The 70,147-nt window shown below is 46.2% G+C and overlaps 3 protein-coding genes across 15 annotated transcripts in view; 2 read left to right on the top strand and 1 right to left on the bottom strand.

The window, feature by feature from the left end:
• Positions 1-13,950, bottom strand: part of TNFAIP6 (TNF alpha induced protein 6) — a 16,062-nt gene extending 2,112 nt beyond the window's left edge. Inside the window, exons 1-3 of the mRNA XM_039732293.1 lie at positions 13,813-13,950; positions 3,507-3,668; positions 292-520 (exon numbers count right to left, since the gene is read on the bottom strand). Coding sequence (XP_039588227.1) covers positions 292-520; positions 3,507-3,668; positions 13,813-13,903 — 482 coding nt within the window. The 5' untranslated portion in view covers positions 13,904-13,950. The remainder of the gene's footprint in view (positions 1-291; positions 521-3,506; positions 3,669-13,812) is intronic.
• Positions 13,951-29,833: 15,883 nt separating this feature from the next.
• Positions 29,834-39,719, top strand: NMI (N-myc and STAT interactor). Of its 10 annotated transcripts, none has more exons than XM_039699601.1 (11): positions 29,834-29,970; positions 30,246-30,351; positions 30,736-30,786; positions 33,199-33,276; positions 33,553-33,699; positions 34,793-34,891; positions 35,371-35,545; positions 36,006-36,112; positions 36,222-36,417; positions 36,645-36,751; positions 37,904-39,719. In XM_039699601.1, exons 3-11 carry the CDS (start codon positions 30,742-30,744, stop codon positions 38,123-38,125), a joined length of 1,176 nt encoding a protein of 391 aa, XP_039555535.1. In that variant the 5' UTR covers positions 29,834-29,970; positions 30,246-30,351; positions 30,736-30,741; the 3' UTR covers positions 38,126-39,719. The 10 variants fall into 10 exon arrangements, with proteins under 10 accessions (XP_039555535.1, XP_039555504.1, XP_039555524.1 ...); XM_039699570.1 differs by lacking the exon at positions 29,834-29,970 and adding an exon at positions 29,995-30,151; XM_039699590.1 differs by lacking the exon at positions 29,834-29,970 and adding an exon at positions 29,995-30,151 and having other exon boundaries at positions 30,246-30,365.
• An 897-nt stretch (positions 39,720-40,616) lies between these two features.
• RBM43 (RNA binding motif protein 43) lies at positions 40,617-47,698 on the top strand. Of its 4 annotated transcripts, none has more exons than XM_039713287.1 (5): positions 40,676-40,771; positions 40,803-40,856; positions 43,757-43,943; positions 45,329-45,423; positions 46,045-47,696. In XM_039713287.1, exons 2-5 carry the CDS (start codon positions 40,854-40,856, stop codon positions 46,762-46,764), a joined length of 1,005 nt encoding a protein of 334 aa, XP_039569221.1. In that variant the 5' UTR covers positions 40,676-40,771; positions 40,803-40,853; the 3' UTR covers positions 46,765-47,696. The 4 variants fall into 4 exon arrangements, with proteins under 4 accessions (XP_039569289.1, XP_039569154.1, XP_039569221.1 ...); XM_039713443.1 differs by having other exon boundaries at positions 40,704-40,752; positions 40,784-40,856; positions 46,045-47,697; XM_039713220.1 differs by having other exon boundaries at positions 40,619-40,856.
• Positions 47,699-70,147: the final 22,449 nt, after the last annotated feature.

Genomic DNA, 70,147 nt, shown 5'->3' with positions numbered 1-70,147 from the left:
AGTACATGTTATAAATAATATATATACTATAGTATACTATATACTATAGACTATCGACTATAGACTTGATATGATACATATTATATATTATATATTATATTATATATTATATGTTATATGTTATATGTTATATGTTAATGTTATATGTTATGTATTATGTATTATGTATTATGTATTATATTATATATTATACATTTATGAAGTAAATCTTAAAATTTACAATTTCTAAACAGCGTTCTTCTAAAGGGTTGGCCAAATGAGCCCTAAATTTGCATATCAAATTGGCGTTACCTGCCCACAAAGCCGTTGACGTCGTCGTAGCTGTCGTAGACCTCGAGGAAGTCAGCCAGGCAGGCAGTGTCATCCTCCACGTCAAACTCCAGGAACTGCAGGTGGATCCTCTGCCCGTACCTGACCCGGATGTGCCAGTAGCAGACCTGCTGGTTCTCGTACTCGTTGGGGTAGCCTGGCGACTTGAAAACGTGTTTGGAGTCCGTGAAGACTCCACCACACTCTTTTCCTAGCGGGGAGATAAAAGCAGGGAGAGTTGGAGTTTTAATTCTGGCCGTGGTTTGAATCTTCAAGCACTTGGAGCTGGGGATCTGTAGGGAATCACACAGGGACGTCCAGGGTGATAAAAATTCTTGTGGATGGGCTTAGCAGCTGCTCTGCAGGCCAAACAATGGAGTTAGCAGAAGAAGAAATTGATAAAATATGAATTTATCCACAGCACAGAAGAAAGCAAGGAAACTGATGAAATAGACACATAAGGGATACTTGCAGCCTTAGTGAGCAGCATTCATGCCTTCAAAACTTGTTGTAAACTCCTGCCAATTCATTATTGACATTAATTGCTTTGTACCAATAAAATACAGTCCAGTTTGGTCATGAATGAATAAGCTGTTGCTTTGTCCAATTAATATAATGAGCTATTTTGATGTAACTAATAGCTTGGTGTATCCTATCTCCACCTGTCAGGGCTGGGGCAGTTCTCCTCTGCTCATTGGGCAGTTTTTCTTTATCTCTGGGGTTTCTTTTCTTTTTTTGTATTATTGCATTTGTATTTTTAGTTTTCCTAGTAAAGAACTGTTATTCCTATTCCCATATCATTGCCTGAGAGCCCCTTAATTTCAAAATTACAATAATTCGGGGGAAGGGGATTTACATTTTCCATTTCAGGGGGGGCTCCTGCCTTAGCAGATACCTGTCTTTTCAAACTTAGACACTCAGATTTTGGAAGGAGATATTTTGGAAGCAAGAGGCATGATCCCAACCTCACTGAATTCACAGGAAAAGCTTTCATTGCCTTCAGTGTGTTTGGGGCCAGAGCTGTGTTTTATGTGAAAGGCATTTGGGATTTCTGGCTCTCTCAAGCTTTACAGCTGTACTAGCAAGTCACACTGACACTCAGATTCATCCTTTCCTCTTCAAAAACCCCTTGCAAGCGTTTCTCAAACAAAAACCAGCTCGTGATCACAGACCTGCTGTTGTACTCCTGCTGTTCCTGCTGCTCCACATTCCCTTTGGGATAAAACCACTCCTGCTTTGATCCAGTGGCATTTGGACTTCGCCAGCTCCCTGCCAGCGGGGCTGACCAAACTGGGAATTCCTGCCTGAATTTAGGATTTATCCCAGTTTAGAGCTGGGGAGAGGGAGGTGCTGTGTCAGGGTATGCAGGGCACAGGAATTAGGAGCACTAAGATAGATTAACCCCTTAATCCCCTGAGTTTGTACAGTGTCCATGAGCCCAGAACTTCCCAGAGTTTGTACATTGTCCATGAGTCCAGAACTTCCCAGCTCAGTCCACTGCAGCACCTGGAGAGCTCAGGAGCTGCAACACAAGAAAGACCTGGAGCTGCTGGAGAATGTCCAGAGGAGGTCAGGGAGATGCTCCCAGGACTGGAACCTTCTGGAGCCAGGCTGGGAGAGCTGGGAATGCTCCCCTGGAGAAGGGAAGGCTCCAGGCAGAGCTCAGAGCCCCTGGCAGGGCCTGAAGGGGCTCCAGGAGAGCTGCAGAGGGACTGGGGACAAGGATGGAGGGACAGGAGCCAGGGAATGGCTCCCACTGCCAGAGGGCAGGGATGGGTGGGACATTGGGAACTGGGAATTCCTGGCTGGGCTGGGATTGCCAGAGCAGCTGGGGCTGCCCCTGGATCCCTGGCAGTGCCCAAGGTTAGGCTGGAGTAGACTGGGACAGTGGGAGTGTCCCTGCCATGGCAGGGCTGGCACTGGATGGGCTTTAAGGTCCCTTCCAACCCAGCCCATTCCATGATTCCATGATTCCATCATCCCTGCTAGATGGGATGAACACTTCAATCACCCCAACAGTTCCACAAGTTCCTCTCGGCCTCTTTGACCTCCTGGAGCAGAGCACAGGCTCAGCTGTGTCAGGGATTTGTCCCTGTCCTGCCTGCAGACAGCCCAGCCAGGCTCCACAGCCCCTGGACGCCCATCCCTGCAGGCTGCAGGCTCGTGGCTCTGCACTTTTGGCAGCTCTGGTTTCCTTTTGGGCTCTGACCAAACCGGAGAGCAGCTCCCCGTGGCCCAGAGCAGACAAAGGAACAGTCCCACGCCGAAATTCCGAGGGCAGGAGTCTCTCTGCAGCTCTGTGTGAGCGTGTGGAACATCTGGGGAGGGCCCCCACCCCACAGAGCTATTTGATGAACATAAACAAGCCCCAGCCCTGGGAGCACAAACAAAATGTGCACAGCTGTGCAGACGTCATGGCCCAGCCTGAGCCCGGCTCTGCCAGGCCGGGGAGCAGCCCAGGGCCAAGCTGAGCTTTGCTGCCCTTCCTGGTGCCACATCTGCCCTGTCCCTGCTGGCTGGAGGGACACCAAGGCACCAGTGGCCACGTGGCTGTTGCAGTCACCTGCAGAGCAGCGGGCAGGGCATGGGGAGATGTCTCTGCTGGGGTTCTTGTCAGTCGTGCTGGAACTCTGATCTGCTCTGGAGATCCACTTCTCCCCCTCTAATACACACAGAGCACTGCTGGTGGGAGTTTCACCCAGAGAATCGTAGAATTACAGGATGGTTTGGATGGAAAGGGACATTAAAACTCATCCCATCCACCCCTGCCACGGCAGGGACATCTCCCACTGTCCCAAGCCCTGTCCAACCTGACCTGGGACACTGCGCCATCCACCCCTGCCATGGCAGGGACATCTCCCACTGTCCCAAGCCCTGCCCAACCTGACCTGGGACACTGCCAGGGATCCAGGGCACTCTGTGCCAGGAAACAATTCCTCCCTAGGAATTCCTCCCAGTTCCTCCCTAGGACAATCCTCCTAAGAATGCCAGTCCCAGGCAGGGCATTCATTTTCAAAGCTGTTCCATCTCAGACCAAAAAAAAAAGGTTTAACCCTAAATTTAGCCTGTTGCAGGCAGAATACCTCAGATTATGGGCAGAAAGCCCTCAGATTATTCAGATAAATGGTGGGCTAAATGCAGAAGAGGACAGAAGAGGACAGAAGAGGACAGAAGGACAGCCCTGGGTTGCTCCTCACCGTTGGGGTTGTAGCAGTAGGCGTCCCACCTCTCGCTCTTGTTGAGGCGAATTCCATAATCAACAATCCCAGTCTTGCCAAAGCCACAGTTGGCTCCAGCTTTTACTATGGGGTAGCCAACCCTGCCCTTGGCCATCCAGCCAGCAGCACACACGTGGAAACCTGCAGCAGAGGGAAAACGAGTCAGAAAATGATCAGTGCTGGGCTGCTTCTATTGCACCAAGTCTTTCTCAATCACTTGGGTGTAATTGGCCTGAGAGAAATTGAGCTACATGGGAGAGGAGGACGTTGAGAGGATAATTTTAAATACAGAGGGTAAAATTGAATTGTGTTCTCCATAATGTGATTAGTGGTTCTTCATCTGAAGCCCCAAATCAAATGCAGACGGACTGCACAGTCAGGTTTAAGTGCTCTACCAGCACTTGTAATCAAATTGTCCATTGGATGAGTTTTCCAAGGGTGTTCTCTGTTTCCCTTTTGAAGTCAGACAAATTTACTCAATCCCATCTCAAGGGTTCTCAGCATTAAGTTCTAAAAATAAATAAAATACTACGGACAGCTAAAATCCCCAAGCATTTGCTTAAAACACTTTCAATTTAAATTTAAATACCTGAAATGCCTCAAGGATTTCTTGCCAAACAAAAAGATCCCCTTAATGCATTTTGTGGCTGAGAACTTAACACCAATAGCCAAAGAATGCAATGTTGTAGAGACCCATCCAATGTTTTCGTGGAGAGGAACTGGAACATATTTGTGGCATCTTAGGGCTCTGAGCTCCTCAGAAGAAACAAAAGTGCCCTTTTCACATGTGCTGGTGCTGGGAGCCAGCTTCTGACTCAACAGCACAGTGAAAAAATGTCTGGAGTGGAGGATATTTTCCATTGTTTTCCCAGACTCTGAATGAATGAAGAACTTCTTAGGAATCAGCTGGAAATGCAGGGGAGGGCTCACTCAGCTCCACTTTTCACTCCAAGCACAGAACTCATTCCCTTGCAGACAAAATATCTTGATGGAAATCAAAGTGATTGGAGAGAGTCCAGAGGACGTCAGGGAGATGCTCCCAGGGTTGGAGCCCCTCTGGGGCAGGCTGGAAGAGCTGGGAATGCTCCCCTGGAGAAGGGAAGGCTCCAGGCAGAGCTCAGAGCCCCTGGCAGGGCCTGAAGGGGCTCCAGGAGAGCTGCAGAGGGACTGGGGACAAGGATGGAGGGACAGGAGCCAGGGAATGGCTCCCACTGCCAGGGGCAGGGATGGGTGGGACATTGGGAACTGGGAATTCCTGGCTGGGAAAGTGGTGCAGCCCTGGCAGAGAGAAGCTCTGGAGTGAGTCCTGAGGAGGCCACAGAGATGCTCCAAGAACTGGAGATTCTCTCTGGAGACAAAATGCAGCAAAATAATTGTTCCAAAGGTCTCCTTTTCTTACCCCTCCCTGCCTTCTCTCCACAGTGTCTCCCAAATCCTGATGCTGGGCCAGAGCAGCACACAGAATTTTGGGTGATGTCTGGAGAGGAGAAGGCTCCAGGGACGTCAGCCCTCAGCAGCCCCCACAGCCCTGCAGGGCCGGCTGCTCCTCAGGAAAAGTGCCCAGAGTCCGGCAGCGCGGCTCAGGGATGCAGCGCCACGTTCCGCTGAGAAAAGCAGGGCCCAGTGCTTAATTCCTCCCAAGAATGTTTCTGAGATTCACGTTCTCTGAGCCTCAGAGAAGGGAAAAACGATTCTTATCACTTGCTGTGTTTGTGCAAAAGCAGAATGCAGTATGGAGATTGTGTACCCAGATTGTTTACCCAGAGTGATGGTGTTTTGTTTCCTTGGCCTATCCTGTGTGTGTGGGGACTGTCGGGACAGTCACAAAATTCAGTGCAGGGTTGAGTGCTTGGCACATTCAGTTTTAGATGTATAGAAAAATAGAGTGTAATAAAGTAATTAATTAGCCTTCTGTATCCTCCTCATCATTCCTCCATCGTCGGGGCCTTCTCAGCTCAGCCATACAGGGACTCTCATTCCCAGTGTTGTCTCATTTTAATAGTCACTGACACAATAATCTCTTTGAGTTAGTCTTATGAGCTCTTGGAGAAATGTGTCCCACCTGAGATGGCTCAGCTACTTCACATGGCACAAAATTAGTAGGGTGGTTTCTGTGGTAGTGTTGGAAACAGAAAGGTTTTAATAAAAGGCAAAATAACAAAGCTCTTTACAGGGAAAACCTGAGCCAGGGACAAGAGGCCCTTACTCCTGGTAAAACACCCCACAAAAGCAATTAGTTCTTATGTTCTCTTCTTTTTCTAGTGAATTGCTTAGGTGAGACTTTTTGCCTTCTGTCTAATTAGCTATCCATAAGTTTGAAGTGAAGTCCCTAAAGCCTTATGAGGTGCCTTTTTACCTAATTGAGGAGAAAAACTTCTGGGCTTTTTTCCTTTTTAAAGAGACAAAAGATAATTTAGTAACTCCATCAACAGAGGGCACATTTCCACATGTCACTGGTTATAGACATGGGTTTAGCTGGTGACCTTGGCAAAGTTCTGGCATCCAACAGCTTCTGCTGTTGCCTTTGCATGAAGAGCTACCACTCAGCTCATCTGGAAGCTGGTACCTCCTCCCTTTATTTGATCCTCACCAGTTCCTAAACTGGAGGAGAGGATGTTGTTCCTTGTGAAGATGTAAAAAGTGTAATAAAGGACGATAGGAGACAAGGGTCATGGAGTGAAGGTTGTCCCAGCCAGGTGCATTTATCACTCAGCTGTGGCATCAGCTCTCTGCTCACAGAGAAACACACAACTTCCCAGGCATTGTCATGGGCAAGGCTGTGAGAGTATCAGAGAAAAGAGTGAGAAACAATTCTTATCTTCACCTGCTGCACATGGAATGTGTTATGGAGATGGTTTACCAAGGGTGGTTTCTTAATTAGCCACTGGTGATGGTGTTTTAACTAAAGGACCAGTGAGGTCCACGTGAACTAGGGTATAAAAGAGCAATGGGTTTCTTAATAAAGAATATAATCAGCCTTCTCTAATATATGGAGTCTGTTATTGCCCAGCCAGGGCTGTGACACTCAGCCAAAACTACTTTGTTATTTTTGGGGACACTTCTTAATGCTTTTCTTATTCCATCAGCTTGTTGTATATTCATACACTCTTATGCATAGTAAACTTTTTTCCTAAACTAGTTTATTTATTCTAAGAATTGTTCAGTGTGTTTCTTTTTTGAGTCTGTTTTTTTAGAGTATGCATGAGTATGGTTTTAGTTTATCACCTCTAATTTTTGGACCTTGGTCTACACTGTCTTCAGACAGCAAGTACTGATAGTTGGCAGATTTGTATTAGGTGTCTTTTTAAAATGTTCACTGGATGTTAATTTATCTAAGTAGGTATTTTAATACAAGTATAGCTATTTTACTACTATGTTTAAGCTTAACAACAGAAATAAAAACTATACCTTTATAACAAAGTTACTTTAACATTATACACATAGAATCCATTTAAATATTTGCAAAAAGGCAATATTTTAATATTTTAAAGCCAATAATTTAATTTCACCTGTATCTGTAACACAGAGGAAGAAATGTTCAGCTGTGCCATGCAGGGAGCATGAGGAAAGCTCAGCCCTGCCGACCCCCAGGGATGTGTGTGACACCCCAAGGGATGTGTGTGACCCACAGGGGTGGATGTGTGTGATGCCTTAGGATTTTGGCTTTTATATTTTTCGTGTATTTGTAATCCTGCAGTTCTTTGGTGTAGAACCCCATATCCAGTGTCAGCTGCTGTTCTCCCATTTTGTCAGACAAACCATTTCTCTCCAGGCCTGACAGTCAAGCACACCTCACTGCCTCAGGCCCTGAGAGATGGAAACAAAAGGGAGTTAGGGGGAGCAAATTTGGGGTAAATGACTTAATTAGCTGAAGCTGGAATTTGAACAGATTAACCCCCAATACATAAATTGACCGAACTTATAAAAGTGTGAAACCTGTGACCAGTGGTCCATTTTGGGTGTAGCCCCTGGGGGGCTTTGTTTGCCCTAAATGTACCTGAAGGCCCTTCAATAAATAGAATTGCTTTTTATTATCTCAATTTTGTCTGGCTTCTGGTTTTAGTAGCCCAAAAAGGGATTGTGTGTGACACCCACAGGGGTGGATGTGTGTGACACCCTCAGGGGTGGATGTGTGTGACCCAGAGTTAGGATTTGGGGTGGGAGAAGTTTGTGAAGAACAGAAAATCAACAAGAGCTGGGGAGGCTCCCCCGGGGTGCTCCAGGGGCAGAGGTTTGGGAGCAGCTTGGAGTCAGCATCCCCAGCCCTGTGTGTCCTGTCTGGCTCAGGGGAACCCTCCTGGATCCCCATCACAGCATCCTCCTGGCTGGAACTCCCAGAGCCTCTGGAAGATGAATCAGAGCTTTGTTTTCAGTCTCCAGAGAAGTGAAATCACAGCTACTTGGATAGAGGAGAGGCAGAAATTAAAGGGGGGAAAATGTCAAATAAAAATATCTGAGCGTGTGTCACAAAGGGCAGGACCAGAACAATTGCTGGCTGACATTTCTGCTGCGCAGAAAATTAAAGCAATTTCTTCATTATTTTTTACTTTGCTGTGGCAATTCTGAGATAAAACAGCTTTCCAAGGAAACCTAGAAACTGCCAGTGCTGCTCCAAGCTTTACAATCTTTGCATGTTGCACTTGTCTGGTGCCATATGTATGGAAATCTGTCTCAGCAGCAATCTGCATATCTCATCTGAAGGGTTTCTTGTTTAGGTCTCACTTATATTTAGCAGAATCTGAGAGGAATGGCTGTTTGCAGCTCTGCCCAGCCAACGTGGCTGAGGAAAGATGCAAGGCAGGCAGCATTTTTACAGCAGTTATTTGCAGCATTAAAATAAAGGATGTATTTTCTAGGGACACGCTTGGGGTCGGTGCTTTTGGCTGGGATGGAGGAGGTTTTTAAAAAAGCCACTGAATTGTGGTTGGGAATGGTGAGAGCCCTTAATAGACACAGGATGATGTTTGCCAGGGTGGGTTCTGTGCCCAGAGAAATAAATTATATTGCTGACAGCAGTCTGAGGAGAGGGAGAGCCTCCTTCTGCAACATCCCTGGGAATGTCACTGCCATGGGATAACAGCTCCTCCAAGGAAAAATCTTCCTGGAGGAGCCTAACAACCCACAGCTGGAGGATCGTGCCATGTTGTAGTACAAAAACTCCTTTTAAATTAAGAATTTATCCACAGGAATTCATTCATGAGGCCTGATTTTTAAATACACTGTGAAAGGGAGTAACATCCTTAACTAAAGATGGGTTTTGCCTGTTTAATTCCATGTGACACAATAGGTCATGCACGTGGAGCCAAGGGTCTCTGATTCTTGAGGCTCAGAAGATTTCTTGGGAAGGTGAGGAGCCCACTGTTCCCATGCCTCCACCAGAATCCAGAGATGGTTTGGGATGATCCCATAAATGTGCCTGCTGCAGCTTTTTGAGTATCTTTTGGGATTGGCCAAACACCCACTGGCACACCATTTAAACAGGTGGGAAATGGTTTTGGGGGGGCTGTGTTGGACAAACATTCCGGATCTAAGCCTGAAGAATTAGCCAAAGTCACCCAAACATTTGGTTTAGGTTGGCAAACTGGCAAATCTGCGTGGCTAAAAGCAAGCAAAGCAAAAAAGCAGAAGCATAACTTTGGATTTATTGACAGGAAGTATTACTTTGCAGCCACTCAGCAGGCTGTCATGGCTGAGCCCATGAGAAATCAAGATAAATCAGCTCAGTGTGTGTGTGCAGGGCTGGGAATGTTGGGTTGGGAGTGCAGGGCTGGGGAATCCCTGAGTCCCCCAGGAGCCAGCTCCGTGCTGGGCCTGCCTGCACGCTCTGTAAATGTTTTTATTTTAACTGTAAATTGGTATTTACAAGTGCTGATGATAAAAAAGCTGATACTTTTCTCGAGGTATAAATTATGGTTTTACTCTTTCTTGTTGGATTATGCTCTTTTCTGACTCAGAGGCATTTTAAAAACTTTTATTCTATTTTTAGTCTCATGAGAATGGTGAGACAACACAGATGTTATAATTCACCTTATTGCAATTACAAGCTCACTGGTTTTTAATTACAATACACTATAAGTGTAATTTAATTTCCTCTAAATCCACTTCCCACATTTCTCAGATGACAATTTAAAAAGTTGGGATGATTTTTTTCCCATGTTTGTCGTGTTTATCAGACTGGGGAAGGATCTGCAGAAGGCAGCAAGAAATGGTCCTGGAAATGTCTGAGGCACAGAAAATGGTGTTGATTTTCTTAGAGAATTCAACACATCAGTGAATTTAAAGCACAGTGTGAGGGACGAGGACTGGGGACAAAAGTTCTGAAGAATTTCTGAAAGTTTTTAATTTAATTTTTTTAACTTCTGAAAGTTTTTAATTTCACACAAGTTTGTTCTTAGTTCTGGGCATGAGAAGCATCAATCATTGGCCTGGAATCCCCATTATTGATCCTTGCAGAGCCAGGGAAGGGGGTGGGAAACCACTGATTGTCTTCCCTGAGCTCTCAGAGCTGCCACTAAAATCTCACCATTTTTAGGTGGTTTTTTTCCACCTGGCAATACTATTTTCAGATCTTATCCCTCTAAAGGTATCTCCCCCCACCTCCTGCTGGGATGTCCCTATGGACAGGCAGCAGCTTTTCCAGATTATTTCTGCTGGCTGCTGGGAATTTCAGATTTCTGTGCTGCCAGGCACTGACCCCCAGGAGAGCTCTGCACTGACCTGAGGCCCTGGAGAAGCTTCCAAAATGGAATGACAGAACTGGGATTGTGGCTGTGGAGTTTGGAGAGAAGTGTGTGATACCACAGGGTGGGAAACTCAGAGTTTAAGGGGTAGAATGTAGTGATAAATATAGAGCAAGATGGAGGTTTTGGGGTGGAGGTTGGTCCTTCTGCTTCACTTTCTTCTCCATGGATTCGGGTGATTTTGTGTAATTAAATAAAAAGTCCACATTTCAGGTCATGGGTGGTTGGTTATTGGGTAAAAGTGAAAATAATTGAGGTTTAATTTCTTAATTAGGCATTTTATCCTTAAAAGGCCTTGGAGAGAGAGATGAGGCTCCATTTTTAGTGTGTCAGGGTGAAGTGCTGCAGAACTCAGGGTTTGTGGGACTGTAACACAGGTAATAACTAACAAACACCTGAGTCCCAACAAGAAATACCCTCTCACACAATTAATTTTGGCAGAATTAAATGGACATCTTGCCGGGGAGACCAGCCCTTCACAGTCTGCAGGGCTGAAAGCAGCAGCAGCACCCTGTGAGGAGCAACCAGCTTCCATCCCTTTTATTGCTCTGCAACATGACCAAACAGCCTTTGGCAAAGCAGACCACACACACACACACGTCCTGGCTCTGCCTGGCAGCCAGTGACACCGCACTCCCCGACAGAAAATCCCAATGAACTGATGGCATCTTGCTCTGGCAATATTTCCCCCTCCATCCTTAATTCCGCGTGGGGCTGTGCAGGGAGATAAGCCCAGCATGAAGCACAGAGCTGGGTCAGAGCAGGGTTAACCCTTCGTGTACACATTCATGGCTCTGGGTGTGCTCCCATCCCCGCATCCACAGGAAAACGCACAGGAGTCGCTGTTTATGGAGCCCTGAGGATGAACCTGCAGGAAATGCTGATTTTTCTGGCATCACAAGCACCTGCCACGGGGCCGTGGGTTCCACCTCCCCAGATGCTCCGAGGAGCCCAGGGACAGCAGGGTCCTGCAGGACAGGGACCCCCAGCCCACCCCGAGCAGCAGGAGGGGCTGAAATGCAGCCAGCCTCTGCTGCAGGAGCACGGGCAGCACGGAATTTGGCCAATAAAGTACCTGCAGTATGCATGAGCCCCCTGCTAAATGCTAAATAAAGAGCAATATTTCATTTTTAAGCAGAGGGTAGCCACTTACAGCTCCTGGCAGGGGCCTGTGCTGCTCAGAGAGCTTCACCAAACAGGGTTGGTGCAGCTCCTAAACCCCCTGAGACAGGGAGTGGGAATGGGAGAGGAATTGGAATTGTGAGCAGAGGGCAGCAGCTGGCCTGGAAAACCCCTCAGCACTGAGAGCTGGCACTGGATGAGCCCAGCAGCAAATCTGGGCAAGGCTGTGCCAGCCCCCACAGCTGGCAATAAACCCCTGCTCACAGCGGGCTGGGGGCAAAAAGGAGCAGCACCAAAATTCCAGGGGCACCAGGAACACATCCCCAAGGACGGGACAGGGACAGCTGCAGCAGCACTGCCTCAGGGGCAACAGGGGCTTTGGGACAAGGAAAAGGGTAAAAGAAGTGTTTCCAGAGTGATAGCAATCCAAAATTATAAATATATAATGTAGAATATATTTCTATATAATATATTTTTTATATTTTTGCCTTTTTATATTTACATATTTATATATTCTATATTATATAATATAGAATATTATCTCTATTCTATATTGTATATAACACATCATATATTATTTATTATATTTAAATTTATAATATTTAAATATTATATTATATATCATATTATATATCATATATTATATATTATATTCTATCGGAAGAGGGGAAAAGCAAAGCTCAGATGTCACTGTGCACCCCCTGTTTTTATTCCACTGATACTCGAGCGAGGCTGAGGTTGGGCTGACTTCCTTTACTATTCAAGTTATTTTACTTTAAATGCAAAGAAGCATGAACTGGATGGCTGTGAATTTGCCAATTTTATCTTCATTTATGTACAGAGCCCCTGAATTCCACTGCTGATTGAATTAACTGCGCTCTGAGGTTCATTTCAGCAATGGTATTGCTGCACTTACACAAGATGTGCATTTCTATTTGGGTTTGTTTTCTTAGAGAAAGCCATCAGGTTTTTTACCCCTGCTTTATTTTTATTTACTCTCCTGGTAAATGCTTCGAGGTGTAGCCAAACAGAATTTTATGATGCCTTCCAATTAGCCCACAGTCGCTCCGTTTTGAAGCATTTCAAAAAAGATTTTCCTTCCACTTGCCTTCAATTCATTAAACTGCTGAAATGACCGCTGTTATCCCAAGAGGAGCCTTTAAAAATGTGCAAAAATGGAAAAAAAGATCCTTGCTGTGCCTGGTTTGTGCTCCTGGTGCTTTGCAGGCTGCTCTGAGAGGGGCTGCAGCCTCAGGGGACACCTGGGCACTGCCAGCTCCAGGGGACACCTGGGCACTGCCAGCTCCAGGGGACACGGGGCACTGCCAGCTCCAGGGGACACTGGGCACTGCCAGCTCCAGGGGACACGGGGCACTGCCAGCTCCAGGGCACACCTGGGCACTGCCAGCTCCAGGGGACACGGGGCACTGCCAGCTCCAGGGGACACCTGGGCACTGCCAGCTCCAGGGGACACCTGGGCACTGCCAGCTCCAGGGCACACCTGGGCACTGCCAGCTCCAGGGGACACGGGGCACTGCCAGCTCCAGGGGACCCTGGGCACTGCCAGCTCCAGGGGACACTGGGCACTGCCAGCTCCAGGGCACACCTGGGCACTGCCAGCTCCAGGGGACACGGGGCACTGCCAGCTCCAGGGGACACTGGGCACTGCCAGCTCCAGGGCACACCTGGGCACTGCCAGCTCCAGGGGACACCTGGGCACTGCCAGCTCCAGGGGACACTGGAGATCCTCAGGGAAGCCCACAGCATTCTGCAGGATGGAGGATCGGGAAGGGTTTGTCTGGAAAACAGAGCACTGGGTGCCTTGGTTCTGGCTCCAGCCTGAGTCAGCTCTCAGCTCTAATGATAATTACCAGGGGCTGTAGAAGAACCCTCAGGGCTCCCGAGACACACTGGGGGTACCACAAACCTGCCCACGGCATTTTTGTCTTTTGAAATCTTCCCCAAACGACGTGAACAGCCCAAACATCCCCATTTCTGCACTTTTCCAGAGAGCCAGGAAATATCATCGCTGTTATTTCCAGATCATTTCGTTTCCCATGCAGGACCCCAGGCATGGGAAGTATGTTCATGCAGAAAGTAATTCATTCCTTTGGCAAATGTTTCTTTTCAGGCTCCTTTTCCCTCAAAACAAAGCCACTGCTATTTAATGAGCGCAGTTCTCACTTTACCTCCCGCTGCAGGAAAATACATTCAGCTGAAATGTTCTATAATCACCTTTTAAAATAAATAAATACATTTTCCTGCAGTTCAGTGACACTGCAGAAATAGCAAGCTTGTAAAAAGGCTATTCAGATAAAGCGATTTCAATGGGTTTCAGCGCAGATAAATATCAATATCAATGCCCAGCTGAGCTCTGTGCTGCTGGACGAGCACGGGCTGGGGGAGAGGCAGCGATTTCTTACCCAGCCAGATGGAGTTGTGCAGCACGCCATCCCTGAAGCCCCAGGCTGCAGCCTGCTCGCACAGCAGGGCGGAGAGCAGCAGCAGTGCCATCGTCCCGGGCAGTGTCCCCGGCTGTCCCCGCCGCCGCCGGGCTGCCTGCGCTGCCCGAGCCTCCCGCAGCATCTGCGAGCCAGATCTTAAATACAGAGCTCGCCTCTGAGGTCACGGGGCTGCTCCAATTGTGCTGCTGCGCTGCTTACCCAACCTCCGCCGTGACTCACGGCTGGCTCTGCTCCTGCCCAGCCCGGCCAAGAATCCGTCCCGTTTCATCCCATCCCGTCCCGTCCCGTCCCATCCCATCCCATCCATCCCATCCCATCCCATCCCATCCCATCCCATCCCATCCCATCCATCCCGTCCCTCACTCCTGCAGCACACACGGACACTGCCCCAGCCAAGCTCTGCTCATTCCTCAGCACTCGCTGCCTTCCAATCCCACACAACAAACCCAGGAGCCAGCCTAGCTGCTGGGAGTGTCTGCAGCAGCCACGAGATCCCACACATCCCTCTCATCCTCACTGAACCATTCCCTCCTTCAGGGCATCCCACACATCCCTCTCATCCTCATTTCAACATTTTCTCCTTCAGGAGATCCCACAGACTCCCTCTAATCCTCATTCCCTACTTCAAATCCCACACACTCCCTCTGATCCCCATTGAAACATTCTCTCCTTCAGGAGATCCCACACATCCCTCTAATCCTCATTTCAACATTCCCTCCTTCAAGGGATCCCACACACTCCCCCTCATCCCCACAACATTCTCTCCTTCAAGGAATCCCACACACACCCTCTAATCCTCATTCCCTCCTTCAGGAGATCCCACACACTCCCTCTGATCCTCATTTCAACACTCCCTCCTTCAGGAGACCCCACACACTCCCCCTCATCCTCATTTAATCCCATACCCTCCTGAAACACCCTTGGAACCCCAAGAATTAGAGCTCCTGGCTTCTGTGGAAACGGATTTTTGGGTTAATTTTAAATAAATCACTCTAAAGCTTGGGATGTTTATCCCTATCATCCATCCATCCATGTAAAAGAATCAAAGCTTTTGGTACAATTCTGCTCCTGGCAGCCTTTCTAAATCCAGCAATGCCCGTCCTGCAGCTGCCATCAGGAATGCTTTTAGTCCTCTGAATTTGGGTTTATTTCCCTAGAGGATCCATTATCCTGGTGGCTTTATTTTCCCAGCGACCTGATCGATGACAAGAAGGCAGGAGAGAATATTTTGCACGGATTGTTTGAGTTCACTTTCCCTCCACGGGATCTGCAATTCCAAATCCAGCTCCGCTGTTGATGGAGCCAAGCTGCGAGTGTCGGGAGCAGCTGCTCTTTGTTCTGCAAGCGGCAGCCCAGGCTGCAGCCTTCCCCTCCAAAGCAGAGTGCAAGGTCTGATTCCCAGCCTGGCAGCTGCCTGCCTTCCCTCCTGGCTGCCCCTGCCTCCTGCAGCTGCTCCTGGAGCCGCAGAGGGAGAGGGGACAGCGGGGAGATGAGGGCATGGAAATGGTCTGGGCTCCATGCTCATGTTCCCCTAGAAAGCTCTGCCCTTGGAAAGCTCTGCCCTGCACTTGTGATAACTCAGCTCCTGAGCTGATCACTCAGCTCCTGGGTTTTCTCTTAGAACGAAATATTTTTTAACCTTCTCTCCTTTGTCTTGTAGTCAAATTCTCTTTGAAACCACCAGCTCACCACGTGGTGCTGAGCAGCCAGGCCTGGTGTTTTATCTGTGCTTCTTTGGTGCTCTACAGAATCCCAGCATCCCTGAGGCTGGAAAATCCTTCCTAGCCCATGGAATCCCAGCTGTGCCCACCCTGTCCCCAGCCAGAGCCCCGAGTGCCACCTCCAGGAGTTCCTGGGACACCTCCAGGGATGGGCACTCCAACCCTCCCTGGGCAGTTCCAATCCCTGAGCCCCCTTGCCAGGAAGGATTTTCCCCCCAATATACAAAAATGGGACTTTAAGGACTTCCAGAGCTCCTTTTCTGTTGTTGGTGTGAAGAGTTTGGGGCTGTGGGAACACAAAATGTTCCCTGCCAGAAGGGGCTGGGCAGGGACACCTCTGCTGCTGGGTTGGATTGATGGATATTCCCTTCTGGGAAAAGCCTGGGGATTCTTGTGCTCAGGATCCCAGAAATGAGGCTGGAAAAGAGCTCCAAGGTCCCAAAATCCCAGCTGTGCCCATCCCCACCCTGTCCCCACCCAGAGCCCCGAGTGCCACCTCCAGGGATTGATCCTGGAGGGATTTTCCAGCCTCCCTGATGCTGGGACTCCAGGAGAAGCCCTGTGGGGCTCAGCACAAGATTTACAGTGAACAAGGAGAGTTCTGCAGTGTCAGGAAAGTCCCACAGGGACTCATGAGATGGTAAAAGATCCAAATTTATTGTGAACTACAACTGCTTATATATCTATTCTGGGAGGGCTAGTAAAGTTTTACTGCAGTGATTGGGTTAATCATCACTTAAACAAACTCACACATTTTAAACATCTCTTGCTTGCACAGTTTGATGTCATTTTCTTATTTTGGTAAGTCAGTCTGATTTGAATCTTCTTGCAATTTTGATTTCTCTTGCCAAGGCATTTTGTCTGTCAAATCTCTTATGCTAACCAGGTCCAAAGTCCATCATCTGTCTTGTGTATCCCAACATCTCCCCCTTCTCTTTTCCACCAAAACCCCTCATTTAATGGCCTTATTAATTCATATCTGCACACACTGAAAGGTATCATGATTAAGACAATGATTATCAAAATTACCACATACATACCCATCCTAAAAAGAATCTTTTAGTCAAAAAACCTTAGCCATTAAAGGCTCAGGCTTGATCTTTATAAACTAAAAACATTTCTGATGGCAGCTGCAGGGGGGGGATTACTGGATTTAGAAAGGCTGCCAGGAGTAGAATTGTACCAAAAAGTTTGATTTTTATACACAGGGTGATAGGGAGAAACATCCCAAACTTTAGAATGATTTATTTAAAATTAACCCAAAAATCCATTTCCACAGAACCCAGGAGCTCTAATTCTTGGGGTTCCAAGGGTGTTTCAGGAGGGTGTGGGATCAAATTTGATTTGATTTGCTTTCCAAAATGTTTAGTGTAAATATTGGTGTAAAGTTCTGGAGGAGCTCTTCACCTCCAGGGCTGCCGAGGAAATTTTCTACCTGCAAATCCAGCAGAGCCTCTCACCACCAGGAGGACATTCCACAGCTGGACACAGCATCCAGCTGACATTCTTCAGCTCCCTTCCAAGTTTCCCACATTTAAATATATCCCAGACAGATCTTACAGAAACTGCAGTGGGATTTGTTAACTCTTTCCTTAACTTTTTCCTTAACTCTTTCCTCATTAAGATATAGTTGGGAAGTTTTTCTCTGGGTTTCACCAGCACTCAAAGTAAACCACCTAAACCATCTTTGGAAACCACCTAAACCACCCTAAACCAACTTTGGGAACCACCTAAACCACTCTAAACCATCTTTGGGAACCACCTAAACCACCCTAAACCATCCCAAACCACCCTAAACCATCCCAAACCACCCTAAACCATCCTAAACCATTCTAAACCACCCTAAACCATCTTTGGGAACAACCTAAACCACCCTAAACCAGCCTAAACCACCCTAAACCATCCTAAACCATGCTAAACCAACCATCCTAAACCACCCTAAACCACCTAAACCATCTTTGGGAACCACCTAAATCACCCTAAACCATCCTAAACCACCCTAAACCACCTAAACCACCCTAGACCATCTTTGGGAACCACCTAAACCACCCTAAATCATCTTTGGGAACGACCTAAACCATCCTAAACCACTGAAACCACTCTAAACCACCTTTGGGAAACACCTAAACCACCCTAAACCACCTAAACAACCCTAAACCACCTTTGGGAGTCACCTTGATGATTCCCAAATTGGTGTGACACCCACGGTGATAAAAGAGAGGGGAAAAAAGCACACAGGAGTTTAAGGAATGAACCATGGAGGATGAAGGAATTTTTAAAAAATAAAGTGTATGTGGGTCATGAATCTCTTGGCATTAATTTAAATATCAAGCACCTAAACTTTTCTTTCTTTTTCTATTTATATACACAGGGAGAATATTTACAGACAAAGTTTAGCTTTTAGATTTTGTATTCATAACTGATTATTGGTGGTATAGAATATATTACAATTACATTGTTCATGGCTTTGAGAATGATCCCCAGAACAATCCCAAAAATTATGGATTTAAATGGAAGGAATGCAGTGAAAAGCCTTTCATTGGATTTTTTTTTCTTTAAGAAACTGTAATCTCATTCAGAAAAAAATTACTCGGAGGGAAGTGCAGGGAAAGGAGTGAGGGAAAGAGGGAGTGGGAGAATTAAGGTTAAGTTTTTTCTTATGAGAGAAAACCTAAAAATAGCTGCTGCAAATTGAATTTACTTTTTGAATTTACACTGGGGGAAACCTGGGAATGGAGGAAGAGATATTGAACCTAAACAGATGAAAAAGCCTGACAATAAAATCATCCACATCCCATCCCATCCCACTGAGAGTTAAATTTAGGCTGAAAAGCTGAAGATAATTTCAAACCAGAAGCTGGGATAAGTTTTAGAACAGCCAAACAAGAAGAACACCTGATTTATTCTGGATATTTGAGGAGGAACTTGGACTTGATGTTCTTTAAAAAGAGGCCACGTCCACCTCTCTTATCTTTATCCCATTTTAAACCAATTTTATTTTATTTTAAACTTTTTTCCATAAACTGAGGTACAAGTTGAAGGGTTGTCCCAGGATCTCCATGGAAAACTTCAGAACCCTCAGGTCCCAACCAAACAGAAATAATCATCACTATTGATAATGATGATCATCATCATTAATTCATTCATAATTATATCATTATTATTAATAATGATCATTATTGAAGATCATTATCTTTATCAATGGCAGAAATAATAATGAATTATTCCTGCTGGATACTCAAACCTTCCTTCCCCAGAACATCTGGTATTAACTCAGTCTGTCCTGCTGCAACTTCAGCTTGTTTCGTCTTTTTTTTCTTTAGCAATTAAACACATTTTTTAGTGCCTCTTCATAGCAGGAAAATTATGTTGCAACTTTAATTGTCTCTTGTTTTAGGTCTCCTTCAAAACCACCAGGCTGCTCTTTCCATCCTTCCTGCAGCTCATATTTTCCAGACTCTGGGGTCATTCTCCTTCCTGTCCCTGCTCCTTTCCCAGGTGTCCTGCTCCTTCAGTGTGGGGATTTTAGAAGGAAATTTGAATAAGTTAGAGACGGCACGTCGGAGTTTTTAGATGATGCAATTTATTTTTTTAATCTTTTGTATAGCTAGGAGGAGTAAGTTCAGCTCACATTTTTATCACATAGTTCAGAACGCCACAAGATCCTTAGTTACAAGACCTTTAAAACGTTATTGGCCAATAAAACACTGCTAATAAAGATATTTATGTTTTTGACCTAATGTTTAAATATTTCATCTTATAGACTCATACTACAGTAAGTTTTCTTAGTTAATCATATTATGACACAAACTTACAGTACTGCATTCTAAAATTCTTGTTTACTTTTACAACTACTTTTATTTTTTCTATATCTTAAACTCTAAAACTCTAAACTTTCTCCCTCTCAACTTAATGTGTTTTTGTTTTGAACCATAAACCCACATTCTCACTTCTTACACCTAAGTTTAGAAGCCCTTTTCTAAAGTTTCAGATCAAATTTTGTGTTTAATTCTGAACTTTAGCTTACAGACCCAAAGTTCTGAGAATTCCCTGCATTTCAGATTCCAACACTTCTTCAAGGGCCCCCCCAGAAGTGAACATGGAACTCCATCCAAGGCTGGGCCCTGTCGATGGATATTTATGGATATTTTGTTGTTTAGACCCAAGATTTCTAAACTTTTCACACATTTGTTGTACTTAAGGAAAGACAGGAGAATTTTTAATGATATTTCCCAACTTTTTCTGTCCCGTATAGGCTCCAGATGATGGAATTTCAGAAGAATTTGATAACGTGAGAACTTCTTGGCCAATGATGTTGCTATTTACTGTCCCTGGGTTAAGTTAATCTTTCAGGGAGGGTTTTCTCTCAGAACGAAATATTTTTAAACCTTCTCTCCTTTGTCTTGTAGTCAAATTCTCTTTGAAACCAATTCCCATTTTTATCAGCAACATCAATGAGAGACAAGAATGGACCATTGTGTGTGGTGGTGCTTTGGTTTAGAAAAAGCAAACAAAAACCTTCATGTGAAAGCCGAACAAACCCCAAACATTTGGGATTATTAAGAGCAGATGTGAGCAGAGAAGAATGGATTCACTCATAAAAAACCTGAACTTTTGCCAAGTGCAAATATTTGAAGTCCTATAGTGACAGTTGTTCTCCAGAAGAGAGTTGAAGCTATCAACATTTAAAATGTATTTACTGGATAGATATGGAATAGATATAAAATTAAATGTCTCAGGGATGTCCCTCTGTGTTTCCATTTTAAAACTGCAGAAATCCAGTCAAAAAGGACAAAATGCTGTAAACAGAGCGTTCAGCCCGTGGTACTGAGGAATAGGTAATGGGCTAGGGGGTGCCAAGACAAACAGGCTCCAAGGGTTGCCAAGAAACTCTGAAAATTAAAAACAACTCGCAGCTCCAGCCAGGGCAAAGCCAACTGCAACAGCTTGGGGGGTTTATGAAAATATGAATGTTCAAGTGCCAAATTAATGTATGCAAAGGGTCAGATGTGCAGAATTTAGGCCTTTGGCAGCACAGGTAGGAGATGTGAGATTTGTTCCTTGGGTATTAAATAGACAACAAATAATTAGAGGTTTAAAAATTATGTCCTTCCACAATATGTATTATATATTATTCTTTCTTTATATATCATCTATCTATAAATATATAATATTATAAAATTTATTTACTGCTGGAGAAATATCCTTTAGGAATAAGTCAGGTTTTTAAAGCACCTCTTTCACTTAAAATGACTTTGAGAAGAAGATGCCTTAAGCAGGAAAATGCACCCAAAATGAAAGCATCCAATGGGATTTGGCAGGCCTAATGCAATATATATTTATATAACATGTATTATATTTCCATACATATAAAAATAAAAATATTACTGCCTGGCAGACGTGCATGAAACATCTGGGATTTACATTGCAGGAATTTTTAAAGCATTTTATATTAATTATTTTTACGGTGGTGAAAGGAAGGTTGGAGTTGAATCACTGGTGAGCATTCAGGCTCGTGAAGACAATTTTTGGGAAAAAAGACTCTCTGTTCAAGGAGTTTGGGGGAATAAATATTCCTGTAAGTTCCCAAGCTTTAAAAACAGGGAATTCTGAGAAATCCTCCCATGTGTGAAATAGTAGAGATAATTATTTGTGCCCACAAAAGCATAAATAAACTGCAAGGAATAATTACTTCTGAGAAAGGAATAATAACAATTCCTTTCATCCCCTAAGCTGTGCACAGGCAGGTTGGGAGTTTTCAGAAGCAAAATATTGCTATGAATTTGGGAATAAGAAACTGAGAAAATTATATCTCTGGGAATCATAATTGAGAACATTTAGACAGGTCCATGAATACTTTGGAAAAACTGGTCTTTTTAACCTTCTTCCAAATGTCTCCTGCTCTGTGTTCTTGATGTGTTGTTCCTGATATTCCTGGTAGATGGATTAAAAAAGGAATTTACTGGCCCCAGGATGGAATTGGATAGCCCAATATTCCATCATTCCTCCCTAAACTCTGCACTTTGGAAAAGCTGGAGGGCACTGAACTCCTTGGGTGTTTATTCCAGAGCAATCCAGAATCACCAAGGTTGGAGGAGACCTTTAGGATCATCGAGTCCAACCATAGAAACTCCTTGGGTGTTTCTTCCAGACCAATCCAGAATCACCAAGGTTGGAGAAGACCTTTAGGATCATCGAGTCCAACCACAGAAACACAGCTGTGGAAACCACAGGAAGACCTGGGGTGCAGGGAAAAGGGAAAATCCCTGAGTCTCCAGGAGCTGCCCGTTCAGGCTCTCTCTTCCACTCTTTCCTTGGGATTCCTTGAGCCTAACGCCTTCCAACGCCTTGGGATGCAGAATTCCAGCACTGCCAGCAGCTCCTTCCACAAAAACCAGGCTAAGAGCTGCTGTCCTCTTCCCGTGCCCACCAAGGGACAAGGTGTCCACCCACACTGGGAATCCCAGCTGGACAATGGTCACCTAGGTGTGGAAAAGGAGGATTCTTAGGAAAAAACACTTCCTGGGCCATGTCTTGGGCTGGTTCTCCAGGAGATCATCACCAGGTTCCTTCACTCCTCACTTTGTGTGATATTCCAAAGTTTGTGGCTGAATCCAGGGATTCTCCACAGGGATAATCCCGATATTATCTCATCAGCCTGGACACTGATATGGTGGTGGTGGAATCTGTCCTTGTACAAGGTCAGCTCAAGAGCAGAACCTCCAGCTCCACAAAAATCAAGTTCACACATTGATCTGCTTTGCAGTTTGAGGCTAAATTCCTCCTGAATCCCAGTGAGATGGAGTTGGGGACAACACAGTGGGATTGGTCTCAGCAGCATTGCCTAGGATGTCCCTTCATGTCTGCACACTCATTTAAGAGGATGCTCACAGTTTAGGACAAACTCCTCCCTGTGCCATGTCCTGGTCTCCCAGCATGGCCATCACCAGGTTCTCCCACTCCTCACTTTGTGTGATTCCAAAGTTTGTGGCTGAATCCAGGGATTCTTCACAGGGATAATCCAGATTTTACCTTATCACCCTGGACACTGATATGGTGGTGGTGGAATCTGTCCTTGTACAAGGTCAGCTCAAGAGCAGAACCTCCAGCTCCACAAAACTCAAGTTCACACTTTGATGTATTTGCAGTTTGAGGCTAAATTCCTCCTGAATCCCAGTGAGATGGAGTTGGGGACAACACAGTGGGATTGGTCTCAGCAGCATTGCCTAGGATGTCCCTTCATGTCTGCACACTCATTTCCCACCCCCTGCCCATGGATTTTCTCTCCCCCTCCCACTGTCTGCTCCAGCTGCTGAGGAAATGAGCTTCCCGTCTTTTCCTAATGACTCAAGATTTTATCAGCTCTTTTTGGATACTCCTAATTTATTTATTTATTTTAGTGTGATGTGTGAGATCTCTGTCAGCATTGCCTAACTTCTGTGAGGGCTGGGCTGTGGGTTTCCTTGTACCCATGGGCATGGTTCCCATCCTGTGGGCTCGGGAGAAGCCAGCTGCTGGCTCTGGCATGGCCTCACACACGGAATTCCACGATTGCAGCATCCAGTGGTGCCAACTCATGCTCCTGGCATTGCCTCCTGATCCTGGCAATTCCTGCTTGCACAATTTAGCTGGCAATGGGTTTGTGAAGTATGGATTATTCCATCTTCTTCTGAAGTAATGCTTGGAGTTGCTCCTCTAGGTGGTCCCACTCAGCATCTTCCCATGGGAATGGCCTGCTGGAGGTCTGGGCTTCCAAAGAAGGCAATCTCAGCTTTTCAGCCTGATAATTTACTGAGGAAATCATTTGCTGTGGGTAACTCACACTTTCCTCTCCTCATCATCCTGTGCTTCAGATATTTCTTTATTTCCTGTGTCTGTGAGCCACTGTCTCCTTCCCAGATTATCCTGGTGTGCGTGGGTTTTTTATGGAGTTGGAATTCCCCTTCCTTTACTTCTTTTTTAAAGTCTATTTTCCCTCCTATCTTTCTGAGTACGAAATAAAATGGAATATCCTATCCCATGGTAACATCACTCCATTAAAGTAATTTTTACATTACTGTGGCCTCAACCTCCCCTTCACACATTTATTAAAATTCCCCTTTGCTTTGTTCGCACACTTGGCAGGTTGTGACTGATCACATTTTATTTTTATAACATTAATTTGTCTTTATTTTTCATGCTCTGCCTGTGCTTCTCTTAATCTGCCAGCTTGAGGGCCACTAGAACACTTCACTCCTAAATAACAATTCCAAAGGCAAACCAATCCCCTTCAGCGAGATTAATTCCACTGTACAAATACATCCATGACCTCGAGTTCTTTTAAATCAACACCACATCCAAAGTGTCAAAAATGGATCACAATAACCCAGCTAATTGCTCCTAAACATTCCCAGTCACTCTGAGGCTTCATTTGTGAATGGAAAACACAACTTCCCTGTTATTTACAACAGAATTGATTCATATTCCTCTGATATTTATCTGGCCCAGGAGTAAATATTATTAAACACCACTCCAGGCACTGTGGAAAAAAATATCAGTGGGATAATAAATGGAAAATTATATTTCTTGCCACTTGAAAGATGAAAAGGTGAAACAAGAATTCTTGCAGCTCTCACAAAATAAGTGAAAACTATTTATTTTCTCAGTGTGAGGAGTTTTTAAACAGCACCAAAGTGCCCCAGTGGGGTATGAATTACTACATTTAAAGATGGATATTCACAGGTTTACAATTTTAGGTGAACTTTGCACTGTCACCACCCCAATGTGGCTGGCTCAAGTGACAAACTGGGGGTTGAATCCAGGCCAAAAGCAGGATGGAAATTCAGCCTGAATTCAGGATATTGGAACAAGAGGATCTTTAAGGTCCCTTCCTACCCAAGTCTTTCTGTGATCCTGTGACCTCAAAATATTCAAATTCAGCCTTAGAGTAACTGAACATCAAAGGCTTTCCTTGATATCATTGCCACAATGGACTACCCTCATGAAAATGAGAATAATTTTTGATTCCTTCTGTTTTATTCCAGTTTTTCTATATTTTTTTTAATGTTCTCCTCCCATCCTGGTGGAACATGTGTGGAGTTTGATATCCAGTGGTTTGCAGACCAGACCCAGGTTTTTTCCAGGAATCCCAGCCCAACTTGAGCAGATTTCCAAAGCTCCCCAGCTGGCAGTGGCACCCCAGAAACTCCATTCTCTCTCTTCCCTGAATAGTAGCAGCTGCATCCCATTAAATAAATCAATATCTCAAATTTAGAGCAGGGTGATGAGAGTGCAATGAATCATCTTTCCCCAAAAGCCGGTGATACAAATTTACCAAAATTTACTGCCTGTGGAATATCCGAGGCTTTAATGCAGGACTCCTCCTGCCAGCACACTCATCCTGGGAAAGGTAATTCCTGAGGAATTCAGTATATTTCAATATATCTTCTTTCTTTCCACAACTACTTTTTACCCGAATTTTTAACAAGTTTTCTCCTCCCTAAAACTTAATTTGTTGTGTGTAGTGAAATAATAAAAACGCAAATTCATTCAGTGAATTTTAAGGCTGTGAATAACATCAGAATAGACATTTGATGTTGAATTAATGTGAAACTTGTCAGACCTAAACCAGAAAATTAAGGATTACAAGCCACTTCTTTTAGAGCTGGACACAGGAAAGTATCTTCAGCCAGAATCAGTGCCATTAAAAAACAGAGTAGAAAGAAATCCTGTAAAAACAAAACAGTTTTTAGGAGTTGGTTACACTTGGAAATGAGTTGGGCTGACAGCTGTTGGTGCTTTTTCTTCAGAAGGTGCTTTATGTACAATAGTGAAGGCAGAAAGTTAAATATGAGTGCATCCAAAACAGTTCAGCTCTGGGTTATTTTGGGGGAAAAAATGGAAAAAAATTAAAAGGGAAAGGGAAAAAGGGAAAGGAAAAGGAGAATAAGAAGGGGAAAAGGGAAAAGAAAAAGAGAAGGAAAAATGGAAAGAGAAGGGAAAGAGAAAAGGAAAATGGAAGGGTAAAGGAAAGGGAAAATGGAAAGGAGAAAGAAAAGCTTCTCACTGCCCGAGCTCCCTGTCAGGGTTGGCAAAGTGAGAGATGAGTCTGGAATGTCAGGATACAGGGTGAGATCCCAGGTTTGTCAGGACGGGGGAATGGGATGAACTAACCCAGGGGTGTTAATGAAGCAACCCCAGCACACCCAGCTCTCGTTAGCAGCTTCTCAGAAATGACCTTTCCTCACCACTCACTGAATTTTTCCAGGAATGTGTCAAGGACAAAGCTCTGGAACACTGGGGTTACTCTGGGGTTACTCCCCTTCCTAGAAATATCTACATGAGCAATTCCCATGTTTTAACTTGCACATATTCACTTTTTAATTCTCAGCTGCACCATGGCTTTCCATTTAGGACTTTCTCTTTGCTTGACACTCAGTAAATGTTTCTTCCAAGAAGAACGGATTGTATAAAATAATTTTGGGGAATAAAAAAAAAAAGGTGTGGGAATGTCACAATTGCTTTCAAAAATAATTTCCAGAGACTGAGGTACTTATTTAAATATTACCAAAAATATTATCTTGGTAGTCTTCATTCAGAGTTATATTCTTTCAGAAATCCTGCTGACTACAAAGTTTGGCAACAAGCAGAAAAGGAGGGTTTTTTCAATAGGATCATGGAATTCCAGAGTGATTTGAGTTGGAAGGGATATTGAAGACCATGGGCAGGGACACCTCCCACTACCCCAGGGTGCTCCAAGCACCATTCACCCTGGCCTTGGACACTTCCAGGGATCCAGGAGCAGCCACAGTTTCTCAGGATTCCATTCCAGCCCATCCCCACCCTCCCAGCCAGGAATTCCTTCCCAATATCCCACCCATCCCTGCCCTCTGGCAGTGGAAGGCATTCCCTGTGTCCCACAGAACGGGACTTTTGTCAGGCACATCTCCACACCTGCTCTCCTGCTTTCCCTGCCCTCTCATTTACATCTTCTTAGCACAAAACTGGAATTTATTCTGCCTCAATAAACCACTAATCCTCCCTGCAACACCAACAGTGCCATTTGCAGTGAGTTTAATTCATTATTTCCTTAACACGCAGTGATTTTCCGAAGAACAGGAACGGGATTCAGGCTTGCCAATGTACATCTCAGAGGATTCCTTCTGCATTGTTTGCTTTCAGCAGCAGAGCTGGGATTAATTCCTAGCCCAGGGCATTGCCTCATAGCGCTGCTTCCCGGGAAACACACAACCCAGGGAAGCTGGAACACCTCCAGCTCCTGCTGGAACCCTTCCTGGGAGCTACAGAGATTGGTAGAGAGTTCATTTCATCCTTCTGCTTGTGCTGGGAAGGCAATTGCAATTTATGAGGCAGGTATTCACACCTAAACTCAGGGTGTTGGAGTTCCTTGTCAGGTCTATTTTCCTCCTTTGCCTTGCTAGAAATAAAAAGGGTTGAAAAAAGGATTGGGTTTGTGCTGCCTACAATGTTAGCCCCTTCAAAAACAATCTGGAACCTGTCCCTCATCAGAGGAGACTGAAGCCCTGTCACTCTGAACCAAGTTTTCCTTCACCCCCACTGACCCTGCTGCACTTCACCAGGATGAGCTGGAGTGGAGAAACGAGCCAGCTAAACCCAGCTTGATTCTGGGTTCACTTTGAAGCTGGGTCATTTCCCAGCCTGGATTGGCTGCATGAACACTCAGGAGAAACAGGGAGTTGAAGGGCTGGAAACTTCTTGAGGGATCCATGTTTTTGGAGTCTCGTTGTCCTTAAGGTTTGATAACTCCAGATTTTGGTGCCTCAGCAGTGAGATCCAGAACTCATATCCTGATGGATTTTCATGCTGCTTTTTGAAGGCTAAGTTATCACCTACAGAACACAATCAATGGAAGATCCCAATCTGCTCCTCAATACTTGAACAGCACCAAGGACAGAAAGATGTCTTTGTTTGCCTGAGGTCAGTGGGTTTTTTTCTCAGTAATTTAGTAGAGATTCCTGAGGATGGGAGGTGGTACAGCAGTCACCACAGTTGTGTCCTGCCTGTGTGACAATGTGCAGCTCCTTAAAGAAGGACCTGGAAATTTATTTCCTTTTTGCCAGGTACTAAAAAGCACCACAAACTACAAAAGGCCCATTTTCTAGACTCTGAAAATCCTGGAGATCAGCAGGGAAGACACCACTAATCCCACTAATTTCCATTTACTTCTCTCTTTGAATCTGTTGTAACTTTAAAAGAACCCAAATTTTCTCCCTCTGAAGGTAATGCCATGAGATTCTTAACTAAGCTATGGTCAAACAATTTTGGTACCAACAAAAGATACCTTATGGCTGTGAAACCTCCTCCAGTTTAATCAGTGTTTCTTGCTGCAGATGAGTCCTGATCATGATTTTCTTTTCAGGTTTCTACTTCCTGGGCTCATCCAGAGTTTTTCAGGCTCCTGAAGAGCAAGTTTGGAATCAATGCAGGCAGCTCAGAGAGTTGAGAAGCTTCTTGAATTCTATGCTGTATTTCACTCCTCCATTTTTCCCTTTAGCAAAACTCCTCAGAGTTATGAAATCCACACTTTTCCCTTTACTCTGCTTCACATGAGGCTAACACCATAAATCCAGAACACCCAGAAATGCACTAAGAGATCAACTCCAAGTCAACCCCATTTCAGTTAAGGAACTTGGCCCAGGTCAGCATCTCCAATAAATTCCCTTTACCAAACAAGCACAAACACATTGTTCAGCTCAAATCCCAAAGCTGGCTGACGTTGCTCGTTCCCTGGAGTTCGGGGAAATGAAGCTCCTTCAGATCCCAACATGACCACGGTCACTGGAGAGCAGCCCACCACTGTGACATTTGAATCTGAAAATCTGCGGGGCTTAGGTCATAACAGAACCACCTCCTCCTCCCTGGCTACTCCAGCAAACCTCTCCCTTTTACTCATTGGTAACCAACTTTGTGTTTATAAAGCAATAGTAAACAATGTCAGCCATTGTCAAGGCAGAAAATAATAACAAAAACAATAATAATAAACCCTCAAAGGCAGGGTCAGATTTTCATCCACTTATCTGGAAAAACAGATAAGGACTTTTGAAGCTGCCACAACAATCACACTGTGGGTAAAACTCCCAGTGAATTCAGTGGCATGAGGTGATCACTATCCAAGCAGGGGGCAAGCCAAGATTCCCTTTGTGGAGCCAGGGAAAATAAAAATTCTGAAGCCCTTAATGAGGCTGCTCCATCCAGACCTCCTCGAGTGTGCTCACAGAGCCCAACCAGCTCCACCACAGAGCTCCACTGTTATCCACCTCCGGCTGCTTTTTCTCCAAAAGTAGAGTCTGCATCTGCAAAGTGACAAAGTCAGCGTTTACGCCTGCCCCAACTATTTGGCATATTTTGAATTTTTGAGGATTAATTTAGTGAGAAGTCAGCGCTGTTCGACTGCGACTCAGACAAAATCCTTTGGCCAATGAATGCAAGTCTGTTTGCAATTTTGAGGGGAACGCTAAAAGATCTGTCAGCTTAGTTTGGAAGGAAAGCTGAAAGTAATATACTTCGTTTTTCTTCTTAGTCTAGGGTATGGACTCCTTCCTTTAGTTATCTGTGTGGAACCATGGAATGGGTTGGATTGGAAGGGACTTAAAGATCCCATTCCAGCCCTGCAATGGCAGGGACACCTTCCACTGTCCCAGGCTGCTCCAAGCCGAGTTCAACCTGGCCTTGGGCACTTCCAGGGATCCAGGGGCAGCCCCAGCTGCTCTGGAATTCCAGCCCAGCCGGGAATTCCCAATTCCCAATCTCCCATCCACCCCTCTGGCAGTGGGAGCCATTCCCTGGCTCCTGTCGCTCCATCCCTTATTCACAGCCCCTCTCCAGCCTCCCTTGGATGAGAACCCAGTGCTTTCTGTTCCTCAACACGATCACCACTGGAATCCAAGTGAGTTTATTTTTCCCAGAAACCTCTTTAGAGGTCACATTTCGGTGACAAGCTGACACTCGGTTCTCCAGAATTCTTCCATTAATTTCTTGGAAGGCGCCATCTCCATCCGCAAGGGCTCTTTCTGTCCGGGATGCTTTTTGCCACTAAACCAGAACTAAACCATATTTTTTATAAAACATCACGTAATCCCAGAGAATAACAAGTAAATAAATGCTTAAACAAACTCAGCAGAGTCGGCTAAATTTGTGTTGTTTTATTTCACAGCCGGGACCGGCGAGCAGCGGCTCCGCCGTGAGGCGATGGCCGCCCTCACGCCCGCCCTGAGGGCGCTGCCCCCGCGCCCTTTCCCCGCCTCTTCCCGGGATTTCCCCGTTTTCTCCACATCTGTGCCCCTCGGCCTCATCAGGGCTGGGCTGAGGGGCAGCCGGGGCAGCAGCTCCTCCCTCAGGCTACACAAACACAGCCAGAGACAACCGGGTACCCCGGGTGTGTGAGGGGGCTGGCCAGGGCCCGGCTCCTCCTCCCCCGGCCGGGAAGCGAAAGCGAAAGGCGGCCCCGGGACGGCTCCGGAGGTGTCTGAGGAGCCGCTGGCAGCTGCAGTAGCCCCGGCAGTGCCCCCAGCCCGTGCCCGCCGTGCCCCCAGCCCGTCCCGGCCGGGAGCTGGGCGGTGAGGGAGCCCTCGGGTCTCTTGGAGGAGTCGCGGACAAACCAAGGGGAGCTATTGTTCATTTATGCTTTCACTTTCCTTTTCCCCTCCCCAGGAAACTGTACAGAAGTGTCTGAATTTTGGCTGCTCGATCCAAACCAGGAAGGGATTCCGGGATCCAAAACCGGTTTCAAGCCTCTGGGTGACGGCTCAGAATCCAGGTGAGGATTCCCAGGTGAGAGGGTCAGGACTACCCGGATGGGTCGGGAATTTGGGCTGCTCCTGCTGGGATTTCAAGGTCAGGCCTGTGGGGTATCCAACCTAAACCTTAGAGGATCAAACCTTGGCCCGGCAGCCACAGATTGGTTTGGGAGCCTCTGCCCCTTGGCATCTCCTCCTGGTCAGTGGCCTGGGAGCTTCCCCGAATTCCTTTTTATCTGTGTCCACAAAATGCTGTGGCAATAGAGTCCAAATTTTAAATTATCTGCTGTGTGAAAGGGTTTCCGTTTCTGCTCAGCACAGCTTCTACTATTCTCGATACTTTGTTGCATTAAAAAAATCCCCAAACAATACCTTCAGTGTTGTAATTTTTCCTGTTTCCTCAGGTTTCCATGGATGTTACAAGCCCCCCATTATCTCTACATGACAATGGTTTTGTAAGTATTCCCTGATGTGCTACCTGGAGTGAAATCTGTATTTGAGTTTTGTATCTCTGACTGAAGGTTTGTGCTCCCACTGTTTCTGTTTGTCTCACCTTCTTCCACTCTTTAATACTTGGGACATTCCCCATTTCCACCTCCTGTTTCCATAGGGAGAATCCCATTCCCAAGATTCTGCATCCAGAACTTTCTGTCCTGCCTTTCCTGCAGCAGCTCCTCCCTCAGGCTACACAAACACAGCCAGAGACAACCGGGTACCCCGGGTGTGTGAGGGGGCCGGCCGGGGCCCGGCTCCCGGGTGTGTGAGGGGGCCGGCCGGGGCCCGGCTCCTCCTCCCCCGGGCCGGGAAGCGAAAGCGAAAGACGGCCACGGGACGGCTCCGGAGGTGTCTGAGGAGCCGCTGGCAGCTGCAGTAGCCCTGGCCCTGCCCCCAGCCCGTGCCCGCCGTGCCCCCAGCCCGTCCCGGCCGGGAGCTGGGCGGTGAGGGAGCCCTCGGGTCTCTTGGAGGAGTCGCGGACAAACCAAGGGGAGCTATTGTTCATTTATGCTTTCACTTTCCTTTTCCCCTCCCCAGGAAACTGTACAGAAGTGTCTGAATTTTGGCTGCTCGATCCAAACCAGGAAGGGATTCCGGGATCCAAAACCGGTTTCAAGCCTCTGGGTGACGGCTCAGAATCCAGGTGAGGATTCCCAGGTGAGAGGGTCAGGACTACCCGGATGGGTCGGGAATTTGGGCTGCTCCTGCTGGGATTTCAAGGTCAGGCCTGTGGGGTATCCAGCCTAAACCTTAGAGGATCAAACCTTGGCCCGGCAGCCACAGATTGGTTTGGGAGCCTCTGCCCCTTGGCATCTCCTCCTGGTCAGTGGCCTGGGAGCTTCCCCGAATTCCTTTTTATCTGTGTCCACAAAATGCTGTGGCAATAGAGTCCAAATTTTAAATTATCTGCTGTGTGAAAGGGTTTCCGTTTCTGCTCAGCACAGCTTCTACTATTCTCGATACTTTGTTGCATTAAAAAAATCCCCAAACAATACCTTCAGTGTTGTAATTTTTCCTGTTTCCTCAGATTTCCATGGATGTTACAAGCCCCCCATTATCTCTACATGACAATGGTTTTGTAAGTATTCCCTGATGTGCTACCTGGAGTGAAATCTGTATTTGAGTTTTGTATCTCTGACTGAAGGTTTGTGCTCCCACTGTTTCTGTTTGTCTCACCTTCTTCCACTCTTTAATACTTGGGACATTCCCCATTTCCACCTCCTGTTTCCATAGGGAGAATCCCATTCCCAAGATTCTGCATCCAGAACTTTCTGTCCTGCCTTTCCTGCTCGTCATTTGTGGAGGATTTTAGGGGAATTTCCCTTTTCTGGGATTCAGCTCCAGCAGCGCACAAGTGGTTGGGATGGGACTTTCCCTGGCGTTTCTTGTGTTTTCTTGGTTATTTTTTTTCCTTCTTTCAGGATGGAAACTGTTGAGTGAAACCATTTTTTTAGTTAAAAAATCCTTTTCTTATTGTCTTCCAGCTGTTGGCACGTGCATCCCTTTTACTCCCTGCACTCAGTCCCTGGAGTGAAGGAATATTTTTCCCATTGTAACTAAGACACAGATGGGTATTTCCCTCTTGCTTCATTTGAAACTGGAAGAAATATTTTCTATTTTATTATTTTTAGGAAATACCCAGCATTACCAAGAGAACTGACAAGATCATCTAATTCAGATCTTTTCCATGAATCATCTAATTTAGACCTTTTCCATGCCTAAATTTCATGATTCCCATTCAAGCTTTTTCTTGAGTAAAAAGGGAGGGAATATTTCAGCAGATCTTTTTGGATTATTTTTTTTTTCTCCAGAATATTGCAGTCATAGAAACAAAACAGAGATTTTCTCTGGGCTTTGTAGCTTCCCTGCCCTTGTGAACTTGTGCCCTGAATTTCAATTCTGAAATGGTTCTTTTATCACCTTCCTTTATATTACTTTTTTTTTTTGTCCAATCTCCCCCAGCCTGGAAGATCAAAATCCCATTTTCACTTTTATTTTTTTTATTGACACCTCCTCCAGGAGGAACTGCTGGGAAAGCACAGAGCTATAAACATTTGTAGATTTGAGGGGCTTAGTTCTGTGTGGAAAAATATGGAGACAACTAGGTTTATTATTTAGCTAAATATTAACCTGTGCATTTTAGCAGTTGGATAATTAGCAAATAATAATGGCTGGCCAGCAATTCACAATTTCATAGATTTTTGTCCTGTCCAGCCATTAAAATAATTCAACAATTTGACCTAAGTGAATGATGTTTTAAATTTTTTTTGTTAAACTTTTTAAATTTTTTGAGGTTATTTTAGAATTGTTTGGGGTGTCTCAGTTGTTGGCCAACAGAGGAGAAAACCAATGTGTTCCTCTTCTCCCTGCAGAGTATGGTGTCCCCTGATCCCCTTGGGACATCCCTGGAAGAGATGGAAAAACTTAAGGAAGAGCTGAGGCTGTGGAAGGCAAGTTCTGTAAAGCACGTGGAATCATGGAAATTTGCTAAAAGATAAAGATTGGTGCATCCCTCTAAAATCACATCAAATCCCCCACATTTATAACATCTTCAATTGGTTCTGTTCTCCAGTGCTTTGTGCTTGTGTTGATCCCACTCTTGTGAGTTGAATATTTACCCAAAGTGTTAAAAATCAATAAGTACAAAGGCCTTACTCAAGGTTTTGTTCGTTCCTCTAGAGATAAACCTGTAAAAAATTTAAAATCTTCTTCTTTTTGCGCTCCAGATAAGAGTTGAAGACATCGAAAAGGCAAAAGCTGACCTCTTTTACTGCAAACTAAGAGCTGATGCAGAGTGTGACAGAGCAGAGAAGGAGCTGGCAGAGCTGAAGGAGCAGGAGAGACAGCGTCAGGACAGAGTCAGCAGCTGTGAGGTAGGAGGGGCTGCTGGTGTTTGCAGGCTTGGGAAGGAGCTGTGGGCTAGGAAAATGGGAGGAACATTCCCAGTTTCAGTGGCCTTGCCAGTGTGCACCTGTACTGCTGGAATGCCCCACACGATTTTTGCTGCACTTCAGTTTTTCACTGGCAGGCAAAGAGACAGTGCAATAAAAAACTGAGTCTGTTTTGGGATGAAACCTGACAAAACCAACCTTCATCTTCCAAGGTTCTCCCCTAGAGATGAGTTTCAGGTCTGGGTGAAGGGGATGAAGCCCACTGGGGTGATTCCACTGCTTTGCCAGCTCTCTGTTCTGTGAGAAGTCACAGCACCCAAAGGATCAGCATCCAAAACATAAAGTACAACTTTAGGAACAATCCAAAACCTAAAGTGCAGCTTATCATAACATGGCATATAAAAGCACAATGCAACAATTTCTTAAGTGCCAGTGAGCTGGGCCAGAGCCAGGGCTGGCTGAAGAGGGTTTTTCCTTCTAGAACTGCTTGGTTCCAGACCCCTTGGTTCATTCCCTCAATATTCCATGTGCAGGAGCAGCAGGAGGTTCCACAGGCTGCCAAGGAGGTGCTTCTTTGGTGAATCACTGATGAAACATTACAGCTTCAAGCTATTACAATATAATTAATAGCTTAAACACACTCAGGTTAGGGGAGGTTTTCTGAAAGCTGATTTTGGTTCTTTAATCACAAGAGTTTGGATTTGTACCCAGGAAAGGTCATTTTCACCATCTGGCTTTGGCCTTCAGCTGATGCGAAGTGCTCCAAGTGTCTGCAGTGGTTGCTGGCTTCCCAGGAGCCACCTTGTGATGGTGGCTGGCTGGAGCTGACAACATCTGCTCTGTTTCCTTCTCATCCTCTCACATCCCCTGTCCAGGAAATCCTGGATTTGCTCACACAGCTTTGTGTCCAAGCAGGATTCCTTGTTCTGGAGGAATTATGGAGCAGGCAGGAAGAAGGAGAAGGACATGAAGAGGGAAGAGCAGCAGCATGGCAGAAACTGCCCAGATGTTGCTGAAATATAGTTCTGTCTTTATTTAAGTGTTTAATTTTGCATTTCATCTTTTTGGCCTGTAGCAGGAACTCTTGCTGCTAAAGCAAGAAAACACAGAGCTGAAGAAAGAGATTGAAAAGCTCAAAGAAGACCTGGAAGAACACAGTTCCCAGGATAATCCGGTAAAGGAGGTGGAATATTTGGAAATCAGTCTTTTAGGAGGGCAGATTTTTATTTTCAGAGAATGGTTTGGGTTGGAGGGGACCTTAAATCCCATCCCATTCCAGCCCCAGGGATACTCCCACTGTCCCAGGCTGCTCCAGCCTGGCCTGGGACACTGCCAGGGATCCAGGGGCAGCCCCAGCTGCTCTGGGAAACCTGAGCCTCTCCACTGAACCTGCCCCTCTTAAAGGCTGTTGGGGCCACTTGTTCAGCATTTGAACCTCTACTAATTTCAATATGAAATAAACCTGAAAGTTTCTTATTTTTCCTGGCAAGCCAGTTTGAAGCAGGCAGAGGATAAGGAAATAAATCCAAGAGGTACTGAAAGTGTGGGAGGGTGAAAACAAGCAGACATTGATTAAATGGAAGGCAGTGGAATCAGAACTATTCATAGCATTGGTAATTTTCAAGTTTTCTTTTTCTTGTGTTAAATTTAAAGTTGGAGATTAAAAAGAAGGTGGCAGAAATGAGACTGAAGTTCAGTCACCTGGAAGAGATGAAGGATGATGGGGCAGATACAGATATGGACACCCACTGTGTCTTTGGGGCAGCCACAAAAACCCCCTTCAGACTCAACCAGAACCAGGCACTGCTGACTTTTGAAGATGAAGAAGGTAGGATGTTGTGTATTTTAATTATAAAATTAATGTCTCTGATGTATTTCACCTGGTAGTGGTGTGGTTTTCCCCAAAGGGTATTTTGAATAGAACAGGAAAAATCGTGTGTTAATATTTTATACAATAAGAGCATCTTTTGACAGCTTAAAAGTTTTACTAGTCCCACTCAAAATCTATTTTAATGTGTATAATTAATAATATATTTGTTACGTTTATTATATATTAATAATGTTGTTTGTAATTATTGGTGTTGATATAATATTTTGTTATTATGTTATTTGGCCTGCATAAAACCACAGAGATTTTATGGAAGTAGACATGGATGCTTGGGATCTGGTTGCCTAATGATAATTAATTTCTCCTTTACTGATGCAAAAGGAGATTTTTTTAAGAGACTGGGGAATATTTTGGGGTTTACAATGATTAAACAAAGCTTTTCTTATCTGATTTCCTTCAGTTGCCCAGAGGCTGACAAAGATGAGCAAGCACTGTGTGAACCTGGACGACAGAACAGCAAATGTGACAGTGAAGCCTTTTGAACTTGACATGGGATTCCAGTTTGAGGTAAGCAACTGAAATATGCAACTCTCAAAATCAGAGCTCTTTAAAAGCTTTAGGTTCTTTTTTTTCAGTGTTTTCAGTCACAAAGTGCACACAAATTTGATATTTTTAGCTCCACGTCACTGTCTCTGGAAGAAAGATCAATGTTTCAGACATTCCTGAGCTTCCCATTCCTGAAGATTGGATAAGAGACAAACTTGAGCTGCATTTCTACAAAACTAAGCAGGCAGAAGGAGGAGGAGAAATAGAAAATGTGACCTACAACAAGGGGTCTGGGACAGCTGTCATCACATTCCTCAAACCTGGAGGTAGAGCCTGGAATATCTTCTTATCCGAATTCAAGGAGCTTTGTGGGCATTTCACGATTTTGCTTTTTTGTTGGAAGTGCCAAATAAACTTCTTGCAGATTTTTAAAGAATCAACAAGTGTGCTCATCCCACATCCACAAAGATGAGCCTGGTCTTTGAAATGTTTATAAAATACTGGTTAAATTATATTAAATAATTAACTGGGGTTTTTCTTTATTCTCTTACAGCAAGCTACAACTTTGTGGGATGTACTAAATACCCTTTCTGTGCAGAGGAAAGGTGGTTCATCATTTCTGTCTCCCCACATTTTGATTTCCACCTGAGGAAGTTTCAGGTAAAAGAATCTACTGCAGGCTGATAGAACAGATAAGTGGGAAATAGGAGGCTGGGCAGAGTTTTCACTCCTTTTGTGTGAACTTCACAGGAGGGCGGGTGTCAAATAGGCTGTTGAGCACATGTGAAGCTGCAATTTATTTTTAAAGGGTGTGCTTGTCTTTTCCTTGATGGAATTATCTCAGCACTCCCCACGTGGCTGTGCTGGGCTCTTTGGGAAGGAGGTTAAGCACAAAGCTCTGCCATGATCCCTGAGCCCAACAATGCAACATTTGCTCATCCATTCCTTGATTTCACTCCCCCACTCAGCCCAAGTTGTGACTCTGGCACACAGAGGTGCCTCAGCACACTGTCCCTCCAGCTGTCTGCTGCTTTAGGAGTAATGGTGATCAGGTCAGAATTGTGTTTATAATTAGGCCTTTGTAATTAAGGTATGGGCTGCAGTGTGCAGGACACACTGCTGGTGTGGGACATGTCCTTGCAGGAATTTTATGGGGTGGTGCTGTCAGGAGCCATCAGAGCTTCCCAAATGCAGAGTGTGGCTGCATTAAGGAGTGCAGGACACACCACTTAAGGTGTGGGCTCAGAATCATGGAACCACAAAATCTCCTGAGCTGAGAGGGACCCACAGGATCATGGATCCAGCTCCTGGCCATGCACAGACACCCCAAAATCCCACCCTGAGCATCCCTGGGAGCACTGTCCAAACCCTCTGGAGCTCTGGCAGCCTTGGGAATGTGCCCATTCCCTGGGGAGCCTGGGCAGTGCCCAGCCACCCTCTGGGAAAAGAACCTTTCACTGAAATCCAACCTAAATCTGCCCTGACCCAGCTCCAGGGATGTTCTCTAAACTGTTCCTGTGTTCCCAGAGGGCAGAGCTCAGAGTTGTCCCTCAGGAGGAAGCTCCAGACTGGGATGAGTCTTCCCTCACTCTCCTCCAGCCAACCAAGTGCCCTCAGCTGCTCCTCCAAAGCCCCTCCAGACCCTTCATTGTAGTGTGAATCCTGAATTCCTGCTCTTTCCAGAGAAATTTCCACTATCTAAAGCTCATCAGAGATCCCAGCCACACCTGAGTGAGGAATCCAATCCCCATCTGTCCCAGTTCTTTGAGTGCACAGCTGCTGTATAATCCAGGTTTGTTCTTTCCTCCCCAGCCACACTGCAGGGTTTCCAAGAAAACCATTCTGCTGAAAGGAATCCCAGAGGTGGAAGAGGATGAAGAAAGTGTGCAGGACATGATTGAAATTCACTTCCAAAAGCCAAGCAATGGTGGGGGGGAGATAGAGGGAATCAAATACCTCTCCAGAGGAGCAGCCTATGTTTGCTTTGAGGAGGATACTGGGAATGCCACCTCAGAAATCACAGGGGACTCATGAAGTTCTGAGGTTTTGTTCCTCAGGGATTGAAGTAGATATTGTGCTTTAATGCTCTGAAATTGATACTCTAGAAAAGGAATCCCTGCCTTTCTGATTTGTCTCATGGCACTGGCTTTGCCTAGGGAGTCAGCAAAACTCCCTGCCTGTGTTGCAGGTCAAAGGCACAGACCAAGCCTTCAGCAGCCCCTGAAACGTCTCAGATTTTCTGCAACTTTGCACCTTTTATGCCTTGCAGAGTTTTAGATACTCCAGAGTGGGATGAGTGGATTATTTCTTACATTCTGGATACAAAAGCCATATTTAATCCCAATCCAAGCCTCCTCCCAGTCCTGCTTTGTTAAGTGCCAGAGCTTCAGAAGGTGGCTCTGACACAGCTCCAGTCCTGCTGAGGTTGCTGAGTGCCACCAGAACTCAAACACCTGAAAGCATCCTGTAATTTCACAAAAGCCACCTTATCAAATTAGTGGTAGAATTAAAATAGAAAACGGGGGCTGCCAAACCAAGAAATGGCACTTAAGAAATGCCCTGGCATTTGCTGCCTTTAGCTGTTGAGCTTCTGCCAGTTTGTAGCCTGCTTTATTTTTAATATTTGTTTCTGCATTCCATTTTCCTAATTTTTGTTCGTGATTTTGGTTATTTTAAACTGCTTCAGCCAAGGACTGAGCTGATGCTGTACCTGGTTTGGTAGCAGTGCTGCTGAACAGCCCTGAGAGATCTGGTGATCCCAGGCTGGGGCTGGGAGGGCTTGGAGAGAGGGATTTTCCAAGGAGGAATGTTTTTCCTAATGTTTTTCCTTTTCTGCTGTCATCCTTGGAAAACAAATCATCCTCTGACGTTGCACTTTCCCCACCCTTGGAGGCTGAAATGGTTTGGCCCTAACAATCTTAACTCCAAACTAACATGAGCCTGACATTGGAAATAATTAATTTTTGGGGTATTGGACGTCTTGGTGTGCAGGGAAAGGAGAGGGAATACCTCAGGGATTATTATTCCAAACTGTTAATTGGCAATGGATAAAAGTTGAACATGGAAAATTAAAAGCTGCAAACACTAGAGTTTATTTTCAATTTGCTGTCGAGTGAGATACGTGTGACTGTAGCACCTCTCACTGTTTAGGGCATGCAAAGACAGGGATTGATTACCTGACCACTGTAAAATAATAATTTCAAACAAAGTAGTCATGAAGAATTTACAGAAATTGTGCACTTTTGCACTCTCAAAAACTTGATAAGACCAAACACCTTAAAAAGAGAGTGGGAAAATCCTGAGAAAGGTAAAAACTGCTGTGAATTTCAACTGTATCTCACTGATAAATATTGAGAAGTAAATCCTTAAAAAAGGAAAAAGCTTAAAATTCTCATAAGGTGTGACTCATGAGGAGTAGTGAGAAGCTGCAGGTTTTAAAGCCCAGAAAACAAATCAGTTTTTTACATTTTAAAGACAATGTCTGTAAATGTCTTGCCTTTGTCCCTGATGAATTATGGCTTGTGATGGTTACCCTGTTAAATTTCAAAGCAGCAGTGGTGCTTTAAAGGCTGGAGACTGGTTTTAATGATGAAAAATAAGAATAAAGCATCAGTAATTTGTCTATAAATGTCAATATCATTTTTTCCTCCCTGCTGGGATGACTTTCTCTGGGGCTGGGAGGTTTTTATTCCCAAATTACACACAGGGACATTTCCCAGCTGCAGCTTTCACCCAAACATTGCTGTCCAGCCAGACACGGGGCTGTCTGGGGCCACGGGAGCTGTGCCAGGGGTGTCCCTGGCCATGTGGGACAGTGGGGAGGAATTCCTGCCTGGCAGGGGGGGCAGGCCCTGGCACAGGGTGCCAAGAGCAGCTGGGGCTGCCCCTGCATCCCTGGAAGTGTTCGTGTCTGCTCTCCATGTGTACCTCTCTCCATGCACGTCCTTCCCCATGTGTGTCCCTGTGTGGGATTTTGTATGTCCCTGTCCCTGCCTGTCCCTCTCCACTCCTGTCCTTCTCCACCTGTGTCCCTGTGATTTTGTGTGTCCCTGTCCTTCTCCACCTGTGTCCCTGTGTGTGATTTTGTGTGTCCCTGTCCCTAGCCACTCCTGTCCTTCTCCACATGTCCCTGTGTGTGATTTTGTGTGTCCCCGTCCCTCTCCAGTCCCGTCCTTCTCCCTTTTGTCTCTCTCCATGCGTATCCTTGTCCATGTATTTGTCCCTGTCCCTTCATGTCCCTCTCCATGTGTATCTCTCTCCATGCACGTCCCTGTCCACACATGTCCCTCTCCATGCGTGTCCCTGTCCGTGTCTGTCCCTTTCCATGCGCATCCCTCTCCATACCTGTCCTTCTCCACGTGTGTCCCTCTCCACGTGTGTCCCTGTCCCTCTCCATGCGTGTCCCTGTCCGTGTCTGTCCCGGTCCCTCTCCAAGCATGCCCTTCTCCCTGTGTCCCTGTGTGTGTCCCTGTTCCCAGGTGTCCCTGCACACCCCGGTTCCCGTTCCCGCCCCGCAGTTCCAGCCGGGAAGGGCGGGCCGTGCCGCGCTGTCCCGCCGGGCTGGGGGCGGCCGCAGGGCCGGCCCCGCCGCTTTCGCTTTCGCTTCCCCGCCGGGCCCGCTCACTCCGGGCCTTTCCCGGTGGGATCCTCGTCCCGGGATCCCCGTCCCGGTGGGATCCTCGTCCCGGTGAGCCCGTCCCGGTGGGATCCCCGTCCCGGTGAGCCCGTCCCGGTGGGATCCCGTCCCGCTGGAGCAGCGGCCATGGCAAGTGCCGGGGCCGGGGGGAGCGGGGCCGCGCACCGCGAGGGGCAGGGCCGGGAGCAGCGCGGGGAAAGCGCTGGAAAAGGCTGGGGAGAAACGGGACAAGGGATGGAGGGACAGGAGCCAGGGAATGGCTCCCACTGCCAGAGGCAGGGATGGATGGGAGATTGGGAATTGGGAGTTCCTGGCTGGGCGGGAATTGCCAGAGCAGCTGGGGCTGCCCTGGATCCCTGGCAGTGCCCAAGGCCAGGCTGGGGCAGCCTGGGGCAGTGAAAGGCGTCTTTGCCCATGGCAGAGCTGCATTGGGATGAGCTTTAAGGTCCCTCCCCAGCCAAACCACCCCGGGATCTGCCAGGAAATCCCAGCAGGACCCGTTATCAGCAGAGCTGCTGCCCCATCCCTCCCTCCCTCCCCATTCCCGGCCCCTCCCGCAGCGCCCATCCCCGCCTGGGAGCAGCTGCTCGGCACAGACGCGTCTGGGGAGTGATTCAGCACAAACCGCGCGTTCCCGCCTTGGCTTTTTTTTCCCCTAACCCCACTAGCAGGCCCGAGTGTTGCTCCCAAACACCAGCTGGGAAGGTGTGAGGGCTGTCTGGCAGCTGAGCCGAGCTCCGGCTGTGCCAGGCGTGAGAAAATCCCGCCTGCGTCTTGGAGCGCCCTGTTGGTATTCCCGCCGTGCCGCCTCGGGGGCTGCCTCGCGCGCGGGCCCCGCCGCCGGGATAATTACCCGCCGTCATTAATTAAAAGCTCCCGGCTCTCGGAATTTGGGTTGGGTTTGTCTGCAGGGCCCTGGTGGTCCCCGGGATTTTGGGCAGCATCACTCCCTCAGCAGCACCTTGTGGAGCTGGGATCGTGTTGGAGGCAGCCCAGGCCCAGAAACACAACTTAGGAGGAGTTTAAAACTTAAGAGGAGTTTAAACTTAAGAGAAGGTTTAAACAAATCAGCCGGAGTGACTGACCTCAAGTGCAGTGACTTGAGGAATGACAGCTCGTCCCCACAAACCAAATTTATCTCCTTTCTTCCAAAAAGTCAGTGAACTCTTCAGTGTAGTCAGTGCTCCACAGTTTGCAGTGATACTGAATTTCAGAAACCACGTTAGCAGAGGGACCTTGCAGCTGAGAAACTGAAATTTAGTGCTCGTTTTTCCTGCTTTCAGCAGATGCTGAGGGTTTAAAAGGCTGAGATCCCGGCTCTCCTGAATTTAACAGGGAATCCCTGCTGAGCATCACATGCAGTTACAATTTTTCTTTCTCTTCTGATGTTAAATATCAGAATCAGGAAACCACGTTACCAGCGGGACCTTCCAGCTGAGAAACTGAAATTTAGTGCTCATTTTTTCCTGCTTTGAGAAGATTTGAGAGGGTTTAAATGGCATTTAAAGCCATTTTTTAATGCAGGTGCCTGAGGCAGCCTGGCAGGCACTGAGATCCCATTGGGCAGGATTAATTAACCCCTAAGTGCACATTGCCAAGGATCCTGAAACAGCTAAGAAATTGAAAAAAACCCCTAAACAAAACAAAAGGAGACTTGTAATTCATACCATTCACACCTAATGCTTGAATTTTATCTGTTTTGAAAATGAACTTCTCTTGCTACATGGAAAAAACAATTTTTATTTCTATTTTATATATATATATATATATATGTATATATATAAGTATTTATATATATAGTATAGTTTATATATATGTGTGTATATATAGTATTTAGAAATGTAATGGTAGCAAGGATGTTTTCATCATTTTTTTCAGAAATTAGGCATTAATACATACTGCATTATGTATTATATATTAATATATTAATATTATATAATGTATACAATGTATACATTAATATTTATATTATATATAAAAATACATCTTATATATTCTATATATACATATATATTATAGTATATATAGTATAGTGTATATATGTGTGTATATATAAGTAGTTTAGTATTTAAAAATTTAATGGTAGCAGGGATGTTTTCATAATGTTTTCAGAAATTATATATTCTTATATGCATTAACATATATATTATATATAAAAAAATACATCTTATATATTCTGTATATTCATATATATGTATATATAGTATATATATAGTATAGTGTATATATGTGTGTGTATACATATAATTTAGTATTTAGAAATGTAATGGTAGCGGGGATGTTTTCATAATTTTTTCAGAAATTATGCAGTCTTACATACAGATATATATATTGTATAGTGTGTATATATATATTATAGTGTGTATATGTATATAGCTTAGTATTTATATCTAGATATAGATATATATATAATATAGTGTGTGTATATATATAGTATAGTGTGTGTATATATATATATTTTTTTTTTTTTAATTTAGAAATGTAATGGTAGCAGGGATGTTTTTCATAATTTTTTTCAGAAATCATGCATTCTTCATGGATACTTTTTTGTATTGCTGCTTGAAAACACACATTTCCAAACTTGAAATATGGGTGTGAACAGCGTGTACCAGTTAAAAAAAAACCCAAAAAAGGGGAAGAATTGCCAAGGGAGTGGGGGGCTCTGTTTAGTATTTATATATAGATATAGATATATATATAATATAGTGTGTGTATATATATAGTATAGTGTGTATATATATATAGTATAGTGTGTGTGTATATATATATATATATATATTATTTTTTTAAAATTTAGAAATGTAATGGTAGCAGGGATGTTTTTCATATTTTTTTCAGAAATGATGCATTCTTCACGGATACTTTTTTGTATTGCTGCTTGAAAACACACATTTCCAAACTTGAAGTATGGGTGTGAACAGCGTGTACCAGTTTAAAAAAACCCAAAAAAGGGGAAGAATTGCCAAGGGAGTGGGGGGCTCTTTGGGGCTGGGAATGCGGGGTCCCTCCTGAGTTTGCCATCTCTGCAGGCTGCCAGAGGCACGAGGACAGTTGTGGTGGCCGGGGTCCCGGCTGGGCTCCTGCAGGATGAGCTGCTGGCTGACATCCTCACCATCCACTTCCAGCTGGCCAGGAACAGCGGCGGGGACGTGGAGCAGCTCACCTACCCCACCCGCAGAGAAGGAGTCGCCTACGTCACCTTCGACGACCCAGAAGGTGCATTTACATTTTAAAAAATTTTATTTAAATTAATATATTAAAAGTTCAGCCATGCCCCTGAAGAATTAGCCCCAGAAGGATTTGAAACTGGGATTTTATGGAAGGAGGAGCTGTTAGAATTTGAAATTGGAAAAGCTTGTAAGGTAAACTTGAAAGTTAAACACAAAATTTCATTGGAAACTTTAAGAAAAAGCTTCTGAACTTAAGTACTGAAAGCCAAAATATAAATTTATAATTCAAAACGAAAACGTATTAATTAATTAAATTTTACATTAATTTTTAAAAACGCATTAATATTTTAAAATTAAAATAAAATAAAACACATTAATTTAAAAAATAAAACACATTGAATAAAAAATTAAAATTTAAGAATATTTAAAAATTAAAATTAATAATAAATAAATATTTTAAACTACAATACTATAATTTTGTAAATATAATAAATTTATACTGATTATACTCTAATTTTTATAAATAGTATATTATAAATATATTTAAACTATATTATAAATATATTGTTATATAAATACAATATTACTATATTATAAATACAAAAATATTAGAAATGTATACCATAAATTTATAAATGCCATAACATAATAAATGAGAAAAAACTCACACTGTAACATAAATCCATAAAAATATTTTAAAATTAAATTAAAAACAGAAATATCTTTATTAACAAAACATTTTACTAATCAATAATTCTTTAAAATATCCTATAACTAAAAATCTTAAACCTTTTTAAACTGTACTACAACTATACTATACTGTAACAATACAATACTACTAAACTATACTATAACAATATGAGCTAAACTCACCCTTCTTATCTATAAAAAATAAGAAAAAATAAATCGCATCATCTAAAAACCTCAAAACTCTTATCTCTAACTTACTCAAATCTCTTTCAAAAGTCCTGAGGAGGCCGAAGCCTCCCTGCTAATCAGGCCAAGTTTCAGGATTTTGTTTCTGCTCATTGAAGTGATGACTCACTCACCATGCAAAGCATTGTGTTTGTGTTTTAGAGGCAAATCTGTGCTGTGGATAAGGTGTTGTTTTTGTAGCCAGGCCTGGGGGATAAATCTCTGCCAGCTAATGTGCCAGGGAGCTGGGCTCGTGTCTCTGAGTAATAGGTGAAATATTAGGTGAGGGCATGGAGTGGGTGCGTGTGTGAGGGCACAGGAGGGGCTCCAGGTGAGTGCCTGGGTGCATTTTGGGACCATTTGGGTTCATCCTGGGGGCAGCCCTGGCTGGGCTCTGGTGCTGCCCGAGGTGCATCCATGGAGGAGATCCTTGGATCAATCCCTGCTTTATTCTGGAAATCTGTTTGGTCTCTGCTCTAGGGCAGCCTTCTCAAGTGAATCTGGGTTTGTTTTCAGTTGTGGAGCGTGTTCTGAAGAAGGATCAGCATCTCCTGCAGGACAAGAGGCTGCCCAGGCCCTACCCCCTGACAGTGACCCGCTACTGCCACAACGTGAGCTCCTCCCTGCTGTCATTAGCACTGCTTTAACTGAAGGGATGGGTCCCAGTAGGGCTAAAAACAATTTATTGCTCAGATAAACATCAGTCTCAGAGGCTGGGAGATACAAGAGAGAAGGCAGTTTGCCATAAAAAATGGTCACAAGTTCTTTGTTACAAGGCAGTATAACTTTATAACCCAGTGGACAGTTGCCACAAAGTTTATTTTGCTTTTCTAACCTATCACCTTTACTCACTTCTGCTGCAATGGATATACTTTTATCCAGTGGGTTGGTGTCACACAGATGCATCTGTTATAACTTCTCAGCTCTTAGCTACTCTATACAATTACACCCTACACTGTAAACTCTTCACTATCTTATCAATAATTTCTTACTTACTTAAGTTACTTAAGATGTTTCTTACTTCTTAAATTGTAGAAACATAAGTTTATGATGTTTCTGCTTAATGTCTGTGTATTATATTTTCATATCAATCCAAGCTTCTCCCAAGGCTGCAGATCAAACCCTCCTGTGTCTGTGGAAGTTTCTGTCTTTCCATTTCCCACACCTAATTCATCTAATTATCCTCAATACCTCATTAGCCACTCCTTAACTTCTCCCATTGACAATTCCAGGCCTTCCTGTGGGTCACATCCACCCTGAACATGGCTGTTTTCAGGGATCACTTGGTTTTGGAAGATTTGGTGGAGGAGATGAGGAAGCAGAGCCCGGCTCTGAGTTTTGGGCCTTTGCAGCGTGACGGGCAAATTGCTGTGCAAGGATCCTTCCCAGCACTCCGAGTGCTGAGAGAATTCCTCCTGCTGAAGGCAAAATCCCTCTCAGAGAAGGACAAAAGGGAGGGAAAATCCCACCAGAGACCGAGGAGGAAGCTGCAGGAGCACAGAGGTGCTGCGGAGACGCGGAATTCCACGCGGGATGCGCAGAGGGAAAAGCAAGTGCTGGTTCTGGACACGGATATCTATCACTACATGAAGTGCTTTCATCCCAAGGCTTTCCAGGGAAACGACCTTGTCATTTCTGGTGTCACCGACGGTGACATCACCACGGTGTGCATTGAGAGTGCTGGCAGCAAGGCTGGTGCTGCTCAGGGACTGAGGGCCAGGAAAATGATGGAAAATTACTCGGTGGAGCTGCAGAAGATTTTACGGAAGGAAAGGATCGGCTTCAAGGAGCACAGCAGAGCTGAGAAGCAGAGATACAGACAGCTCTGTGACAGGCTGAAAGGCCGCTACCCCAGGGTGCTGGTCATCCCTTGTGACACCCACCTTGACCTTGTGGGCACGTCTGCTGATGTTTTTGGGTTTGCAGAGGAGGTGAGGAGGCGCTCCAGGTAGGAGTGAGGGCTCCTGTGGTTTGGATTTCTCAGGCAGACCCTGCCTGTGGCACTGCAGGTCTCCCTCTGTGGCACTGGGGTGTCACTTTGTCCCGCTCACAGGCTGGCAGCTCTGCAAGCCTGGGCCCCCCAAATGCCAAATTAGGGTCAGAACAAAAAAATCAATGATTTTTGCATCTTTCATGAACCTGGGAACCTCTTGTGCCCAGAAACAGCCACATTTCCTTTTGGTACCTCAGTGCATTCTCCTCCCAGCTTGCTGTCAAGGACTACATGATGAGAAAAGAGATTTTATTTTTTTTTTTTTTAATCTGGGTCTGCCAGCCGTGTAGGAAACACTGCAGGGAAGTTCTGTGTGAGGTTCTGTGAGGAGCCGACCACAGCAGCCAGGAGTGGGGACCCTTCTGGGCCTTCATCTGCAGAGGGACCCTGGAGAGGAGGGCTGGGACACCTGGCAGAGCAGAGTGCACCTGGAATGGACAGGCTGGAGAAAGCCTTGGTGGTTCTTCCCTGCAGGAGACAGGCGACTTTGTTTTCATAGGAGCAATAGTGGGGTTTTTTCCAGCTGTAAAGGCTTCTGCAGCACCTCTTGACAGCTCGTTATTTAGACATGAAAGTGTGTCCAGAGATTTGATGGGAAAATTTGGGGGCGTTCAGACTTTGGAGTCGGATTCTGTTTATGCAAATCTGTTTTTATATCCATTACAAGGGCACAAATGGGTTTTTTTAAAACCAATTTAGAAAATAGCTTTTATTTTGTGATGTCTGTGTTTAGAATAATTTCTCAGAATATCCAGGGCAGCTTTTCTGTCTGATGTGCAAGGAAATTTTAGGGGTTTATGCCATTAAAGAAAAATATTGTCCAAAACATTGTGTCTGTGTTATTTTAACCAAATCCCAGATTTTTTGGTTGGAAGCCCAAACCTGAAGCCCAAGAAATGCTCGAGGCATTTTCTTGTCATGACTGAATCTCCATTGAAGTGGAGCAATTGCAGTGAGGTGTGTTAAAGCACCTTTGTGTATTAAAAATTTATTAAAAGTTTATTAAAAAATGACTGCCAAAGCAGCAGGTTGATGAGCTTAAGTGCTTTGCTGAATTGGGAAAGGGGAGCAATATTTAAAGATATTAAATAATAATAATAGTAATAGTAATAGTAGTAGTAATAATAATAATAATAATAATAATAATAATAATAATGGTGATTAAATATTTAATTTCATCCTTTCCAAGTTCCCCCGTGCTCTGCAGGTTCTCCAAGGGGCTCAGGGATGGGAAACTCTGGAAAACTCCCCCTGGAGCAGTTTGGGGTCGTCCCCACAGAGCTCAAGCAGAGATGGGAAGTTTTTCAACCTTGTCAAAGAGAAAATCCTCTATGAAGGATAGTCCTTTAATGAAATTAGTGCTGTTTTCCAGTCTCCACATTGAGCTTCTCTTCTTTCTATTGAAGAGGCTTTTTTGAAATTTTTTTTTTTCTGATTCAGAGCTTTGTTATTTCCCACTTTTTTGCTCAACAGGCAAACCAGTGGCACTGGTGTGTGTGTGAGCCCTGCCGGTCGCTGCTGCCTGGGGGTGGTTTTTGAGTCACTTTTGGCCTCAGCACAGCTGGCAGCAGCACTTCAGGTGTCCTTCAGCTCTGGTTTTGTGCCAAACAACCCCTCCTTACCCAGCGATCTGCAGTCACCACCTCCAAACCTTGAAATCCCAGCAGAATAAAATGTTCCTTTTGAATCCCGGCTCAGCTGGAGCAGCTCCTCTTCCCATTCCCTTTGCCCCCACGTCCTTGGCACCCCTTCAGCATTATCCCGTTGTTCCCAGGGCTCTCCATCTGCTGCTCTCATTCCCAGGATGTCGATTCTGGAGACAAAAAGAGCTTTTTTGCCTCGGCTGTTTTGTTTGTGGAGTGCTTTGGAAAGAGGCATCTGGGGAAAGAGGAGCAGAGGAGCTGCTGTTGTGCTCCAGGGCTGCTTTTCCAGCTTGGATTTGGCTGGGAATGCCCCACCTTTGGCCCTGGCATGCATCCAGGGCTGGTGGTTTCTGAAACACAACCAGTGAAACGCACATTCCTCCTCCTCACCTGCAGATTCCACAGAAAACAATGGATATTTAGCTAAAACCCCTCCAATTTGGTCACTGCCATGAATATTTCAGCAAATCCAACCAAGCAAACCCGTGTTAGGGCTGCTCAGGGACTTGCCAGCTCTCTTTCTCACAGTTATTTTTATGGCAAGCAAGGCTCTGCTGTCTCTGTGAAATTCCACTTGAAAAATATTTGTGTGTGGTGGATAATATCTGGGGAAACAGCTGTTATTCCTGGATCTGTTGGCTGACTCAGGACTCTCAGGTTTGCACATTAATTTGAATAAAAAACTTGCTCAGGAGACCTCAACAAAACATTTGTGCCCTCCCTCGCTGCCCTTCCCCAGAAGGGGAGAAATAAGAGTTGTAAAAATACAAAGCCTCATTTTGATTTGAGGCACAACTGCTGGAAAATAAATTTTTAAAACACTTTTAAAAGCAGCACAATGTGAGCTCAGTTCCTGGCAGCACCTGGCTACAGTCAGTGAGGAAAACACATTAAAAACACCCTAAAAACACCTTAAAATGCTTTAAAAGCGTGAAGATTTGAGGGATATCAAATCAGCAGGAAAATCTTGGAGGATTTGGAGGCCAGAGCGATGTCCTGGCTGTCCTGAGGGGCTGGGGGAGGTGGTGCAGCAGCAGAGATGGGCTGGAGCCCTTCAGCATCCCTGACACAAAGGGCTGCTCCTGAGGGAGGGAGGGAGGACAAAGCTGCTCCCCGTGGTCCCTGTGCATCTCTTGTGAGGATGGACGCCGTTCCTGCAGGAAGGAGGGGTTTCCATGAGGAATAAAAAGCCCTTTCTGCAGGTTCCCTGTCCCCAAAGCTGCCCCTGCCGCCTCTGAGCCGCCCTCGAACTTTGTGCGTTTGCTCCAAGAGCACAAACTGCAAAGGAGCTGTCACACCTCCTGAAAATCTGCAGCCCTAGGAGGATATTCTGCTTCTGAAAACTGTGTTTTATTTAAAAATAACCCCCGGAACGACGTGTAAGAAAAATAAACAGAGTTAATAACAATCATCTCATTAAGTGAGGTAACTTCCACACCTTCGTCAGGGGACTGGGAAGCATCCAGCCCAGATGAAAATGGGAATATTTACCAGCTGAGGGGGGCTGGGGAGTCCCTGCAGCCGTCCAGGGGTGGCTCCCAGCCGGGGAGAGGAGATGGATTTAGCAGGGATCTCCCTTGGCTCCGGGAACAAGCCCTGGTTCCTGCTCTGGTGCACATCTTGTGTGGGACAAAAGCAGCTGTGACCCTGCCCAGGGGGGCTGGAGAGGCTGGGAGAGGCTGGGAAAGGCTGGGAAATGCTGGGAAATGCTGGGAAATGCTGGGAAAGGCTGGGAAAGGCCGGGAGAAGCTGGGAAATGCTGGGAAAGGCTGGAAAAGGCTGGGAAATGCTGGGAGAGGCTTTGAAATGCTGGGAGAGGAAAGGCTGGGAAAGGCTTTCTGCACTGCTCAACCCTTCCAAGGTGGCTTCTCCCTCTCATCCAGGGTGGTCAGGGTTCCCGGATCCATGGCTTCCATCCAGTTTAATTCCGAAGGACTCCTTGGGAATCCTTCCCTTCACCTGCTGCAGTTAGCAGTGAAAAGACCTTTCCCACCTCTCTCTTTTAAATGAGCAGCACAGAGAAACCCCATGGGGGTACTTTACCACCTTCACCTGAATTAGAGGATGGGAGTCTTCCCCGATTTCTGCAGCAGCTGCCTGAAGATAACCAGGCACCCTGGCCAAGGGGATGAAAAATAGGCATTAATTTTAATTATGACTTAAAGCAAACCAGAACAATCGAGTCAGACTGCACAATTCAGGGCTGACAGCACCTGGTCTGCTTGTACTTAATTTTTCCTTAGCTGTAGGAGTTGTAGAACATCTGCTGGAAAACAAATCCCCTTTTTCTACTTTCCTAACACAGCTTTTCTTTGTCTCCTGACACCCATTAATGACCTTTGAAGAAATCTCCTGCAAGGAACTCTGTTAAGGAAAGGCACCACCTCTGCAGGAGCAGCACCAGTGCTGGGTGTTGCATTAAAAGCACTTTCCAGGTGGATTTTCCCTGTCCTTTCTGCTCCTGCCTTTGTCATAGGAGCAGTGGGATCAGCAGCTGCGGGAAATGAATTTTTAGAGAATTCTCTCATGGTGTAGCAAAGGCTGATAGGCCAAGAACACTTATAGTGTATTGCAATTAGGAAATGTTTGGCTTCTGGTGGTGATGGTGTGAATTCTAACATCTGTACTGTTCCACCCTTCTCATGAGACTGAAAATGGAATAAAAGGTTTTAAAACACCTCTGTTACCCCAGCTCTGGGTCAGAAAAGGGCTCAATCCAACAAGCACCTGCCACCCAGCATACCAAAGGGGACAAAAAAACGGGATAAAATATTGGAAAAACAAAGTTCTGCTGTGTTTGTACAGCTGGAATAGTTTCATACTCCTGAAATCCCTGGAGAAGGAATGCCAGGGGTGGCATGTACAAACGGGATGGTGCAGGGGTGGTGGGATTTCTCCACTCTGGGACTTTCTCAGCTCACCCCTGATGGTGCTGGAGCTGCTCATCCCATTCCCTGTTCCCTCCGGGTGTCCCCGAGGTGCGGAGCTGCTCCTTTTGGGGTCACCCTGGGCTCTCCGCTGCTGCTGGATCCCTCCTGGGGTTGGACACCCGCAGGTGCCCCGGCCGGAGCTTGTCCCATCCTCCTCCTCCTCCTCCTCCTGCTCGGCAACACAAGAGGGAGCCAGATGCTTTGGAGCCGGAATTCCAAGGTCTGCGCCTGGGTCCTGCCCTGCTGCGGGAGGAGGAGAGCCGGAGAGGGTCCTGCTCCATCCTGGAGCTGTGGGAAACCGAGCTCAGCTCACCTTTCCCTGGAGGAGATGCCGGGATCAGGTCCTGTCTCAGCTCACCTTTCCCTGGAAATTTTGGGATCGGGTCCTGCTCCCTCCCAAGCTCAGCTCACCTTTCCCTGGAGGAGATTTTGGGATTGGGTCCTGCTCCCTCCTGGGACTGCGGGAGACAAGCTCAGCTCACATTTCCCTGGAGGAGATGTTGGGATCAGATCCATCTCAGAGTTTTGGGAAGCCGAGCTCAGCTCACCTTTCCCTGGAGGAGATTTTGGGATCGTGTCCTGGCTCAGCTCACCTTTCCCTGGAGGAGATTTTGGGATCGGGTCCTGCTCCATCCCGATCTCAGCTCACCTTTCCCTGGAGCTGTTTGGAGCGGCTCCTTCCCACCCTTCCCTGCCCAGGGTGCTCTCCCAGCCCCTCTTTCAAGGCCCTATAAACCCGGGATTCCACGCTGGGGTCGTGGCTGTCCGAGAGGAGCAGAAGCTGTGATTAATCCTTCGTTAAACACGCTGTAATTAAACCGTGCCGTAACGAGACCCGTGCCAAATAAAGCCCACTATCCCATCCCTGGAGCCAGGTGAGCTGGGAGAGCATGGGCTGAGAGGATCTTTAGGGTCCTTTCCACCCCAAACCACTCTTCTGTCTGTGTGGGATGCCCCCTTTATCTCCCTCTGCTCTGATCCCGGCTTACCTGGGCTCCTGATCGCTCCCAATCCCCTCCAAACACGGATTTTGGAGGAGAGACACCTGCAGCTCCACTGCCCCAGGAATTTAACCTTTCCCTTCTCCTCCAGGCTGCAGTCAGGGGCACCAAAACCGTCACTTTAGACACCCTGGAATAAAAATTTAAAAATCTTCACTTCCACTTTGACGCGGATGGTGACAATTTTTTCCTGGTGTGACAGCAGAAGCTGCTCCTCTCCTCAGTGTTACAGATGGCTGTGCTCTGCCTGGCCTGCACTGGGAGCTTGTGTGCATAAAATATCATCTTCACCATCACCTGGTGCTTTTATCTTTCAGCAAGAAGCTCTTGTGTGGATACAAGCAGTCCTGAACGAGAGGAAATTTTAATTCCCACACTAAATCCTCCCCTCTGTTGGATGAACATCTCCCCCAGGAGGGAAGGCTTTGGTGTTTCTCTCAGAATCCCCCAAACTTTCTGAATAACACACTCAGGGACTCCAGCAGCTGCTGTGCCAGCCCAAAGGAGAGCAGGAAGGATTTCCCAGGATTTCCCAGGTTAATTCCTGGCATTGGCAGGCCTGGATGGGCTGGAATGGGATTTCCAAGGGGGAAAAACAGCCTGGAGGGAATGCTGTGGTGTACAGAAATTCCTGCAGGGGAGGGGGCTCATCTGGATGAAAAAGAGCCAGGAAGAGGGAGCAGAGTTTTGCTCAGATATGGTTTGTCCCAAAGCCACCCCAAACCAGGGCTGTAAATGCCGATTTGTGCCTGTGCAGCATTTCCCCCACTGCAGGAATTCCCCCCACGCCTGGAGCTGCTGGAGACCAAACCAGCTGCAGAGGAGAGGAAGCTGGAGAGGGAAAGGTGAGGAAAACCCACAAAAGAATCGCATTTAACCCCTGCTGAAGTCACACCGGGGTAGCTGCATGTGCTCAGCCGTGCTGCTGGCAGCGCTGTCCCCAAGTGTCACCACGTCCCTGCACCCCAAGCACTGCTCTGCAGCCCAGGGTGCAATGCCAGCAGCCTCAAAGCTACCTGAAGTCCTGCCAGTTTGGGGCTTGTCACATTTCAAGCTGTTTTTTAAAATTATTATTGTTTGTTAATTTTTTTTATTTTTTTTTTTTGGTGCTAAGTTCTCGGTTTTTTAATGTGAGTAACCTTGAAGAGCTCCCAGACTTGCAGTGCCGCCGTGGGAATCACAGATGGAATACCTAATCAAATGAGAGGATTATATCTGAATTAAAATCAGAAGAAATGTGGGTGGGGAGGGACCTTCAAGCCCATTTTTTCCAACCCCTGCCACCTCCCCCTGTCCCGGGGTGCTCCAAGCCCTGTCCCGCCTGGCCCTGTTTTACCTTGGCAGAATTCCTTAAGTCATTTTCCTGAAATAATTCAGGTTTTGGTAAGGCGAGGCAGCTCTCCTGCAGGATCATTGATCCCCCTTTGGAACAGGTGATTTGTTGTCTTTAACTCTGATTTTTGGGAATGCTGAGGGAGGCTGGCAGTGCCGGCAGGGACAGGGTGCCAAAGTGCCCCTGGAATTCCCAAATTAAAATCCTGGAATTTCCAAATTAAAACACCTGGAAATCCCAAATGAAAATGTCTGGAATTCCCGAATGAAACCCCTGGAATTCCCGAATTCCCAGGAAGAAGGCTCAGGGTGGCTGCCACAGCATCCTGCCGGGCAGGAAACCATGGCAACAACTCTTTTAAGCATCCCTGGCCTGGTTAATTCTTCTTAAACTCTTCCCAGGCTGGTTTATTTCTTTCCCTTCCAGCTATTTTTATATTTCCATTATTTTTGTGGATTTTACCAGGCTGAGGTTTTTGTCCCTCTGCAATGGGACATCTCTCACTACAATTCCTGGGGTAGGAAAGAGCTCATCAGCGCTGACTTTGAAATATTCCACTCCACAGGTGATGCCGGAGCCCTTTCCACCTTTAAGACGGGCTTAGCAAAGCTCAGGCCGAGCAGAGGAGCCGAGCCTGGCTTTTCCTGGGATCACCCCTTCCCATCACCCAAACAATTCTTGTTTTTGCAGGAGGAGCAGCCAGCCCAGCCCAGGAGGGAGCTGCTCTTTGCCTTGTGCAGACCCTTTTTTGTGGGGAGGGTACCCCCAGGAGCAGCGATCCCACTGAATTCCCACTGAATTCCCATTGAATTCCCACTGAATTCCCACTGAATTCCCACTGAATTCCGGGGAAATGGCTCCAGCAGCCGCACTTTTCCCATTTCCCAGCGCATTTAGCTGCCTGATCTGCAGATCGCTGGCAAGGCTCGGCTGGATGGCAGGCATAAAAGCTTAATAAGTGACATACTTTACATTTTTTCGGTGCAATCGAGTCTAAAAGCTTCCACTCAGTTCAAATTACCAGAGGTAATTTCGACACAGCTGTCAAGGCTTGGTGGGTTTTTTATTTTTTTAATTTTTTTATTTTTTTCCCTCCTAGAAATGGGAGTTTTTCCTAATGTGCTTTTAAGTTCCAGGGTGATTTCTTTGTGTGCAGGTATTGCAGGGAGAGGTGAAGCCTCAGTTTCTGCTGGGAGGGTTTTTTTTTGGGTGTTTCTGTCACATCCCTGCTGCTGGAAATGATGCCCCGAGTTCAGGCTGGGGTGGGTTTAACCCTGAATCTGGGGGGTCAGAGTGAGGAAAGATGAACCCCCAAAAAATCGGTTAAATTCTAAATAAATCTGTAATTTTTTTTCTGCACAGCGAGGAGCTGCAATCCCCGGGATGGTCCTGGATGGAAGCACAATCTGCATTTTGAGGGAAAATGGGTGAAATCCCTCACACCTTCAGCTGGAGGAAGGGCCCAGCCACCTAAGGAGGAAAAACCCAAATTTCAGTGCCTGCAGCTCCTGCTTCTTCTTCTTCAGGCACAGAAAAGTGCTCCGGGTGGGTTTGGGGTGACAGAAAATCCACATTTCCATGTGAACAGCGGCGCTTGAGCCATTCAGCCCTGACAAAACCAGCGCTTAACGCCGAGTTTAAGCTTAAATACTCAGCCAGACCCGGCCTTATCGGCACTGACGTTTAAATATTCCGTTTTTTTCGGCACCCGGGTGGCTTTGGGGACAATGATGTTCCTGGGAAATCCCCCTGTTGCACTTGCTGAGCCCCAAATTCCATTTCTGACACGATCAAAAGACGCTTCATCATCCCAAAATATTTGTCCCGCCCTTGCAAAGGAGCGATGGGGGGATTTTATTTCTATTTTTTGGGTAGTTTTAGCTCTGGGGAAGCCGTGTTTGGATTGCCTTGTGCCAAGACTTGGGGGTGCTGGAGCATCTCTGGGGACAGGGACAGCTCTGGACCCAAATTTCCCCGAATTTCCCCAAATTTCCCCAAATTTCAGCAATCTCTGCCATCACATCTGTTCCCCCCTTTCCCCCCATTTTCTCCCCTTCTCCCACCCTTTATTTGTGCCATATTTTCCCCAATTTCTCTCCTTTTTCCCCCCTTTCCCTCCTTTTTCCCCCTTTCCCACCTTCTTTTCCCCTTTTCCTCCCCTTATTTTCCCTCCTTTCTTTTGTGCCATCTTTTTTCCAGTTTCTCCCCTTTCCCCCTCCTTTCCCCCTCCTTTTCCCCCTTTCCCACTTTCTTTTCCCTTTTTCCTCCTCTTCCCCCCCACCATTTTTTTTGTGCCATCTTTGTTCCCATTTCTCCCCTTTTTCCCCCATTTTCCCCCCATTTCCCCCCCTTTTCCTCATTTTCCCTCTTTCCCCCCTTTTTCCCCCTTTCCCACCTTGTTTTCCCTTTTTCCTCCCTTTTTCCCATTTATTTTGTGCCATCCTTGTTCCCATTTCTCCCCCTTTCCTCCCCTTTATTTTTGTGACATCTTTTTTTCCCTTTTCTCCCCTTTCCCCCTTTCTTTTGTGCTATTTTTTCCCATTTCTCCCCTTTTTTTCCCTTTCCTTCTTTTCCCCCTTTCCCCCCCTTTTCCCCTCTCTGCTTTTCCCTGTCCTGTTCCCCCTCCCAGCAGAACTACCAGGAATGGGAATTCCCAGGAAAGGGAATTATCCTTTCCAGGAGAGCACCCTGAAAACAGCTGCCCTAAATTAATCACCTTTTAATTTCCAACCCCCCATGTCTCAGCTCAGGGCTTGCTCCCCTGCTCAGATCCCACCAAAAATTCCCAAACTTCCTGCCTGACCTGAGATCCTCCCTTCTCCAGAGCTTCTCCAGCTGCTGAATCCCTCTGATATTTGATTTTTTTCTCTTCCTTCACCTCTGCCACGTTGTGGTTCTGCAGCTCAGCACAACCCAGGAGCACCTCGGGGATGTTTTATCTCAGCACAACCCAGGAGCACCTCGGGGATGTTTTTGCTGCCTGGATAAAATCATGGAATAGCTTTTTATTCCAGCATTCCAAGCCCGGAGCCTGCTCTGAGGGCAGAGGGAGTAATTCTCCCTAAATAATTGTAAACACGAGCAGAAAGCACTTGAAAAGCAGGAGGGAGGAGGGAAGAGGCAGAATTCCTCCCAGGAAAGGTCCTGCCCCAGCTCCTCGTTCCCTTCATGATGCCTCTGAACAAAAAGGTCGAAGCAAAAACCCTTCAAAATCCAAATTTTGTGGGAAATTAGGGAAGAAATTAAAAACCTGGGGGTGAGCTGACCTAGAGGTTGGTGATGGAGGGGAAAAAAAGAAAACAATAATCACAGCAAACAGCATTTTCCTTTGGTTTGGGCCAAGGAAATCCAGGTTTGCCTCAATTCCTGCACCTGAGGGCCCTGAGGTGCTTCCTTCCGAGCACACAAGCTCCTCACACGTTCACAAACTGCTTTTTTTGGGTTGTTTTCTGGCCAAAAGAGGATTTCCCAGGAAAGCAGAGCTCCTTTTGGGAAGGGTTGGGTGGTTCCAGCAGCTCGGGGCACAGGAATGGTGTGGAAGCCTCAGCTGGGGCTTCCCCCAGCAGCTCCTCTGTGGGATCCTACTGAAAAAACCAAATCATCAAATAATCCTCTTTAAAATCATGATAGAAACAACTTTTTTTGGGGGGTTTAAAAGGATTTTTTCCACATTTAGATGAGCCTGATCCTCCAAACCGTGCTGGGGACACAGCCAGCCCCAGCCCAGAACTTCACCCCCTTTTTTATGACCTTGGGGCTTGATTTTGTTCATTTTAATTTTTAAAAAAATTTGTTTATTTTGTTTTGCACTCCAAGGCAGCCCCTGGGTGCTCAAATTCCCCTCTGGGATTGCTCCAGCTCCTGAAGGATGTGGGATTTGCAGGGCAAGGTGGAATGGCTGGAGGTCAGCAGAAGGCAGGGATGTGAAAATCCGGGATTTTCTCCTCAGGGTGGGAAAATCCTGGGTTTGGTGCCCATGGGAAGTTAATTCTTGCTGTTCCAACTTCTCCTGCAAGGTGGGAAAAGGAAAAGTTCTGCCCTGTGTGGGGTAAAACCCTGCACAAATCCCAAAAACCCTCTCCAGGTTTTTTTTTTCCCTCACAAAACCCTCATGGAAGAAGACTGGAAAGACACAAATAGATTTAAAATCTTGATGAAAAGAAGCAATGAAATGGGAAAAAGAGGGAGGGGAAAGCATGGGGAGGAAATTGTTCCCCATATTTAGCTGAGTGAAGTGGGAGAGTGTGAGAAATGAATTTGTGGAGAATTTTTAAAGTTTGACAGAATGTTTATATAATGCGTATTTGTATGTAAAGTGTGAGATAAGAAATGTTGATTTAGAACTATTATAGCCTGGATTTTCTATTGGAAGAAAGGAGGGAAAATGGGAATTCTGGTTGTTTTTCCTGGTTTTTTTCCCCCAGCAAACAGAGTTCAGGAGCGTTGTCCCATGCACACGCCTGCCTCAGTGGTGACAAACTGATTATTAAGATTATTTCTCATTCTAAAAATAGAATCCCAGGCATCCATCCTGTCAGGTGGATAATGCTGGGATTTGCACGACTTGACACACAAATGACAGAGCTGAGGATTCAAAACTTGCCAGTTTTGTTCTGCTCACTGCTTTCAATGATTTTTTTCCCCTTCACCTTTGAAAAATCTTTTTTCGCAGTGAAGAAAATCCCACAGTTGGTTGATCACCAGTGGTGAAACCAAAAAAAAAGTCTCCACAGCACAATTCTGCTAATATTTTAATTTTTTTTTTTGCGGGGGGAGCAATTATTTTTTGTTAAGGAGAAGTTCCCAAACACCTGTGCCAGCTAAAAATTAAAAACCAAAGAGCATGAATAGAAACTTCCAATAAGCAGAATTCTATTTCTATTTCTATTTCTATTTCTATTTCTATTTCTATTTCTATTTCTATTTCTATTTCTATTTCTATTTCTATTTCTATTATTTAGATATAATTATAATTTTTATATTTGTTATAGTTTATATTTTAGTATTTTCAATTTTTATGTTTTAAATATTTTATATTTTTATATTTTATGTTTATGATCAAAAGAGTGGACAAAACCTCATATCAGTAGAATGTATGGGGAGAAAAGGTCTTGAAAGAATGAAAAAATTTCTGTATCCAGGCTTTATTGGGTTAGAGATTAAAATAAAAGTTATTCAAAGGATCCAAGGAAAGGCAGCTTTTGGAAATGCAGCAGAAATTTAGGATATATAGGAAGGGAACTTGAAAAAAAATAGCATTTTCTGTAAAGTTTTGTTGGCCCTGAAATGAGAAATTCACAAATTTGGAGGGTTTGAGACGTAGCTTTGTGTAAAAATAGAAACGTTGAGAATTCCAGATTTAGCAAAGGGGAAATAGAAGAGAAATGTGCTTGGAGATGAAAAGGAAGGAATGGGAAAAGTGGAAGTGAGATCCACGGAGGGCCAGATGGAGGCTGGGATCACTGTAATGGGATTAACAGAGATTAAAGAATGGAGCAGAAATCTCATTTATTGGGCCCTGACCTCTGAACCCAGCTGGGCGAGGTTAAAGCAGGGGGAAATCCCCTTGAGGATTTTTGGGAGCAGCCCTGGATGGGGTGGAAGGAATTCCTCCTCTTCCAGAGGGGCAGCAGGAGCAGGGATGGGTTCCACATTCCCCTAAACAAACTAAAATTCAACCTGAATTGCAAGCCTAGCTGTTCGTTGTCATCCTGTTGGGATGGGAACAGAGGAAATAAATATGGAATTAATAAATTAATTAATAGGGAATAAAAATCCTTGGAAGTTGGGGCTGCAGGATTTGCTGGCCTGGGAACTGCTGGGGAGGGAAATGAAAGTGTGGAGGGGCAGGGAGAGCTCCAGAGAGCCTGGGAATAATTCCTGAGAGGATTTGCCATCAGGACAGGAAGCAGAACCTCCTCATTTCCTCAGGAAGTCTTTTTTTCCCCCTTTTCATCCCCTTTGTTCCTCCCTTTTATCTTCTTTTTTCCCTTCCTTCCTCCTCTTTTCCTCTCTTCTTTCCCTTTATTCCTCCCTTTATGCTTGCCTTTATTCCCCCCCTTTTCCTCCCTTCCTCCCTTCCCTCCCTTTCCTCCCTTTCCTCCCTTTTTCCTCCCTTTCTTCCCCTTTGCTCCCTTTTTTCTCTTTTTTCTCCCCTTTCCCCCCATTTCCATCCCTTTCTTTTGTGCCATCTTTTCTTCCATTTCTCCCTTTTTCCTTCCCTTTCTCCCCCCCTTTCCCCCTTCTTTTCCCTTTTTCCTCTTCTTTCCTCCCGTTTTCTTCCCTTTTTTCCTCTTCCCCCTTCTTTCCCCTTCTTTTCCTTTCCCCTCTTCCCCCTTTTCCCCTCATTTTCCCTCACTCTTTCTCTTTTTTCCTTTTTATTCCTCTTTTTTCTCCCTTCCCCCTCTTTTCTCCTCTTTTCTTCCCCTTTCCCCTCCTTTTTTTGTGCCATTTTTTTCCTATTTCTCCCCATTTCTTCCCCTTTTCCTACCCTCCTTCCCCGTCTCCTTTTTTTTCCCCCTTTTCCCCCCCTTTTTCTCTTGCCTGGAGCACATTGACCTGCACCAGCATTTACTGCCAGGTACCCTGGAAAGAGGAAAGAGGCTGGAAAGAGGCTCCAGAAAATAAACTCAGCTTAAAGATTCCCTAATGGGAGAAAAAGAAAAAAAAAAAGATATTCCAGCACTAGAAATTATCTATGCAAGGAAAATTAAAATACTCCCATCAAAATTAGCATATAAAGAATAATAACCAGACAATGTGCTGGAAAATGGGTGTTAAATATGAATTAATTATATAAATATATATAGAGGCATACATTTGCATATATTATAATGTCTATATGAGGAGTTTCTGGGATGTTAAATATCAGATCCACTGGGGAAGTTCAGCATATTCCCATAAAATATGGGATGAGGTTGGAGGACACCAGCTGGATTGGAGAACACCAATTCCTGGGAAATCCAATTCTCCAGGAGACCCAAGGAATATTTTTACCCCCATTCCAAACCTATTCCAAATGTGCTTTGAAATGCGACCTCCAAAAATGGGATTTTTGAGGAAAACCCGCACGGTTTTGGGAGCGCTTCCATGGTTTTCTTTTTTGCACATCCAACAGCAACAGTGGCTGTGGAAAATCAAGGAGTGGGAGCCATGAAAGGGCCAGGATTGGGTTGGAAAGCTGCAAAAGTGGGAAAATCCAGGTGCACAGGGGGTGTTCCCACGGATGGAAGTAGCGGGATGTTGGATTGGGATCGGCAGCAGGAGGGAATTCCCAGCTCAGCCCGAGCTTCAAAGGGAACCTGCTGGGACGGGATGCAAATCCCGTGTTTAATAATTAAGGAGAACAATCTGTAAGCTGCAAAGTGGAGCCCTGATCAACCTAATTGCCACTTGGAGAGAGGGAATCTGCAGGGGGAAGCGTGGGGAGGAGGAGGAGGAGGTGTGGATTCCAGGAGGAAGGCTGGAAAGGGGAAGGGGAACCAACAACTCCTGGGGAAGCGCTCCAAGGCTTTTGGGTTATCCAACATGGAGAGTGTAAGAGGGAACGGCTCCACACTGAAGGAACATTGATTAAATGGGATTTTGGGACAGAATTCCTGGCTGGGAGGGGCTGGGATGGAATTCCCAGAGCAGCTGTGGCAGGGAATTCCCCTGGATCCCTGGAATATCCAAGGCCAGGCTGGACAGGTCTTGGAGCAGCCTGGGACAGTGGGAGGTGTCAGAGGTGAAACTGCATGGGCTTTAAAGTCCTTCCAGCCCAAATTCAGTGTTCCTGTGAGTCTGTGAAAACAAGGCTGAATTCCTGAAGGGAATCCATGGATTGTCCCATGCCATGGACTCCCTTCCTTCCCACAGAGAATTGGAGCACTGAAAAATAAAACTTTCCACCCAAAATGACATTTTCCACCCAAAATGGCACTCTCCCACCCAAAATTCCAGCTGATTTTTATGAACCCAGACAAACTGGCTTTCGCAGCTCCTGGGGAGCAGCGCCTGCCCTTCCATTTCCATCTCTTCCTCCAGATCCTGCCCCGTTCCTTGTCCAGCAGGAACTGCAGGCGGGTGCCACCACCCCAAGCTCTGACCAGCGCTAAAGCAGTTGCTGAGCAACCAGAGAACCTCCCTGCAGCAGTCTGGGAACAAAACCTGGGATTTCTGGGAAATGGGGATGGCTTTGGAAAGGCAAAATATCCTCTGCCCGGCTGCCTTGCACCTCTGGAGTGTGGCAGGAGGGTGTGGATGGCCGGGAGTCCAACCCAGGGTTGGCCAGGCTCTTCCCAGCTCCTTATGGGATGATGAACATGGAATGGGGGTTAGATCCTCACTGGGTCCCTGGGAATCCAGCCCAGGGTTGGCCAGGCCATTCCCAGTTCTTTATGGGATGATAGACCTGGAATGGGGGTTAGATCCTCATTGGGTTCCTGGGAATCCAGCCCAGGGTTGGCCAGGCTCTTCCCAGCTCCTTATGGGATGATGAACATGGAATGGGGGTTAGGTCCTCACTGGGTTCCTAGGAATCCAGCCCAGGGTTGGCCAGGCTCTTCCCAGCTCCTTATGGGATGATGAACATGGAATGGGGGTTAGGTCCTCACTGGGTCCCTGGGAATCCAGCCCAGGGTTGGCCAGGCCATTCCCAGTTCTTTATGGGATGATATCCCTTTAATATGGATTAAATCCTAATTAGATTTCTGGGAATCCAATCCAAGATAGACCAGACTCTTCCCAGTTCCTTATGGGATGATGCACTTGGAATGGGGATTGGGTCCTCATTTAGGTTCCTGGGAATCCAATGCAGGCCAGGCTCTACCAAGTTCCTTCTGGAATGATATCCATTTATTACGATTTAAATCCTAATGAGGTTCCTGGAAATCCAACCCAGGGTGGACCAGGCTCTTCCCAGCTCCTTATGGGATGATTCCCCCTGGAATGGGGATTGGGTCCTCATTAGGTTCCTGGGAATCCAACCCAGAGTTGACCATGCTCTTCCAATTCCTTTTGGAATACTATCTCTTCAAAAGGGATTAAATCTGAGCTCTGTCTCTGTGAGTCCAACCCAGGATTTGACCAAATTTTTCCCAGTTCTTTCTGAGATGATACGCCTGGAATGGGGATCAGTTCCTCATTAGGTCCCTGGGAATCCAACCCAGGACTTCACCACCTTCTTCCTGGTTCCTTCTAGAATGAAATCCCTTTAACAGGGACTAAATCCTAACTGGGTTCCTGGGAATCCAATCCAGGACTTGACTGTGCTCTTCCCAGCTCCTTCTGGAATTATATCCCTTTAACAGGAATTAAATCCTAACCAGGTCTCTGGGAGTCCAGCTCAGGGCTGGACCATGTTTTTCCCCGTTCCCTCTGGGATGAAACCCCTTGGATGTGGATTAGCTCCCAATTCCCATTCTCCAGAAGCCACAATGCCATCCAGTGCTGGTGTCACTTGGGATGCCCTCATTCCAGCTGAGCTGTGAATCCCTGAGAGGGTCAAACTCCATGGGAAGGGATGTGCCAACCACAAAACAGCTTTTGGGGCCAGAAACCGGAGTGAATCCCAAGGTCTGGCTGCCGGAATCGTGGATTGCCCTGAGGATGTGGCTCCTGTGAACAAGACAAGGAGCAGAGCAGCTCCCCTCGGTGACAAATTGTGTGATGTGACAAAAAAGAAAATGAAACAAACCATTGCACAAAAATTATTAATCCTGCTGTGTAGGAATATGAATTTTTGGGATTGCTGCATTTGGGGCTAGAGATTTAGGGATCTGCATGAGGTGCTGCAGGGTTTTATTTTAGGTGAAGCTCCTCCTGGGACAGCAGGCACAGATTGACTGGCCCTTGTGGCAATAATTTGGGAGTTTTTAGCATTCCTTGGTTAATTTATGAGAAGGATCTATGGTGCTCCAGGGACAAGAATTGCCCAGGGAGTGCAGGGAAGGGAAAAACCCTGGAGCTGTAGGATTGAATTCAGGAATGTTTGTTTTTCCAGCAGAGCTTGCAGCCATCAGATATTCGCCATGTAGAGGTGCAGAACTTGGGAAAAAAGCAACCTGGAATTCCCATGTAGTTTTCAGTGGCTAAACCCTGATATTTTTAGGAATTAAAAGTTACAATTTTGGAGTTGCCTTTGGAAACCTGCTGGGAATTCCGTCTCCTCCTGAGCTTTCCCCTGCCAGCTGAAGTGGCCCAGGACTCCACGTTAATAAAACCTCAGAGTTTAATTAATAAAACCTCATAGTTTAATTAATAAAACCATCTCAAGAGGAGGAGCTCAGCGCTGTGCCAGGGGAGGGGGGCAGAGCTGTGCACCTCAAACCTGCTGGGGGAACTCGGGAAGCTCCCGACTGAACCAGCCCGGAGTTCTCCCAAAGCTCTCTGCTGAGAGGGTCCCAGCTCCGTGGAAAACGTTCGGATATGAATTGGGACAGGGCTGGGAGCGCAGGTGTTTCCCTCCTCTCTTTTCCCAGGCCTTCCTGGTGAGGCTGCTTGGCCGCTCCCGCGTTTTCCTGCTGAATATTCCGCACGCGGGGCTTCAGCTGTGCACGGGCAGCTGGGAGGAGATGTGCCTGGAAATCAAGGGAAATTCCAAAGGCAGGGAAGAGGAAGAGCTGGCTCCAAAGTCCTGTTTGGCTCTCGACCCCCCAGCAGGGGCTGAACAGTGGGGGCCGTGCTCTGGATGCTCCCCTGGGAGACGGGGCGGTCGTGGTTGCACCTTACCAGAGCTGAACCTCTATATAAATTAATTATCATTACTTTAACTAGCTAGATAGAGAGATTACACACTGATAATCGTGTTGTTCTGCTGTTTCTGGCCACACAGGGCTAATCCCAGGAGTTTTAGGAGCTGGGATAGAGCAGCAGGAGTGGCAGGGAATGTGCTGCCCTCTGAGAGCATGAGGGTGAGAGAGTTGTTTCCATCCTTTCCAGAAAGCAGAGAATCCTTTCCAATCCCCCTGCATGGATCCTACACCCACAATAAAATGATAGAAGGATTTTTTAGGATTAATCCGTCTTGGGAATGTGTGGTGGGAGCACGTGCTCTTCTCAGTAATACTGAATGAAAACAAGAAATGAATCTGACAGTGATGTTTGGATTACAGGCTGGCATTTCTGCCAGGAAAGGGACGTACCAGGAATGGCTGGCAGCCCTTCAGCCCAGAACAACCTGTGCTCTGGGTGCTTTTGTCCCACCTCTCCCAGATCCATGTCTTTTGGCTCAGCATTCCACGTTATCTCCATCCCAGACCCAAGCCCACCCTTTTTGGGGAAGCTGGATGGTGCTCAGGGCCTTGTCCCCAGCTCAGGAGCCCGTCCTGCCCCAGCACCTCTCCAGGTGCTGCTGTCACCTCCCAGGGATGCAGGTGTGCTCCCCCAGCCTCCCAGGACACCCAAAATCCTGCTGGGAAGGTTTTCCTGCTCAGCCTGTGCTGCCCAAGGGAGCAGCTCCACGTGTGGGTTAACTCATGGGGAGCAACATTTCCCTTCCCACTACGGATGAGAAACACTTCCCACCTCCCCTGGAGCAAAACACTTCCCTTAAGCTAAAAAAATATCATTAAAGCTTTAAAAAATCCTCCTGTTTCGACAACATTAATTTTTTTTCCCCTGTTTTTTTCCTCCCCTGAAATTTTGATTATCTGCAAGCCACTTTCTGCAGGAATTGTTTTGGGGTTGAGAAAGCTGCAGCTACTCAAGCTCCAGGCTGATATTTGAGCAGGATCAAGTCCCACACGGAGCCCGGGCGATGGATTCCAGATGTTTGCAGCTGTCACGTGGTAGCAGCTGATTTTATAAGTAATGGAGCTCCTTGAGTATCTGATTTTGGCAGCGAGCTCCACTTTTGACTACAGAGAAACTGCAGGAAGTTAGAAAGCACAGGACAAAGGAGTATTTTTAGCTAAGTCAGCTGTGAAACTGCAGAGGGAGGCAGGCTTGGAGGAGCAGGATGGGGATGTGCTGAGGGCACTCGCTCAGGTTCCTGCTGCTCAGGGCACAAAATAAACATTCCTTCCCCTCAGAGCCTCTGCCAGGACTGGTCCTGCTCCAGCTCTTGGACAAGCTGCTCCCCATAAGCTGCCTCACCCTTTTCCTGGCCCTGCCTGTGGGGGCACCAAGGTCTGAAGGCCCTGCCCTCATTCCCAGCTCCCAACAGCTTCCTGAAAACCCTCTTGGTGTTTTTCCTGTCACTGAAGTGACATCTCCTGACCGCAGGGCTTGCTTAGTGCAGGTCCTGAGATCCCAGAATGGTTTGGGTTGGAAGGGACCTTAAATCCCACCCCATTCCAAGCCCAACACCTCCCACTGTCCCAGGCTGCTCCAAGCCCCAAGGTCCAGCCTGGCCTTGGACACTGCCAGGGATCCAGGAGCAGCCACAGCTGCTCTGAGAATTCCAGCCGAGTCCTTCCTCACCCTCCCAGCCAATTCCTTCCCAATATCCCACCTAAATTTCCCCTCTTTCACTCTGAATTACTCCTCGAATTCCTCAGCCGTGCTCTTGCCAGCTGACAAATCACCAGAGCTCTCTGAAGGGCACATTCCAGTGGGGAATACGGCCTGGAGCATCCCACCATCCATCCCACCTGCTGCACTGCGTGAGGAACACAAACCACAACCACAGGGCTGGAGATTGCTCTTGATTTATGTTCCACGTGTGCATTTCCAAAACGGCCCCACGGGACTGGTGCGAAGGGGAGAAACAGCAGCCCAGAAGGGTTGGTCTGGATTTGGGAAGGGGGGTCTGGAATCAGTCAGTGGATGGAGAGAAATTGCTTTTTAAAATTATTATTATCATTATCATTATAATTATTATTCTTTTCATAATATGGCTGCAAGAATACAAATATAACAACAACAACAACAACAACAACATCAACAACAATAATAATAATAATAATAATAATAATAATAATAATAATAATTTTTCTATATTTTCCATTATTAAGCTGTTCTTATCTCAACATACAAATTTTATTTCAATCCTCTTCCCCCTTCCACTAGAATGAGGGAGAAGAGCGAGCAGCTCTGAGGATTTTCATCTCCAGCTGGGCTTAAAACCCACACATGGTGGTGGCACCTGCCATTGTGGTGGCACCTTGTGTGGTGGTGGCATCTTCTCACAGGGACACCTTGCATGGCAGTAGCACCTTCTGTCACAGTGACAGCTTGTGGGGTGGTGGCACCTTCCCTTACGGTGGCAGCTTGAGTGGTGGTGGCATCTGGAGTGGTGGTGGCACCTCGAGTGGTGGTGGCACTTTCCATCATGGTAGCACCTTCCATCATGGCAGCACCTTGAGTGTTGGTGGCACCTTCCAAAGAGGTGGGACCTTGTGTGGTGGTGGCACCTTGTGTGATGGTGGCACCTTGTGTGGTGGTGGCACCTTGAGTGGTGGTGGCATCTTCTCCCAGCAGCACCTTCCATCACGGTGCCACTTGGCGTGGTGGTGGCACCTTCCACCGAGGTGGTGTCTTCTCCCGTGGTGGCACCTTCTCCATCCTCCTGGTGGTTCTCCAGCTCCTGCTCCTGGCTCCCACTGAGCCTGCCCCCAAACTGCCCCCGTGGCCACCAACCTTCATTGTCCCAGCATCTCCTTCCAAAATGCAGATGGAAAAACCCCTCGGGGATTTGCTGACAGCACTCAGCTGTCACCCACAGGTGGTTCCTACCACGTCCAGGGTGTTTTATGGACACGGCCCTGGACTCCTCATTGCTGGCCACCTCTGGTGACACCACGCTGGAGAAATTCTCTGTGTTTACTGACAAAATGATTGCTTGATGAGCAGAGCACAGAAGGAGGGCAGCGGGGTGATGGCACATTAATACTTGATAAGGTTGGCAAAAAGCCATCGTGATTATCTGGCCTGAACTCCCGTGTAAAACATGCCTGGGGATTTTTCTATTTGAATTAAAGCTTTAGGTTTGAAAAGGGGGAGAGAAAAAAAAAACCCCTCTTCAAATCAGGAGATCTCTCAATGGTTGTTTCAGTGCTTAATAACCCGCACTGCTAAAAAGGTGCTTTTAATTCAAGGCTGAATTTTAATCTCGCAGGCACGGGGTTGGGTGTACTTTCATCTGCCTGGCCAGGGAGCCCTCTATTATCACATTTAAATTCCAGAAGTAATTAGAGGCTGCCAGCGGATCCTCTCTTAACCTTCTGTTCGTTAAGGAAAACAAATTGAGTTCCCGGCGTCTTTCATTACCGGCCGAGATCCTCCGCCGTCCCCGCGGCTCTGCTGCGGAACCGCTCCGATTTAATGATTTCCAGCGCTGCTGGGGGATGGCTCCTTCCACCTGTGGGATCCCGGGGGTCCTGCCGTGGAACAACCAGCTCGGTCGTTCCCGTGGCAAACAAAGAAATGCCGTGGAATGGCTGGGATTGGAAGGGACCTTAAGGATCGGCAAGTTTGACCCCCTGTCGTGGGCACGGCCAGCACGGGAGGTCGAGGAGAAGTAGGAGCATGTGGCAAAATCCTTGTGGGTTAAACTGGTGAATGCAGCTTTTCCAGAGGCATTCTTGGAGCTGGAATGTTCTGGTGGTCCTCGGCATCGTGGCAGGTCCTTGAACCATGGCAGCAACCCTGGGGGGATGAATCCAGGGAAGAAAGGCTTGGAGCTCTCCTGAAGTCAGGGTTGTCCAGCTGAGGTCACACACTGGGGACAGCTGGGCCACCGTGGCTGTCACCTGAGCAGCACAGAGACAGTTCCTGTGCAGACCTCCGGGGATGAGGTCATTATTCCTGGGAAAAGAGGAAGTTTTCCTTCCAGTTACCACCTGCTGGTCACTTGGCAGAGATGGATTGATGAAGTAGTGGAGGGGGAATTTTCCTGTCTGATGGGAAGCTCTGAATCCTGCACAGAGGAAATGCGGTGACAGCCGGCCCTGGGCTTGTCACCGTTGTCATAGAGACCCTGGAACTGCAGCTCTCTCCAGGGTTTACATGGATCATTGAATCCCAGAATGGGTTGGGATGGAAGGGAACTTAAAGCTCACCCAGTTCCACCCCTGCCATGGCAGGGACACCTCCCAGGGTGCTCTAAGGCTTATCCAACCTGGCCTGGGATATTTCCAGGGGCAGCCACAGCTTCTCTGGGATGTAGGCCTGTACACTTGGATCACCATGGCACGTCAGCATCCACCCAGGAAGCGAGCTGGAAGCAGGGAATTCACTTGCTCTTTAAATGCAGGCGGTGTTATTAAAGCCAAAATGACTAAAAATGGCTAAAAGCAGGAGAAGAGAGGCATTAAAATGGAAACGACTCCCTGCGAGTGCTTTGATATGACGATAAAAGCGGGATTCTGATTGCGGCTCTCCCAGCGGTATCCGCCACCAGCGCGGAAACCTCGGCGGCTGGGAGCCTTTGGAAGAGCTCCTGGCACACTGGGAATGTGTGGATTCAGGCCAGGGAGAGGCTGGGCCTTTGTGTTTGTTCAGGAAATTAATGAGGCTGTTGGAGAGGTAAATTTGCCATCCCGTCCTCCCGTGGAGGATTCCATGCGGTTTTCTGATGGAATTGGGGGTCACGGGGCTGAGTGGGGGCTGTGGGAAGGTTTATCCCTGATACATTCAGGGTTTGATGTGCTGGGTATCAGACACCCTGCTCTTAAATCCAGATCCACCAGGGAATTATTGCATCTTTTTTGGGAATTTTTCTATGATTATCATTGTGATTATTATGAATTCCTTTCCAGGTGGTGAGGCCCTGGTTGCCCAGAGAAGCTGTGGCTGCCCCTGGATTCCTGGAAGTGTCCGTGGCCAGGCTAAAGGATCTAAAAATACAGAAAAATATAAAAGAACCAGTAGAATCACCAAGAAACGAGAAGGAAAAAATTCAGCACTGAAGACGAGAAAGCAGAAAAAGCTTAAAGAAAAAGATTTCCTCTTTCCAGTAATACAAACCCCCAATTTATTCACATTTATTCACATCAGATCTTTACCAGGGGATTTATGGAAGGATTTATTAAAGGTTTTAGTATTTATTGATCCTCCCGTGTTGTTCTGGAAATTCTTCTCCTCCTCACAAGGGAGATGCCCAGGTCCTGCAGGGCTCTGGGAAGGACCCCAAAACCAGAGCCACAGCAAAATCCCCCCCACTCAGCCACAAGTTTGGGTTGGGGAGCCACAGCAAAGCCAGACCCACAGTGCTGGATCTAAAAATACAAAGAAAATACAAAAAAACAATAGAAGCACCAAGAAACAAGAAGGAAAAAATTCAGCACTGAAGATGAGAAAGCAGAAAAAGCTTAAAGAAAAAGGTTTCCTCTTTTCAGTAATACAAACCCCACGTTTATTCCCATTGCTGTGTAAATAATACAGATCTTTACCAGGTGATTTATTGAAGGATCTGTCTCCCAGCAAATGAAGGAGCTGCAATGGGGAGCTCTGATTGCTTGAAGTTGCAATAAATGCAATGCTGCCAGCCCTGCGCCAGCAAACGTCTCAGGGA

This window comes from Passer montanus, unplaced genomic scaffold (genome assembly GCF_014805655.1).
Source record: "Passer montanus isolate IOZ18808 unplaced genomic scaffold, ASM1480565v1 scaffold1, whole genome shotgun sequence".
Classification (NCBI taxonomy): domain Eukaryota; kingdom Metazoa; phylum Chordata; class Aves; order Passeriformes; family Passeridae; genus Passer; species Passer montanus.
Note: the sequence above shows the minus strand (reverse complement) of the source record. Positions and strands in the feature narration are given on the sequence as shown.

Excerpts from the sequence above, each read along its gene's own strand:
- NMI (XM_039699521.1), top strand. The coding sequence starts at position 30,216 with ATGCTTTCACTTTCCTTTTCCCCTCCCCAGGAAACTGTACAGAAGTGT. Across the intron at positions 34,892-35,370 it reads ACAGTTCCCAGGATAATCCG|TTGGAGATTAAAAAGAAGGT; the intron begins GTAAAGGAGGTG and ends TTAAATTTAAAG. Across the intron at positions 36,113-36,221 it reads ACATGGGATTCCAGTTTGAG|CTCCACGTCACTGTCTCTGG; the intron begins GTAAGCAACTGA and ends TGATATTTTTAG.
- RBM43 (XM_039713443.1), top strand. Across the intron at positions 43,944-45,328 it reads CACCTTCGACGACCCAGAAG|TTGTGGAGCGTGTTCTGAAG; the intron begins GTGCATTTACAT and ends GTTTGTTTTCAG. Across the intron at positions 45,424-46,044 it reads TGACCCGCTACTGCCACAAC|GCCTTCCTGTGGGTCACATC; the intron begins GTGAGCTCCTCC and ends TGACAATTCCAG.